This window comes from Haliotis cracherodii, unplaced genomic scaffold, assembly GCF_022045235.1.
Source record: "Haliotis cracherodii isolate W230 unplaced genomic scaffold, xgHalCrac1.p SCAF_15, whole genome shotgun sequence".
NCBI lineage: Eukaryota > Metazoa > Mollusca > Gastropoda > Lepetellida > Haliotidae > Haliotis > Haliotis cracherodii.
In genome coordinates, this window is record NW_027266270.1 from 20120578 (window position 1) to 20189512 (window position 68935).

Genomic DNA, 68935 nt, shown 5'->3' on the forward strand with positions numbered 1-68935 from the left:
ATGTGTCGGGTGCCACTGTTGGGGCAGGATAAACTCACGTTTCCGCGAATACCGGGTGTTTTCGCGATTCATAAACACATGCTCATGATATAGTCGGAATTGTACAATCGATTTTTTTATGAGATCTCTTTTGAATAGTTATCTTTCTTATGAATATGGAAAAGGTTTTGTCGCCTTTTTAAAATGACTGTTCATGCAAACTTGATATCATACCTGGTAGGTGGGAACCACAATGCATATGCATATACTCTTGTATACATATACCATTTAAATACAACCACCTCGTGCTAGCGACCGCCTACGTGGCCTAGTGGTAGAGAGCGGAAGGTCCGGGGATCGATCAACGGCAACATACCAAAAGACGTTAAAAGAGGGTACTCGTTGTTTCCCTGCCTGGCGCTCGGCATTAAGGGGCTAAAACAAGGACTGGTCGGCTCGGAGTCAGCATACTGTGTCTGAGTGGGGTATTCATGTTAAACTGCGGCATGGTATATCAGAGGGCTTGCACTATAAATCGGCATCAGTCCGGCCAAGAACAAGCAGCCACACACACATGTGCATGCACGTCGCTATATAAGTGGAATACTTTTGGACGCGACGTGAAACCTCACCTCACAGAGCCTCACAGAGCCTCACAGAGCCTCACGGAGCCTGATTGTCTCCCGGAGATAAATAAATTCGATCTGAATTTTTTTCACTATTTCCACAACCTGTTATCCTTACAATGGGAGATGTCATGTTGATTTCCAGAAATGACTTGATTGAGCCAAAACAGTGTAAATATGCAGCGGGTTTCGATGAGTGTTTTGGAGTGTTGAATTGTTTGATATGCATTACTTAGAAGTTGAGGGATGACAAAGTAGACACAATTTATGGATATCAATTACTATAAAGGTGACGTTCCGGTATAGGTCCTTATACCGTTGTCACGCAAGGCTGAACTACGCGGCGTAAAACTCACTCAATCACTAAGAGTGTGTATTTATATTTATGTTTTGACGTTTTATTCACCCAACTGTTTATAAATAAATATAACACAAAGATCTCTACGTGCGTCTGTGTGTGCGTGTGCGTTTGGCACATGAAATATGTTAAGCAAGACGGAAGGCTACAGTAAACTACGTTTATAACGAACACGCTTATAACGAACTGACGGTTATAACGAACTTATTTTCTGTCCCTACCATTGGTTGTATATATGCTGTATATATGCTTATAACGAACTATGGTTATTTCAAACTAAAGTTTGTGGTTCCCTCGAATTCGTTATACCCGTAGTCTACTGTATATCGAAAAGAGAAGCTACGTCACTATTATCGGAATTTTGAGACCAACATCAACTCATATTCTAGTACTTGTATCGAACAACTTAAATCATAGCCAGTTTTGAAATGGTTTAAATGCGTGCCTGGTTTTCCTCCGTTGCGTACATATTGTTGATACCAATTGGCAGATATATGCCCAATACGACAAAAACTCGACGGCTTAAACAATAAATCAATTGTCATGAATTTTTCGTCGAGATTTCGTCAAGGACCATATAGGCAAAATCGATTCTTCTCAGTGGTAACATGTGACAATAAAGGCACTGTTCTACATATAGAAAAAAACATTAACAGAGCACATGTATTATTTTGTTTGTTTTGGGTTTTTTTACACTACACTCAGTAATATTCCAGCTATATTACGGCGGTCTGTAAATTATCGAGTCTGGACCAGAAAATCCAGTGATTGATATCATGAGCATCGACCAAAGCATTTGGGATACGATGATATGTGTCAACCAAGTCAGCGAGCCTGACCACACGATCCCGTTAGTCACCTCTTACGACAAGCATGGTCGCCTACATGTATTGTTAATCTAATGCAAACAGACATCTCTCTAGTGGCACAAGGTCCAGTGCGCAGTGCGTAGGTCACACACCAGGCAAAGTTAAGCAACGTTGATCAATGAGAGTAGTTGAATAGGTGACCCGTTCGGCACTTTGATTCCTGGGAGTTTCTGAGGCTTCGGTCCTGCCCCACACTTGAAGCACGTGTATCACATGTGGTGTCCCCTTGGGCAAGGGCTTTGTTCGAAATGTGCCTCTGTTCATCAAGCAGTGAATTGGTAGAATGGGATGGTTACATGTGGGTTAACCTTCGTGGGCCTTATAGGCAGCGTGGGTTGGATGCCCCCTTGGGACCTTGGAGAGAACAGCGAGTGCACATTGATCTATCGACCGTTATAACGGTGTTAGCACTTTGATCATATGTCAACAGCTGGCCTATAGCGCCTTACAAATATCCATTTATTAAAAAAAAATCTCTACGGAGTACAAACCAAGTAAACAAAATCTTCGCTATGAATATACTTTTTCAAACGTTTCAAAATAAAGGATAATACAGGATAAAATCGATAAATTGTTCATGGATACCAAACGCTAAAAATGTAGTGAAAACGATTAATGATATCCAATTCATTTCAATGTTATTTGGAGTCAATGTCAGTGTTTGTTTCTGTTTACAAGCTTGGGCATAAAATCGAATTTCCAACTGGCGTTTTATGTTTGGTAGTGTCAGGCCAAAGATGCGATCTATTTCTTCAACTTATGGCATACGTTCCCGCAGTAACGAAAATCGTTGTTTTCAGGACGTGGAACCGTGTTTGCCCAAGCGACTATACTTTACCCACCAGGTACCCATTTCACAGTGACAGAGGTGAAGTGGTATGGGGTTTAAGAGTATTGCAGGTGCGTGTGTGGCTAGCTCGGACTTATGCCGGCTTAATAGCGCTAGCCGACTGAGATACCATGCCGCAGTTTAACATGGATACCCCACTTAGCACAATATACTCACTGTGATCAGACCAGCCCTTCGCGTCAGGCAGGGTAACAACAAGTACTATCTCGTAACGTCTTTCGGTATCGAACCACATACCTTCCGATTTCCAGGCAATAGACTACGGATACGGTCCCACGGTGACAGCAATTGCTTGATTAGATTTTGTTTGTTTGTTTGTTGTTTACCGCCGCACTCAGCAATATTCCAGCTTTATGGCGGCGGTCTGTAAATAATCGAGTCTGGACCAGACAATCAAGTGATTAATATCATGAGCATCGATCAATGCAATTGGGATCGATGACATGCATCAACCAAGTCAGCGAGCCTGACCACCCGATCCCGTTTGTCGCCTTTTACGACAAGCATAGTCGCCTTTTACGGCAAGCATGGGTTGCTGAAGATCTATTCTACCCCGGTTAGACGTGTACAAGGTTAAAGGAAAGACAACTTGATCCGCGGATGTCGAACTTAACGCTTGACATGCAACTATCTTGATAAAAAAATGTATGGAGCGTCGTTTTGGTTTCGACCTGTTCGACATCAAGGGAAATATCATTGATGAGACAAGCAGGTTGCTTGGAAACAGCCTCCGAATGGGAGAAGACCGCCCCTGTGGTCTAGTGGTAGGGCGTCTTCCCTGAGAGTGGAAGGTCAGGGTTCGATCCACGATTGCGTCATACTAAAAGATGGTACAGGATACCCTGCCTGGTGCTCGCCATTAAGGGGCTAAAACAAGGACTGGTCGGCTCGGAGCCAGTATACTGTGTCTGAGTGGGTTATTTATGTTAATCTGCGGCATGGTATCTCAGTGGGCTAGCATTATAAAATAAACTTTAGTCCGAACTAGTAGAAGCAGCCATGCATACTATATTAAGAGCAATAATCTTGAACGCAAAGTTAAAACACATTTTTACTTCCCTCTGAATGAGAGCAAGCTAATGCATTCGGGGTATGAACTTAGGTGGGGGTAGCCGCATTTAGGTGGGGTAGCCGCATTTAGGTGGTGTAGTCTAGTGGATAAAGCGATTTCTCGCCACGCCGAACACCCGGGTTCGACTTCCCACATTGGTAAAATATGGTGCCCTTGGTGCCCTGTCGCCGTAGTACGACTGGGATAATGGCAACAGCGGGGTTTAAACCGACTCACACACCCATATGACAACCTTTCTTCATCCTGTAGCATGTACATGTAACGTCAAGGCCAGAGAATAGCCAGACGAAACAGATTCCATTGGGCGTAAAAAGAAAAATAGCGATGAACATTATACGAGGGCTAGTAAAAAAAGTTCTAAGACTGACAAACTTTCAACTATCGGCCATAACAAGGTGAGCAAGTCAATGTAGTACATTGTTTGAGTAGTTCATTGCAAGGCCGTTTGTGTATTCGTGAAAGTTGAACCTTATAGGGGTCCAATGACACAGAAATGGAAAAAAAAACGACTACCGATGATCGATCATTGAGCATCGATCAACGCAATTGGGATACGATGACGTGCTTCAACCAAGTCAGCGAGCCTGGCCACCCTATCACGTTAGTCGCCTTTTACGACAAGCATAGTCGCCTTTTACGCCAGGCATGGGTTGCTGAAGACCTATTCTACCCCGGAATCTTCACGTCTGTTGTTTACGACATGACAAAAAACACATCTTCCTAACTGGAATTGAAAAGCTTCACCATCGATATGAGAAGTGTATTGAAAAGCAGGGAGATTATGTCGGAAACTAAAATTAAAAACCCTTTCACAAGAGTCAGTTTTGTTAGGCTTAGAACCTTTTGACCAGCCCTGAATGTATCACTGAAAATCAGTGATGACAGCAGATGTCTGCGAAGCGGTCCTGTCCTTCGGGTATTACCCTCCACTCTAATAATTTGTAGATTGCAACGCTTCTTATAAGGTCTTATTGCCTTTCCTTACTCAACAAAGTGCTATACCTAAGATGAAAAAGAAACGAATGTTAAATTTCGTTTCTTTGTTATTTTACTTTTATAAAAACCCTCGATCGAGATTATGACCCTCATCTCGTGAGATTATGACGTTGAATGATTCTAAGAATTGAATAATGTCCACATTACCAAATGATAAATTACAACAAGGTTCCTACATGACGACATCAAAAGCTACTAACCCGATATGTATCAATGTATAGCATTATCTAATGTTTGTATATAGCCTCAAACTCAACATGATCAAAGAGCTTAGAGTTCTCTAATCAAATGACAAAAAGCGTCAACAAAGCTTAAACACGCAGCGTTGATGATAACTGTAAAAGGGCAAGGCGTAAAATAACGTCCGTAAAGCATTTGTCTGAGCCACATTAGAACACAATGTTTTAACAAGATAATAGGGTATTTGTACAGTGATCGATTACCAATATACTTTTGTCGAATGGTTCTTTGGATTGGGAACCCCAACCGTTCGTTATCTGCAGTCGATGTTGGGACGCAGCTAAATACCCGCAGATGGGCAGGTGGTCCACCTATTTTCAATATTGACAACTGGTACGTATGCAAATATGGTGTCGGGTACTATTTGAATAGTTTAATAAAAACAAATGTCAAAGTTGTTGAGACAAACATCGCGTTGGAGTTGTACTAATGCGAAAATTATCGTTTTTGATGACACAGCAGATGTGAAACAAATTGCTTAAAGTGATTTGTTAGCTGGTGGTATTGGGAACGGCTTAGCAGGGGTACACCTGGGGCGAAGAAAGGACACTTTATCAAATTACATTTAATGCATAATTTCCATCGACAAACGCTGAAGGCGGAATATGAAGGTACTATTTACCATTTTGGCTGTATTGCAAACAATTTATGACATTTTCGGCCTACATTTGTTAGGTATTTGGGATCACAAATGAATACGTTCAAAGAACAGGTTGTTTATGTACACATCCTTGTTTAAACTGTTGATTCAATCGTGAACAAAATGGTCTAGTTTCGGTGTAAAACAATTATTTATAGAATCAAAGACTATCTTACAATACCTTTGTGTATGTAAACATGCTTACTTTTGCAGAAGGAAATGTTTTTCTCGTCGAAAATAAAGAAACAATAGCAGTAATTATTTTGTCCCTTTTATGTAAAGACAGAACAATCTTCAACAAAACTACAAATAAAGATCACGTTGTTCAAACCTAAAGGAACTTGCCTCTTATCTGATTTTAATATTTCAAATTCATTGTATCCCAATTGCGTGGATCGATGCTCATGATGTCAATCACTGGATTGTCTGGTCCAGACTCGATTATTTACAGACCGCCATCATACAGCTGGAATATTGCGGCGTTAAATAACAAACAAAATACCTCTGTACACCATTCTTACATTAAAATCACAACTTCTGGATAAAACTACATAGGCCATTCCTTATGAACCCGTGAAGATTCCGGGGTAGAACAGGTCTTCAGCAACCCATTCTTGTCGTAAAAGGCGACCAACGGGATCGGGTGGTCTGGCTCGCTGACTTGGTTGATGTCATCGATCCCAATTGCGTGGATCGATGCTCATGACATTAATCGCTGGATTGTCTAGTCCAGACTCGATTATTTACAGACCGCCGTTATATAGCTGGAATATTGCTGAGTGAGGCGTTAAACAACAAACCAACAATCAAACAAATTGCGTGGATCGATGCTCATGATATTAATCACTGGATTGTCTAGTCCAGACTCGATTATTTACAGACCGCCGTTATATAGCTGGAATATTGCTGAGTGCGGCGTTAAACAACAAACTAACCAACCAACCTTAAGGAATAATGAGAGACTGGAATTATGGAATTATCAGTCAAGCCGTGGCCTATAACAAGGACAATTCCACCTGTTAATCCTTTCGAGATTGGTTCATCGCGGGGATGACATGAGTAGAAGACAGCCGTTATTAATTATCGATGGGTCATGTAACAAGTCAGTTAACGACCTTCATTAAGAGGTTTAGTACACATATTAAACAACACGGGGAACCGTGTGAATTTTGTGTTTAGTGGTTTTTTTCTGAAACAAACGTAACTGATTGACCATGCGGCTGGTATTATATATATTTATCACATACTTATAACAATGACTGCCCAATCCATCAGTATAATAAACCCTTTATCACGACTGAGTGAAAGTATATGAGAAAATAACACATCGAGCAACGAAGAATTAATGAGTGAAAGATTAGTCTTAGTCCCGTGCTCTGAGCGTGGGATCGTTAGTATTCAGTCATAGGAATGAGTATTTGGCAAGAAATGGGAATACGATTTAACTACAGCAGCCAGACGCCCTTAATAATTATAAAGCACAAAAGTACAGTAAACTACGGTTATAACGAACTCAAAGGGACTACTATTTTTAGTTCGTTATATCCGTAGTTCGTTATAAGCATATATAGAGCATAACTACAGCAAGTAGTCGGGACTAAAAAGTTAGTTCGTTATATCCGTCAGTTCGTTATAAGCGTGTTCGTTATAACCGTAGTTTACTGTATGGTGATTTGGTAGTTGAACCTGTGTTGTACGTGTAAGTCATCCAGGTTATTATGAAGATCGCGTACTGATACTGACATGTGTTTTCAACTGGACCTGCCGAAATGTCAAAATGTATTTAATATTCTTTATTTTCATTCAAAACCGTCATTTTACGTCAGTAACTTTAACCAGGCCAGTTTATGTTACGTCAACTTCTCACAAACACCCCACCTACAGAACGTTATATGTTTAAGTGGCATTTTAGAAAATGTTGTAACAATGAAGACAGATCCGGAGTTGACCTAGGGAGCGTCAACGTGATTAGTATGAACAATCTATTCTTCCAATAGATCTATTCAATTCTATCCAACAAACTATTTATTTACTGTGCACCATCAAACAATCTATTAATTTTCACTATTTACACAAACATGTGACGCTTGGATAATTTCCACAAAACATACTACTGATGTCTTCATCACTGCCAACGAACTATTCATTTTGGGGCGTACTTCTAAACAAATAGTCACAAGCATCTGGGCCGAAACGTCGCATTGAGACACCAAAGAAGTTGAAAAAAATGTCTCCATGAACCCGTGAAGATCCGTGGTAGAATAGGTCTTCAGCAACCCATGCTTGTCGTAAAAGGCGACTAACGGGATCGGGTGGTCAGGCTCGCTGAATTGGTTGATGCAGGTCATCGTATCCCAGTTGGTAGGATCGATGCTCATAACGTCAGTCACTGTATTGTCTGGTCAAGAATCGATTATTTACAGACCACCGTCATATAGCTGCAATACTGCTGAGTGCGGCGTTAAACAACAAACAAACAAACAATGTCTTCATGAACTGTTTTTCAATGGGTTTTAACCAAAAGCGCCTTACAGTGATATATATATCAATTCATCACAAACGTATTTTATAAATTGGATAAAATAGGAAAGTATCTCTTTTTCCCTCTGAAAACTAATCGGATCTTTTTTGCGTAACATTCTTTTCCTTTAGGTCGGGTTTCTTGTTTACAGGAATCATCATCTCAAAGAAAACTCATGGTAAATTGAACTCACTGAAGTATTCACAAGAGAGGCGAGTGATACAGTGTTTCTTCTCATCATCTTCCGGTTGTAATTGTGTCCTAACCCTTTGTCAAGGTCAGAATTGACGTGTTGTTTATATCCGTAATTACTAAACATGACGTCGTAATTACCTACCCATTACAACGCGGCCTTCTTGTAAATAGACAAAGTGAGCCCAATCACCGCGGATTAATACATTGCCAACAAACATGATTGATGGCTTCGATGAAATATACATGGCTTGAATTGCAGCAATGAAAGCATTGTGTATGCATCTACTAAACTGCTCTCCTGCCAATTGCTTACTGGGCGTTAATTCCAAACCACAGGTGCAGTACCATTCACAGGATTAATAACATGCTGAGTCTATAGAAGGTGGTAATGTCACAAGGGATTAATAGCGTTTGAACATTGATAATCTCTTGCAACGGCTAATGTAGTCCCGGGAAGCCTATTTTGTTTATTCCCTGATGTTCTCATATCTTGATGACGACCGACACACATGATAATAATGTTTACTGTGTAAATATCATAAATCGACATTTCGGGACTGACTGTTTGCAACTCAATTTGGATGATACAAAAGTGTTCTCGGTTCAGATCCGAATTTGGAATTATGTCAATGGCTAAGGATTGGGTTTGGAGTTCCCCTGGGAGAAAGTCATCTGCTTAACGTGGGTCATTGCAGTATAAAATGATTTATAAGACCGTAAAAAAGTTTTTGCGTGTTAAGCTTGAATGTAATGTCTAGACCTTTGAATGTGTGATTTCATAATAATACGTTTTGTTAAAAGAACGTCGACTACACGATCTGATCAAATCAACATTTGTAGGGGACGTTAACCAAGCGTTTAATGTAGTTCAAAAGGGATGGCTCGACTTGAGTGCTTTCTTTGCTCGGCTGTAAGGTAGATGCTATCATGGGACAGGGCATTAACGTTACAGTGGCAGTCTGACAGGGATCTAAAGTTTGTGTGGAACACCTCAATGAACTACACGTCACAGATTTGCAAGAGAAAACAAGTCAGGCTGAATTCTTGTATCATCTTGTTAAAATGGTTGTCACCGGCCGAACTAGCGATCCACAAGAAGACTGAGGACAAGAACATTTGTGTTCCCTTGTGTAAGTGACGACGCGGCAGGATAAGCTTACCAGCGACGCTCAAGAACATAAATTGTCAATGCAAGAGAATAAATAGCTGTGGAAATTATATGAACGGACACTGAAAATCAGTGATGACAACAGGTGTTCGCGAAAAGGGTAAGCATGTCCTGCCCTTCCGGTAGCACCCTCCGTGAGGATCCGGGGTAGAATAGGTCTTCAGCAACTCATGCTTGCCGTAAAAGGCGACTATGCTTGTCGTTAGATGCGACTAACGGTATCGGGTGGTCTGGATCGCTGACTTGGTTGATGCATGTCGTCGTATCCCAGGCCCGTGAAGATCCGGGGTGTAATAGATCTTCAGCAACCCATGCTAGCGTAAAAGGCGACTATGCTTGTCACAAGAGGTGACTAACGGGATCGGGTGGTCAGGCTCGCGGATTTGGTTGATACATGTCATCGATCCCAATTGCGTGGATCGATGCTCATGATGCAATCACTGGATTGTCTGGTCTAGACTCGATTACTTACAGACGCCCGTCATAAAGCTGGAAAATTGCAGTGTGCGGCGTTAAACAACAAACAAACAAACAAAAATCGTATCCCAATTGCATGGATCGATGCTCATGATGTCAATCACTAGGTTGTCTGGTCCAGACTCAATTATTTACAGACCGCCGTCATATAGGTGGAATATTGCTGAGATTGGCGTTGAACAACAAACAAACATCATACAGTTTGCATAAAAATGTAAGTATTTATTGCCGGACGCAACACAGCAGTAATCCTGCCATGCGATGTCAGCCTGTAAACAAACCAAACAATCAAGTGATCGATGAACTAGAAAATCTAGTGTCACGAGAGTACCAGTGCTGATTTTGTTGAAAAACGTATGTTAATTTTGAATTACGCCTGCTGTGTACAAGTGTAAATATTTTTCTGTTTCTAAGTAAAGAAAAACGTTAAGAAATATATTCGTTTTGCAACACAGCGGGGCGCAGTTGAAGACTGACATTTGATTGCCTTGTGTTTGTGACGACGGGGCAGGATAAGCTTAACAGCGATCCAAAGAAGACTGACATGATTTCATTGACATGAACATTTGATTGCCTTGTGTTTGTGACGACGGGGCAGGATAAGCTTAACAGCGATCCAAAGAAGACTGACATGATTTCACTGACATGAACATTTGACTTGTCTCGTGTTTGTGACGACGGGGCAGGATAAGCTTACCAGCGATCCAAAGAAGACTGACATGATTTCACTGACATGAACATTTGACTTGTCTCGTGTTTGTGACGACGGGGCAGGATAAGCTTACCAGCGATCCAAAGAAGACTGACATGATTTCACTGACATGAACATTTGACTTGCCTTGTGTTTGTGACGACGGGGCAGGATAAGCTTAACAGCGATCCAAAGAAGACTGACATGATTTCACTGACATGGACATTTGATTGCCTTGTGTTTGTGACGACGGGGCAGGATAAGCTTACCAGCGATCCAAAGAAGACTGACATGGACATTTGACTTGCCTTGTGTTTGTGACGACGGGGCAGGATAAGCTTACCAGCGATCCAAAGACGACTGACATGAACATTTGACTTGACTTGTGTTTGTGACGTCGGGGCAGAATAAACTTAACCTTTCGCTAACACCTGGTATCACTACTAGATAGTGATTCATAAACACATGGTTATGATATAGTTTAAATCGTACAGTGGATATTTCTTATGACTAAGGAAAGGGTTTTTAGCTTTTTTATATGAGTGCATTGACGATTCCTGCGGCCTGGGCGTGAACCATTGTGAATTTGTGAAGAATAGTAGCTGTGGAGAGAAAGGGTGGGTTCCTAAGTGTGAGACATCTGTTGTGTGGTTTGTGTTGGTTTGAGTCACGTGGGGACGTTCTTCCCGATGTAGCAGGGCGTGGAGTCATCCCACAGATGGCATCCTTACCTTGTCAGCTTGCTGACGGGGTTAACCTCTCTGGTCGTGTGGACAAGGCGTCCGACTTATTATCCGTCGTCGATGAAACCTCACTCACTCACTCACTCACTCACTCACTCACTTAATTGCCTAACTACAAGGGTCACGCTACATATCTCTGCTTTAAACCAGTCGCAGCATGGATTCTGTTTTAGGTAAAGTGAAGTGGGGTTTAACGTCTCGTCCAAGATTATTGAACTAATATAGCGATGTGCATGCACATGTGTGTGTGTGGCTGCTAGTACTAGTCCGGACTGATGCCGATTTATAGTGCTAGCTCACTGAGATATCATGCCGCAGTTTAACATGAATACCCCTCTCAGACACAGTATACTGACTCCGAGCCGACCAGTCCTTGTTTTAGCACCTTAATGCCGAGCGTCAGGCAGGGTAACAATAAGTACCATCTTTTAACGTCTTTTGGTATGACGCCCACGACCTTCCGCTCTCCGGGCGGACACCCTACCACTAGACCACGGAGGCGGTCGAATCCTGATTAAGCACAGGTATGATTAATTAGTGTTCACTTTTAGATCTGCATATTGATTTGATATTAATTATATTATTGATATGAAAACAATAAATCCATGGAAAGTTGATACATTTGACCTTGTTCCCAATTCATGTGTAATATTCTTACAGCCAAATCAGTAAACAATATTGCTTCAGATGGTTAACCACTTTAGTGAAACCTACATGTCCGCGGACGGGTATGGTTCTACCAACGTCAAGCATTAAATCAGCGCGAATCTGGGACTCAACTCCACAAGCCGTAGATTTGGCACGCCAAAGATACGCATTGTCAACACTAGCATGTGTAAATGAAAGATTTGACTCAAATGTGAGCTTAATTCAACATATATAAGTTTTCATGAAGTTGTCTTCCAATATTAATTTGAACATGAGTAAGTCTTGGACCAAAGCTGACTTTCTAAGGATCTGTTTCAATTCATCTTGTGTCACCGACCTGCTCTTTGTTATGGTTTTCTTGAAGCTTCAAAAATCCATTTGATTTGTACAGCAGTTCAAACCTTGGATTGGCAAGATTGCAGTATATTAAAGTTTTCCGTAACTTTAAAATGTGACATTTCAAGTGGGCTAAAATAGCCCCTGTCATTTCTCGTCGATCAATGCTCATGATATCAGTCACTGGATTGTCTGGTCCAGACTCGATTATTTACAGACCGCCGTCATATAGTTGGAATATTGCTGAGTGCGGCGTTAAACAAGAAACCAACCATTTCTCGTCCTTTAGGGTAGAATAGTTGAATAGTAGACGCCGTATCTAATGAATAGTTGAGGTAGATCAAGTAATGTTAGTTGCTACCAGAATGAGTCAATATTTGTCACCATATAGAGCGATTTCTAAATAGGACAAATACCAGGAGTTGGTAGTGAAGAGAGACACCAGACAACGCAAATATATAGTAGGACATTGACACTAGAATCATACACCGCCTCACAATGCACGAGTACGTCATTATAAATCTGTAACTTGATGCGATCAGGAAAAGACGTACACACTTCTATATAAGCCCATATAGCTAGTTTTTCCTTCACTCTCAATGGTATTGCGTTTTCTTTATTAATTTTCCAATTAAGTTGTAAGACTAGAAACCGTATGTCCTTAACTTGAAATTATTTGAAGGCATACATTCATCCACAGCACAGCCAGATCATGGCGACATGCTCTTTTCAACCTTGCAGCCAAAGTAATTCAATTACCGGAGACCGCTTTGAGACGGCCCCTTACTTGTAGCCATCAACGGCTGCCATTATCCATCACTGATTGGTCAGATCCAATCATCTGGGCAATCAGTTTCGCGTTACCGACCGCAATGTCAATTATCAACCAAGAGACAGAGAGAATTCATATACACGTGGGCCTTTAACATACGTAGTGTCTTGTCTACTGCGTTTTACTGTGAATGTATACCGCCACTAACGACACACCCTGAACGGAAGAACACCCACTCACAACCACCAGCCACAGTTGTTTACGATCATACAACGTTACTGGATGACGTTGATTCATCTTTCATTTACAATGACCGTGTTATTTACAATGAAACCTCTTCAATCCGGACATTAATAATACGGAAACCTTACCGTTCGGACGATGATTGTGGGGAATGTTGATATATCTTATTTTTAAAAATCACAAAATATCACAGCGCAACTTATATAAAGTGATGCGAGACTGAAGACTAAGTGAAATATACGAAACAAAGTAGAATAGTTATCTAAATGCTTTCTGTGTTGTTTTATAACGTGAAATCCGTTTCCACAATCATAAAATATTAAGGGTAAAAGCGGAGTAGACTCCGACTGCATATGTATCATAAGCATCAGTTTAGGGATCAGTATCAAATAGTTATGATAACAGGTGTTCGCAAAATAGTGTTTATCAGAAAGCCGGTTTTGGCAGTTAAAATTTGTTGGAATATTTTCAACAGCTTCTCGTGGTTTGACATGTTGAAAAAGTTTTAATAACATTCAACTCGTAAACAACATGCTTCTTTGGTCATCATATGATAGACAATGAAGAAAACATGGTCCTCATCTTTATTCATAATATCAATTATGCCAAATTGTCATTAAATTTATATATCTGTCAATTTCAACTTTTAAAGGCGCTATACCACCGAGCATTGGAAAGTGATAACCCCAGGGCATATAGATGCTGACAGCTCTCGCAGCAATTCACACCTTTAAAAAGCCTACGGTACGGAGTTTGCTCGTTATCTTTCTGTAACACTTCGTGCCTGCTTTTCAAATAATTATCCAATCGAATAGCAGTTATAGACCTATGGCGTTTTGGACCATGCACCGCGCAAGATGTTTTGTTTGTTTGTTGTTTTACGCCACACTCTGCAATATTCCAGCTATATGACGGCGGTCTGTAAATAATCGAGTCTGGACCAGGCAATCCAGTGATTGACATCATGAGCATAAATCTTCGCAATTGGGAGTTTTGGGCAAGAATAGCACGAAACACGATTGGTTGGTTTGTTGTTTAACGCCGCACTCCGCAATATTCCAGCTGTATGACGGCGGTCTGTAGTAAATAATCGAGTCTGGACCAGACAATCCAGTGATTAATATCATGAGCATCGATCCACGCAACTGCGATCGATGACATGCATCAACCAAGTCAGCGAGCCTGACCACCGGATCCCGTTAGTCGCCTTTTATGACAAGCATAGTCACCTTTTACGGCAAGCATGAGTTGCTGAAGACCTATTCTACCCCTACATCTTCATGGGTCCCGAAACATGGAATATGATTAATGTAGAATATATTTTTCACAACTGTCTTCCTAAGATACCTACAAAGTAATGTCAATTTGCGACTGATTATTGTATCATATTTGTCTCTGTTGTTTTTGTTTTTTTTAATTATTTGCTTCTTTGGTTTTGCCATGATTTATTTCTAATTACAATACATACTTGCAGGCAAAAGAAAGTATACACCCATGTATGGTGGTGGTTGAAAATGAAACAAACAAGTAATGGTAAATAATTTATTTATTATTTAGTTATTCCATGGTGATGTATTTGATACGAGTATCATAGTTGTGTATGGACCTTAAGTTTGCAGTGTTTCGGCGACAGTTTTCAGCCTAGTAACGCTTGATAACGTTTGTTATGTCTTGCTGAAATCCAATTCTTAAGTGCATATTCTCTTTTGCCAGGCAGGTTAGTTTAAATAAAATGTGGCAGGTTGATCCTGTGTTGTTGTTTTGCAAGGTTTGTGTAAATATCACATGGTTGGTTGGTTGGTTGGTTTGTTGTTTAACGCCGCACTCAGCAATATTCCAGCTATATGACGGCGGTCTGTAATTAATCGAGTCTGGACCAGACAATCCAGTGATTAATGTCATGAGCATCGATCCACACAATTGGGATCGATGACATGCATCAACCAAGTCAGCGAGCCAGACCACCCGATCCCGTTGGTCGCCTTTTACGACAAGCTTAGTCACCTTTTACGGCAAGCATGGGTTGCTGAAGACCTTTTCTACCCCGTAATCTTCACGGGTCAAATAAATATCACATGGGCGCTAAAGTTGTCAATTGTATAGATACTTGATATCAATTGTATAAGAGAGAGAACTAGTGAGTTGGGTGTAACGTGTTTTGATCACATAAACTGAGGGGGGAAAGAAAGTATACTGATTTGGTTTTTTAGGGAAATGAAAATTGAAAGAACTAAGTCTTGTTAAATTTGATCATGCCTATTTAACTGTCACTAATTCCTGCAACAGTTTGTAAAAAGGAATCCGTGGCTGGGTAATGTTTTGTAAAAATATATTGGTTACATGAAGACTGGGGTAAGAAATGAATTTCCAACTACATGATCCCTACCATGTGTGAAACGTGATATTGACTTATGTTTTTCCTCAGATATCCACGTTATGAACGGTCGTTGTGGTGAAGATAGAAACACTGGTGAATATTCATTTTTTGTCACAATGGTGCAAGCATGATAGATTATTTTTTGTCATCTACAAACCGTTTCTTTTGTTTTTAATCATTTTCTAATTCAGAGCAGGGTAGAATCACATCACCTTCCTCTGTACTTGTCATTACCAGCAGGGGCGGTCGGGTAGCCTAGTGGTTAAAGTGTTCGCTCGTCACGCCGAAGACCCGGGTTCGATTGCCGCCATGGGTACATTGTGTGAAACCCATTTCTGGGGTGCCCCGCCGTGATATTGCTGAAATATTGCTAAAAGCGGCGTAAAACCATACACACTCACTCATTACCAGCACAATCTGTGCAGTCTGAACAAACAGATTCTATTCGTCATGAACGTTATATAAGGGACGCGTGTCGGTGTTAGGAGTACTGTAGCAGGTTGCATTCTGACCTTTGTAAGCAAGACGTCATCGGCGCTAATATAAGGATAACGCTATTTTCAGGGCATTATCATTAGCAGAAGCCCGAGGTCTTCCATTAACTGCCCGACATGCTGGCGGTTTAATGATAATTCTATTCATTTGAGCTATAATGATTTGATAAACAGCAGTATTGATACTTCTGTAGACGGCCTCTATATTTAAAAGACATGCTAGGTCTACTAAAAGATACTTCACAGGGAAATGGTATGATAAGGAATGTCATATAGTAATTATGTTATTTAGGCCCCGATATGCAACAACGGATAACGTGTTCACACTTACTGCCTGTATACCAAACTATTTTAGCAAACGTAGTTGTAGATTTTATGTTGCATTTGTAGACTTGAAAAAAGCATTTGATTCTGCAGATAGAAAACAACTTTTGTATGTTCTCCGCAAATGTGGCCTGCCTGTTAAAATGTTGGATATGATTCAGTCCATGTACATGTACTCGTCTGTTACGGCATGTGTGTGGTGTAACGCTGGTTTTACGGAGTGTTTCGACTGACCTATTGGAGTAAAACAGGGCTGTGTGTTAAGCCCAATTTTATTTTCATTTTTTATTAATGAGTTGGCAGCTGAAATTCTTGTCTATGAGGAGTACAGTTGTTCCCCGAGTTACATGAATTATTTCTATTGATGTTTGCTGATGATGTTATTTTATATTTCTGAGTAAGTGGGCTACAAGAGCAACTGAACGTTGTAGATGATTATTGTTCATCTTGGATATTAAATGTTAACCTGCCGAAAATTAAAATAATTGTTTTTCGTAAAGGTGGAATTGTTAAACAATGTGAGAAATGGTTTTATCGTAATGAACTTGTAGAGGTTGTATCAGAATATAAGTACCTTGGACTAATGATGACTCTTTCTTTAAATTTAACAAGAGCAGCGTCACATTTGGCGTTATGTGGGAAAAAGACACTAATACATGTTTTACAATTTGTTTGGACATATGAAATTATCCTACTCGGAACATTTTGCAAGATATTTGATTTAAAAATTAAACCCATCATTCGTTTTGGATGCGAAATATGGGGACATCAACGATTAGAGGTAGTAGAAAGGGTCCAGTATGTAGCCTGTAAATATTATCTTACTGGAATTAACACACCCAATGTAATAGCTTCAGGTGAATGTAGACGGTACCCATTGTTTATAAATAGTTCGGTAAAAACTACTTCACATGCCATCTAACAAACCTCCGCGTAAGGCACACGAAATGTTATTTAATCTTGATTCAGTAGGTAGACAGAACTGGGCAAGTAATGTCAGACTTATTCTGGTAAGTTCAGGTCTTGGTTATGCTTGGTTCTACCAAGATGTTGGATGTATAGCGAGTTTTCTTAACCATTTTCAAGCCCGTTTGAAAGATATGTACAGCCAAGAATGGTCTAGTACTAGATATGAATATTATACACTTTTTAGAAGCAGAGAAATACTTAATAGATTCAACCTTGTGTACATTTGCTACCGATTTTGCTTGTGCTCGGGGCTGAATGTACACGGCTTTATATTGATACCGAGAGACACCATCAAATTCCAAAATCTGAAGATTATGCACATATTGTAATGTAAACAAAATCATTTCGCCTTTATATGTCCATCCTTAAAAGATATTCGAAAGCAAAACATATCAAATAAATATGTAATTCGACCGTCAGTTCAACAATTTGTTCGCCTTATGGCAACCTCAAGTTATCAAGATTTAAAATCTGTTATGTTATTTTTCAAATATGGCTTCAAGATAAGAAATGTACAGAAATGAAACATGTGATTCTATTTGTAAAATTATCCTGTACTGCATTGTATCCACCTCATGTATTTGGGCCTATTGCCTGTCATACAATAAACATTTGATTTGAATATCGCTGTCTTAAGGTATTTTAAAATGAATATCAAACATATGGCAAAATCAACTGAGAGGTAGAGTTTCTTTTGCTCCTCAGTTTATGTCGGCGTGTGGGTTTAATATTGGTTTAACATAACGTGGCATAAGTAGAAAATGACAAGTGTGCTTGCAAATCAAGTGAGTGAGTTGGGTTTAACGCCGCTTTTAACAGTATTCCAGTTATATCACGGCGTGTCAGCTTAATGTGGGAGGAAAGCCAGTGATACAGGTCTTAGACGTTTACCACTTCGGTGAAAACCACGAGCGTGGGCATGGTGCATGACAGCATGACCAACAAACACGTTTATTTATCGGGTGAAACCTCATATTTTCTGAAACAAAACTTTTGTTAAATATTCGTCAGACACACCCCAATCTGCACCTGCTCGGTAAGTGGTTCAGTATATCGATACTCATACTATTGATCATCGGTTTACCTATCCCAGTTCCGATTAACGGGCCGTCCTGACTTATATGTATGATATATCGTAAATCTCACCCGAGTGTGATCAATACGAGTTGATAATTTTTGCCCACTTATATCAACGAGTGTTGAAATATTTCATATCAAAAGACAGGAGGGTGAGATTGTTATTTATCATCCAACATCATCCTTCCAACTTTTCAGTTTGTATACAGTAATAAGCAGTGTCTCAAGTGTAAAAAGTACTGCTAACAGCTTCAACAGCAGAGCCATTAGTAGTGTCATTTGAGTGTGACGTCGTGGTAACAATGACGTCACAATGATCTGCAGAGGATTGTGATGCAATTTCTGTTTGTTTGTTTGTTGTTTAACGACGCGCTCAGCAATATTCCAGCTATATGACGGCGGTCTGTAAAATAATCGAGTCTGGACCAGACAATTCAGTGATTGACATAATGAGGATCGATCCACGCAATTGCGATCGATGACTTGCATCAACCAAATCAGCAAGCCTTACCACCCGATCCCGTTAGTCGCCTTTTACGACAAGCATAGTCGCCTTGTACGGCAAGTATGGGTTGCTGAAGACATATTCTACCCCGGAATCTTCAGGCAATTTCATTGCAGTGATATCTACAATGTAGATTTCGCTTGATCTCACCCAAGCGTTATCTCCCGAGGAAGCCAATTTTGGATGATAAATATTTACATACATAGTAAAGCCTCTTGATCGTTCAAAGTGTTTACGAAACATGAGAACTGGAAAGGATTACTGTTTTCTTAACAGAAACAAACATATGGAATGATTTTCCCCCGGTTGATTTATCGTCTTGTCGTGATTGTCCCCGACTATGCTTAACAATTCATAAACCATGATGGATGGATATCTACGCTTCACAAAGTTTGACAGTGTCTTATTCATAATGCTTCTGGAGTAATTTTGTAGCACGATGTGGTCAATTAAGCCACAGCATTCACTCAAAACACGCACTTATTAAGATTCTGAAAAACGTATTGTGGTCTCAAACGCATCATTATTGATATTTGATGACATGAAAACTGAGCCAGCTTATGCTCTATCGCAAACTAACAACATGTGTATTCCAAGCCCATAATACAGTCTTCATGATATGGCGTCAAGATTCTAAACAGATGGTTGGGCAACATTCGTGTTCGCGTGATCGTATTGTGACGCTCTGTAATTTTGAGTCATTTCAAACTTCTCCGTTGAGTTCATCTAGCGTAAACCATTTTACCGAAGACAACTCTTCATCGGCTGAATGATTGTTAAATCATGTGTTTCAAAGAAAATAAAGACAGGTTCGGAACTATTAAAGGTCAGTGCAAGTATTAATCGATTGGAATTTCAGGTGACATCATGTAAAGCGACTGAGTAAAATGGTCTGGAAAATTTACCATTATATTTTTATAATTAGAGAACTCTCTCAGTCGAAATGGCAGGTGCTTGCAAAGCATTTACATTAATGTTCTGTTGTAGCATTTGTAAATGCTTTGACAGTCACAATAACATGCGAGACAAGTTCTTACAATGTTGTACGTCATAGTGACTATTGGTTCTTCATACATGCACTGAAATGGAAGTCTGTTTGCAACTGTTTTTTCTTAGGGATGAGAATATTTGTTATGTACAAATAATTGTCGACTTTTGGCGCCTTGGCCAACTAAGGCACCTTTGTACACTAAGCATGGTTTGCACACATGCCAGGAATTGACAACGCATCATAATATTTTATCCCTGATTTTACTTGACTCAGAAAAGAAACATGTTTTGACTGACAGTTTACAGTTGTCAGTAAAATTATCGTGTATGTCATGATTTATTAAAATCAACACAACAAAGACATATTTGTAGCTTATTTTTATGGACTAGCAATCTATAATACTTTACAGAAACGGAGACACAATATTTAGATTATATTTCCAGAAGGAAAGTATTACAGGATCAATTAATTTTAGCTTATTGCACGTGTGAGCTTATGGCACTTGTCATTGTTCGTCGTCTTACCGTCCATCCATTAACTTTCGATGAGCCTGACCGTCGACCACAACTTATGGTGTTAAAGTAACAATGTTACCTTTATAAATGGCAAAGTAAATATACGAGGGGTTACTGAAACTTTCAGAGCCTAACTATGATGGACTGCAATGATGAAGTTGGATGATAAGTATTTTTCAATATAATCCCCTCCGAGATGCATACACTTCTACCAACGATGCTGTGGTACCCGCATCCCACTGGTGTAGAGGGTTTTATCCTGGTGGTGTAAAATGTCCCCCACAGCTGAAATGGCGTCCGAAATGTATAATGCTTGCCAGATGGTTGGTGGGTTGGTTTGTTGTTTAACGCCTCACTCAGCAATATTCAAGCTATATGACGGCGGTCTGTAAATAATCGAGTCTGGACCAGACAATTCAGTGATTGACATCATGAGCATCGATCGATGACATGTTTCAACCAAGTCAGCGAGCCTGACCACCCGATCCCGTTAGTCGCCTTTTACGGCAAGCATGGGTTGCTGAAGACCTATTCTACCCCGGAATCTTCACGGGTCTTGCCAGATGGTTGAAAAGCTGTCCGTGCCAACTCAGGTGAATTCGGAGGATGCTCAATGGGTCACGCATTGCAGCCATGGCGACAACAGATTGTGTCCTCGACATTTAGCCTGGAAATTCTCATGCAGTTGTCTTAGAAGATCAGCATGATTTTGGCTCTGGCCTTTCTGGAGGTACGTTCTTGTAAATGCAAAGTGAGAGGTTGAATCTGTTTTGCTTGATTTCAAATATATTTCCGAAATGAAATGTATAGAGTAATGTTATTAGACGTGTTTTTCTTGTGAACAATTAACTTGCCCTTGCAAGTGTTTGTGACGGATGAAAACGGTGGCGCAGGATACGCTCACCTTTACGCGAACACCTGGTATCGTAACTACTTGTACGTGATTCATAAACACATGCTCATGATAAAGTCGGAATAGTAGAATTGACCCTGCTTTGAGCATATATTTTTTTATGATTATGTACAGTGTTTTGTCGCTTACATTTCCAAGGTGATGTATATATCAGTTATGGTCTGTAAGTAAGCGTTTCATGGAAATAACGATCAAAAATGATACTTGAGACCGGGGCCTTCATTAACTCTGCTTCCTGTTACTATGGATGGCAGCTGAATCTCTTTCCGACTGGGTCTTATCCATTCGTGACATAGTTATTGGAAAGATTCACAAACTCAGTCATGATGAAGTGGACAAATAACCAGTGCTGTCACAAAAGTCAGTTCTCGCATGTCTTGCACAATTGCATGATACAATTGCCGTTTTTAAACCGACAAAACGTCAAACAACATCACTGTCATTTGCAAACATTCTATTATATACACAATGAACTTGTCATTGATCTATATCTGCTAATATAACATAGAAATTATAGAATTATTTAAACGTGCTCGTCGAAGTCCTGTAACGTCCTGAAATAAATCCTGTCCAGCTTAATACTGGATTCCATAGCTTCATAATAATCCATTTAAAAAAGGGTTCAGCAAATTTAATACCAAATCCTTGTCAAAAGTAGTAGGTATCTCCATGGGTACTTACCGTGACCCTCTACTAGCGGATCTGTTTCAATGTGCATATAGATCGGATTGTTTTACTACTTTTGTTGAACCAAAGGTTAGGGCATGTTGAGGCAAATTTCAACGTCAGATTCAGATATATAGGTGACTCATATCCGTCAACAATTCCGATGTAAATGAGTTTCTACAGCCTAATCCAGCCACCAGAATTAAAGAAACAATCAGACCCCTGAAGATCCGGGGTAGAATAGGTCTTCAGCAACATATGCTTGCCGTAGGAGGAGATTATCGGGATCAGGGGGGTCAGGCTCGCTGACTTGGTTGATGAATGTCATCGTATCTCAATTGCGTGGATCGATGCTCATGACGTCAATCTCTGGATTGTGTGGTCCAGACTCGATTACTTACAGACCACCGTCATATAGCTTGAATATTGGTGAGTGCGGCGTAAAACAACAAGCAAAGCAACAAAGCATAAAGAATCAGATGAGCATGAGAGCACAACTGGAGTCCATGGTCAAAACTACTTTTTGCCGAAATGCCCTGTCCACAAATTTAAGATATATATAGATTACTTAACATGTCTCCATTAGATACCGTTTTACGTGAGTATTTCAAGGTATATCTTAACGGGGACGAATGTGGTAATCTATTTATTACTCATTTAAAATTTGTCCATCGTCTGAAACCAACGTTGACAAAAGACATAGTTGGTATAGGAGTGGCGTATGAGCATCCAAAGCTGATGATTCGACCTGAGACTGATCTATCAAGGTGCAACGTTACTAAAAAGTGCACAGCTTCCTCTATAACAGTGTTCATAATAACATTTACATACCCAAACATCACAAACTTATAAACATCTGCATTCAACGGCAAATCTAGCTTCAAACTTTGTTCAGTAATGGTGAAAGCGATCAATTCATCGAATAAGGTTGGGTATGTCAGAAGATGGGTTATCTGTTATGATATTGGTTGAAATTACTGTTAAGCTAGACCATTTCTTCAATTTCGGATCAGGAAAGATTCACGACACAATATTGCATCTGTTGACTTGAGGAGGACATTTCTAACCACTTTACACTTGGTGCAAGGGGCGCGACTCTCATTTGCAACACGAAGTTCAATGTCGTAGGTAGACGCAACAATGAATGTTGATATGATCTTTCGTTATAATGTTTTCTTTATATAGTGATGCTCCGAACCTTAAGAATACCGCGATGCTACTATATACAATACAAAGTGAGAGTCTGTGTATCTCTATATTGAAACGTATTTGTTCGAGAGCCCTGCGATAGGCAATTGCAAAAACTCACGGACTTGACATACTCAAGTGAACTATAGTTTTGAGATGAATGCATGTCTATGCATCTGATGAATACATGTCTATGAATCTCTGGAGTTTTGTGAACAACAGTAGTGTCTATCGGGAGAAGATTATCCGTAAAGGGGCAGAGTAGAGTACGCGTTGCAGAGCCCAGTTGTACTGTTGCACAATCAAATGACACATTGGTGTAGAAAATAGTCGCGTCTGCACGTTATGTGATTAAACACTGTTTATAAAAGGTGTATTGTTAATAAACTGGCGATCCCTTACCGGGTGATCTCCTCGCGAGTGCGTAATGAATGTTATTTATGAGGCGGTCAAGCATTTCACAAATTGTTTTCCAAGTAAACTCAGATATAAAACTGTACGTATGGTTGCATGGTAGACATGTTGAGGACATTTCCAAATTTGACGCATCAGATACCAAAATGATGTCACATGCTATTCCCTGTTTTGACTTGTACACTACATGTATGCTCCCGTGTGTCTTGCATGGTTTTTTCTGACGGGTGTTATCGGTGGGGCATGATACGCCCATCCTTTCCGGAAAACCTGTTATCACTATCTGATATAGATTCACAAAACTCATGCTTATGTTATAGTTAGAATCGTAAAATGACCATAGAGTCTGCTCAATCCCTTTCTATACCTGTCAAACCACGAGAAGCTTTGATTTACTTACACTCATATTTAATTGCCAAAGTCACCTTTATAATAAACACTATTTCGCGAAGACCAGTATCATCAATATTTAAAAGTAATCCATAAAGATAATCTTCAATGTATGCCATCGTCGGAATCGTACAATGTTGAGGTGACCTATCACAATGAATATGGTTTTGTCGCTTTTTTATTTCGATATGGTTCAAATTGTATGACACGTATACTAATTGCAAAGCCTGGATGTCATCTTAAACATTTATATAACAATACCAGAAGATCTTCAATTTGTTGAAATCTCTAACTGCAACACTCAGCTAATTGCTGGCGACTAACAGTGCAATGGCCGAGTCTTTCTACTTGGGTATCATGAGTCCTATGAATGGAAACTAGTTTTGTAAAAGTAATGACATACACATTATTGTACATTGCATTCAAAACAGCAGTTTATGAACATACGAATGGGTTATTATTTGAAACAGGAGACATTTGTAATAATTACTTAAGTAATTAATCAACTATTTTAGTAATAGTTTTATGGTCATAATAAACGAATTGGGGACACATTGCACCCGGAGTGAAGTATGACAATCGATGTTATGACCGCCATTGATCTTGAAGGACGGTGTGGGAAAGATGGAAGATTTCGAACTTGACGTTTATGGATCAGTAGTGCGCAATACCGCCACGATGTATCAAATATTCATTCACTCGACGGGGCATACTGCGCATAAGTCTCCCAATGGCGATTTGAGGGAGAAAACATCCAGAAGGCTTCACTATGAATAGATATCTACATTTGCGCCGTGCCCTCCGAAAGGATTGTCGTGCGCTTCAGAGAAGTGGCATAAAATCGCCTGGTCAGTATTGATTATGAACAGTCAGTGAAGGGTATTTCAGATACATATACTATGTTCCCAAGGAAATCTCTTAGTGCAAACTCCGATCTCAATATTATCCAATAACACTTATTGATTTGCACAAAAAAGGCGCACATTGATCGAATAAGAGGTTTAGAAAAATGCCCCTCTTCGTTTTTGGATTCATGCAAACACTGAACATTGAGGATATGGACTCTTCATATTCATGACAGACTAGCCAGAACGTGTCTCTCTGGGCATGTCCTGAGAACAACGCTTTAATGTGAAATATTGACTATTGGTTGTTTAAAGTACCCAGAATCGCGAAACGGGGCAACAAGTGCGTGCGCGCGTGCGTGCGTGCATGCGTGCATGCGTGCATACGTGCGTGCGTGCGTGCGTGCATGCGTGCGTGCGTGCGTGCGTGCGTGCATGCGTGCATGCGTGCATACGTGCGTGCGTGCGTGCGTGCGTGAGTGAGTGAGTGAGTGAGTGAGTGAGTGAGTGAGTGAGTGAGTGAGGTTTAACGCCGCTTTGAACAGTATTCCAGTTATATCACGGCGTCAACGCGGCAACAAACGTCCGTCATATCTTTGACTGACACGGAATGCACCATGCCCGGATTAGAAATAAACAGTCGTCATAGTGTACTGGGCATGACTGAACCTGGTGTGAAGGCAACGCGAGTAGCGAGAGATCTACAGGTTAACCCCACTAAGATGTACCGTCTTATTGACAAACAGTGCGCATGGTTGACCTAGAAGCGGACGCCCACGTGTGACGTCGCTACTGCAAGAGAGGGCTATCACCTTTCTCACTTGTGTCAACGCTAACTACCAGCGTTAACTACTGCCAGACAGACAGTTGGAATCCACCACAGACCTGTGTCAGTGCACAGATTGCACCAGCAGTACATTTCAGGTGCCGACATCTATACTTTGGGTTTGCGTTTCTTTTGACATTGAGTATATATTATTTATATTATGGCGTGTCAGACTGATGTTCGGAAAGGCCCTAGAAGATGCAAGGATTAGATGTTGGTGAAACCCACGAGCACGGTTTGGTCCTACTAAACCAAGATATATAGTCTGAGCGAATCTGTTATTCGAATCCACGGTCATAGACTTCTGGCTCACTTGTGGCAACTATGCACAGCGAAATGCGGCACATAGGACGACCGAACCATAAGTATCCGCTGGTTCTTACCACAACTGAATTTTCTACATGACACTCTAGTTACAGGATTGAAGATGGACTTTGCAACACTCCCAGTCTGGATATAATGCTGTCTAGCAGATTAAAATTAACTGTGGGTTCACAGCGTTCATAGGCTCTCCTTTCCAACGATAACGATAGAGGTAAAATGGCGGTTATAATGTCATTTCTGAAAGTATTCTAGTGAGGTGATGAATACGGATTGACATCGCTTCTTGATTTGACGTAACCATAAAAATCTACAGAATGTTCTACTGATAAACACTTGAAAGTACATAAAAATACAAATTAAATGTTGCTTGTTCATTACGAGTGAATTCATGACAGTGATACGCAGAGGCAACAGGTTGGGGTGATATTGGAGTCCCAATCAGGTCAGTCTGACTGTCTGGGAGGGGTTTATAACGCTCTGTCAGGCTTGGGTGATATTGGAGACCCAATCAGGTCAGTCTGAGTGTCTGACAGTTTTTTGTAATGCTCTGTCAGGCTGTGGTGATATTGGAGACCCAATCAGGTCAGTCTGACTGTCTGACAGGGGTTTATAACGCCCCGTCAGACAGGGGTGATATTGGAGACCCAATGAGGTCAATCCGTTTGTCTGGGAGGGATTTATAACGCTCTGTCAGGCTGGAGTGGTACGTCGATATTGCACCATGTTACCACATTTACCCACTGGATATCCAGGACAATAATGTCTAAACATCACACCAGCTGCTAGGTGCGGGCCGGATCTATAAATAATGATATATGTTACTAAAACAATGTTAAAGAACCCCCGATGTTTTCATGACTATAGTTAGTCTGTCATAGCTAGTGGGTATTGCAACACACAGCCTTTTACTGTGGGTGTTCTTTAACTTAGTTTCAACTATGATATTAGAATCTTGTATTGTGTGAGAAAGTGTTCTTCGAGTGCACAATGCCACATATATTCCATACTATGACGACAGTGTCAACTTAAAATTGTGAAATGGCTTATTTATGATACAAATACAGGTCAAGGTCACATCTCGTTTTGTAATATATATTTATTACATCAAAATAGATCCATACATCTAGTGCGATTTACAAATGTCTGAAAACATACACGCATATATGATACGTATGTTGGAAGTACATGTGATATATACGTCTTGGTGTAGAATTGAAATAAGGCCCTTAGATTTGCAACGCAAACCGTCTACAGGTTAAGATTGTGGTACATATTTCTCATCACTCGCTTCTAGTTACTGCTAACATGCTATAACAACTAACAACGATCGTAGTTTTCCATGGAATGATTGATGCCTTCCAACTGGTTTGTAGACGCGGGAAGATTCATTTATACTTAGCGTGGAACTTAAGGATTAACGTTGTGATATAGCTGGTATTTGATATTATAACGAGCCTTTTAATTATTTAGCATACTACGTTTAAAGAAGACAAATTCTCGACACAAATGCAGAACATATATGTTCAATTAACATCGCACTCGCCTGAAATAGCCAGAGCTGCCTATAAGTTTAAAACTATCCACGACTTGCACATAATCTAGCGTCTACTTAATAAATAAAATTTAATATACTGCAAAAGAAGAATTGTAGGAAGTTTCTACAGACAAACAAACACACACACACACACACACACACACACACACAAACAGACACACACGCTCTCTCTATCTCGCTCACACCACAAACACATATTCTCCCCCATTTTTCTAGTCCGCTGTCTTTTTGTGTTCCGAATGTGTTGATTGATGAAGGTGGATGTCTCGTGACTGCAGCTACAACAATGTTAGCCCGACGGCCACCCCAGCAGCAATGACCAGGAATGTTCCTCTGACCCGATCTGACGCTGATGGATTTTGGTTGCCTGGGGGAGAAAGAAAGTTGTCGTGTCACCGCATTGCCACATTTTATAGATGATCAAATTGAGCTTTGAAAGGGACCAGATGATCCGTTGTTACTCGATTCTCGACGAATAAAGATATAACCGAATGCAAGTACAATTTCCAATAAACTAATTCTTGATAAAAAATTGCCGGAAAGGTGCAAGCGAAGATGATCGAGTAAAACGCCTCAGGAATTAAACTGGGAAGTGGACATATCTGTGTCAATACAACTCAAAGTATAATAACAATACACGACAGTGGTGAGGTGTAGACAATAGTAATATGTATGTAATAGTGAAGTGTAAACAGAAGTGAAGAGTAGATAGTAGTGAAGTGTAAACAGTAATGAAGTTTAGACAGTAGTAAAGTGTAGACAGTAGTAAAGTGTAGACAGTAGTGAAGTGTAAACAATAGTGAAGAGTAGATAGCAGTGAAGTGTAAACAGTAGTGAAGTGTAGACAGTAGTGAAGTGTAAACAGTAGTGAAGTGTAGACAGTAGTAAAGTGTAAACAGTAGTGAAGTGTAGACAGTAGTGAAGTGTAGACGGTAGTAAAGTGTAAACAGTAGTGAAGTGTAGACAGTAGTGAAGTGTAAACAGTAGTAAAGTGTAGACAGTAGTAAAGTGTAAACAGTAGTAAAGTGTAGACAGTAGTAAAGTGTAAACAATGGTGAAGCGAAGACAGTAGTGAAGTGTAAACAGTAGTGAAATGTAAACAATAGTGAAGTGTAGACAGTAGTGAAATGTAGACAGTAGTGAAGTGTAAACAGTAGTAAAGTGTAAACAGTAGTGGAATGTAGACAGTAGTAAAGTGTAGACAGTAGTGAAGTGTAAACAGTAGTGAAATGTAGACAGGAGTAAAGTGTAAACAGTAGTGAAGTGTAAACTGTAGTGAAATGTAGACAGTTGTGAAATGTAGACAGTAGTAAAGTGTAGACAGTAGTGAAATGTTAACAGTAGTAAAGTGTAGACAGTAGTGAAGTGTAAACAGTAGTGAAGTGTGGACAGTAGTAAAGTGTAGACAGTAGTAAAGTGTAGACAGTAGTGAAGTGTAGGCAGTAATGAAGTGTAAACAGTAGTGAAATGTAGACAGTAGTGAAGTGTAGACGGTAGTAACCTGTGCATTGATTCAGGGTGCAAGCATAGCCGCTTGACACAGAAGAGGATCCAGGGCATGCTTCGTCAGTTGCCCGTTCCTTGATGCACGTGCGGATTCTGTAGACTTGAACCTGAGTACCAGACTGGCCACAGATGGGACACGATGGCGTGCTCCACTTGCCCCAGTCGGACCACATGCCTGGATAGCAAGATATAACCATATATCGGGATGGTACATTTTTAAAAACAAGGAACACTCTTGGTACAATTTACCTCGGATTCCAGTGCGTTTTTACGGCGATTTTCAATTATCCCAGACATATCACATCGAGAGGGTCTTTACGCATCATTGATGTAAGAACATTCACGGTTTGTAAGATCACGTCCATGAATATTACATCTAGTTGGTGTTGTGTTTTCCTTAACTGCATATTTGTCAGCATTGTGGTGGCATATTTAGTAGATAAATATAATGTGCTTTCTGGTTTGCAGACAATTCGACAACTCTATAAATTCAACACGTCAACGTCAGAGAATAATCAGTCTCGATTATCTGCCGAATAAATTTTCGCTATGGCGTTAAAGGCAAAATATTTATATGGATCTTATCGCAGTGACAAATCCATGAGATTTCTGGGCTTCGAATCCATTTATTTCACGTTTTCCACACACGCACATACGTTGGTTTAATATGTTACCAAATGATTTATAGCAAGCCGCTATTTCGTATTGTTATGAGGCATTTGATCGCATGTTATCCCTCTCAAAATGTACCGTACCATCAAAGGATTGTATCTTATCAGTGGGAAGGAAAAAAAGGATATGCATTTATGGATGAAACAAATAAAAACAATGTGACCCTAGATGAAAAGAAGATATCATAAATGATAAGGTGTTTGACTTCTCAGTTACCGTAGCAGTTGGTGACGCTGCAGGCACGAACATCTTCATCTGTCGCATCACCAACACAGGTCGGTCCGGTCGCCTGGCGACACTGTCGCGTTCGCCTCCAGGTCTGTGTGACGCTTAACCCACACGTAGCAGTACAAGGTGAGGATGCCCAGTCGCCCCACGGACCCCAAGAAGCTGTAAAAAACAAAAAACAAAAAACAAAACATAAAAATGGCTGGAGACTTGTACCTGCATACCAAACAGTTCACATTAAGGACACGATGGATGGGCTCCACATGCCCTAGTAAGACCTTTTCAAGAAGAGAAGTGAGTGAATTCGGCTTTCGGGCACGTTTGGCATTACGGTCCCCACAAGGAGAATGGGATTCAGAGTCACGTTTTTGAGTTTATGTATGTATGTACAATGCGTAATTCTCTAGTTCTTTATTCTGAACAATATCCTATTTATACATTCGTCATTAAGGGTAAGATTAATGGATGAGAAACGCCTAACTTGACGCATGTTCTAGTTGTTTACCGCTTTGACGAAACACCGTACAGTAAACTACGTTTATAACGAACACGCTTATGACGAACTGACCGATATAACGAAAATATTTTTTGTCCCGATTAATTGTTGCAATTGTATAAATTGTATATATGCTCATAACGAACTACGGTTATTACGAATTACAATTAGTGGTCCCACCGAGTTCGTTATAACCGTAGTTTGCTGTACATCAAACCCAGGTCATACACAATAACTCAATAAGACAAGAGCGGTTCCCTCTTGTCAGTTTATGAATTTGAAACATTGTGACAACCTCTTTGTCCAGAGGAAACGTGTAAATCGTCCATTTATAAAATGCAAGGGACATCATTTACTGTCTTTGATTCCGCCATCCAATGTATTTCAATGATTTGTTTCTGATTAAACCGTTGTCGTTCCTTTGTATATCGTACGTAAATGTTCTTCTGCATTTGCCATATACCTAGAGTTACAATACGTGTTTGGTCAAGTTGTATCATCATCAATAGCATGTCATTAATGCAGGTGGACACACCGAGGATGACATACATGTAGCTGTATGCTCAGGTGGACACACCGAGGATGACATACATGTAGCTGTATGCTCAGGTGGAACGTTTAGGACAATAATACATGAAACAGCCTACCTAGAACCGTCACATAGCCATGTGCCGTTTTCCCACCAACCCTGTAGCTGTATCGACCGGCGTCTGCAGCGGTTACTTCTTGGATTGTCAGATACAGCAAAGAGCCATTTTGGGAAAAAATGACCCTTCCTCCGTCAGACAATGGTACGCCATTTAGAGTCCAGGTTCCCCCGACCACGGCTGCGTGACTCATCTGTGCTATCAGAGTGAACGTGTCTCCAACGTATACTGTCAGGTTCTGGGGGCCGGTCACAACGTCAGCTGAAAGGTCAGCAGTACAGGGTTAGATTGAGCACAACCCAGTGCTATATTTGACAATGTATTGATGATGGTGACAGCAGTGAGAGAGTGGGTGATTTTAGTTTAATTTCAGTAATAACACGGCTTGTCAGCTTCAAATGGTGAAAAGGCCGGCGTCATACAGGTAGTAAACGTGTATTACTTTGAAACCATGAGCATGGAGATGGTGCAGGCAAACATAGAAACGTTATCAGGGCAAATCTATGATTTCAACCCACGATCATTGCCTCCTGGCACGACTAAGGGACGCAACTCATGTGGTAAACGTCTTTACCCTACTCTACACAGTGTGTTTCATAATAAACTGACACACCGTGACTTTGAAAGAGGCGTTAAACCATAAAACACTCACAAAATCTTTTTAATTTCGCGTATAAATATTTCTGTACCTCCAACATGTAGTAATTACATTTCAGATCTCATTGTATATGTGAAGCTGGCATAATTACTATAACTTATATACTTACCAACTACTGCACAGAACTTCGTTGCAAGCTCTGGAGCAATATTCTCAAATTCGTTAAAATCTGCCAAGTGGATCACGTGACCTTCGTCAGATGCAATGGTAGACAACTCCGTCTTATATCGAGCCAGGATCACGGAGTTTGCTTTCACATACACCTCAATCCCAACAGAATAGACAGTGATACTTGACTGCTTAGCAGCAGCTGCAGCAACTAATGTCCTGTCGGGGCGTGAGGACAGGCCATCTGTGACCACAATCAGGATTCGTGGAACTACTTTCCTGCCCTGTTCAAGTAGCATGGCGGTCGCAGCCTCGATACCACTGTCGGTGAACGTTGCTCTAGCAGGCCAGGCCATGGCGTTGATTTTGTCGTCTAACATGGCCCAGTCGGAGGTCATGTTGACCGTCTCCACCACGCCGCTGCTGTAAAGGACCACGCCAAGGTGGACGTCCTGGTTTGGTTGCAGAGTGTTGTTGACGAACTCCATAAGTGCTCTTTTGATTGTTTTGAAGTTTTCGAGGCCAATACTTTCTGATCCATCCACGACCAATACGGCGTCATAGATGGAATGACAATCTGAAATTATGAACATGTGTGAGTGAGTGAGTGAGTGAGTGAGTGAGTGAGCGAGTGAGTGACTGAGTGAGTGTATGACACAGTGTGGTAATCTGGAAATACAGCAACATAATGAAGAATGTTTGAAGTGGGCATTATGAACATATAATCCATTCGTACAATAACAGTTGTCATTTCTAATATGCAGAAGACCCGGATTCGATTCCCGACATGGGCACAATGTGTGAAGTCCATTTCTGGTGTCCCCCGCCGTGATGTTGCTGGAATATTGCTAAAAGCGGCGTAAAACCAAACTCACTAAACGCATTAAATTGTGAATACTCAAGGAACAAGGAAATACAATGATGTGGTATATTCGTAACAGATGAATCGCAAACACTCCGATGATCATGGTAAACTTTGGATAGTCATCCCAAATAACCATCAATATGTATATCTTTGGAACTAATAGTGATTGTCAAAAGATGGTAGTTTTTCGCATCAGTCAAAATAGACGCATGTGGAGATTCCCAAATGCCGTACAGACCCGTGAAGATTCTGGGTTAGAATAGGTCTTCCGCAACACATGTTTGCCGTAAGAGGCGACTAACGGGATCGGGTGGTCAGGCTCGCTGACTTTGTTGATGCATGTCATCGTATCCCAATTGCGTGGATCGATGCTCATGATATTAATCACTGGATTGTCTGGTCCAGGCTCAATTATTTACAGACTACCGTCATATAGCTGGAATATTGTTGAGTGCGGTGTTAAACAACAAACCAACCAACAAACCAACCAAATCCCGTACATGTACCAACGTCTCATTCTATGTTATATTAATTTAATTACAATCAATGCTTACTTACTAATAACATATTTACCTTCATATCATAACTGACACTCGGTATTGAATTTGTTGAACTAAGCTTACACTGGGATTGTTGACCCTTGACTTACCAACAACTGTAACTCTACATCCAGTAGATTTGCCTCCTACACTGAATGTATATCGTCCTTCATCTATGGTCTCCGTTCCTCTTACTCTCAGTGTATATGTCCCTGTTCCATCTGAACCAATGGTCATCCTGTCATTCGTGGTGAGCGCCTGTCCCCCCTTCGTCCACTGTCCATCACCAAGACCCGTCCTGTTGACGACGGCAGTCAGGGTGAAGTCACCACCGAGTCGGGCTCTTGTATCACGGAGTTCAGTGGTGAAACCGATATCTTGACGATAAAATACTGTATTTACATGCATGTTTCTATACATGTAACGGGGTATATTTACCGTATTCGACGTAATAAACGACCCGCTCTAATAAGCGCCCACGGCGATATTTGTTAATATATTGGCGAGTGAACAATCCCAATTAGCACTCCTTCCGATTGATCAATGTACACAAGACTTATTTTTTCGCGTATAATACGCACTCGTGTGTTATATGCATTCTTAATTATGGGCAGTTAAATTCTGGAAAAACGTATCTGTCGCATATAAACATTTCAGTGTGTCAGCATAAACCTCGAAATTTATCTTTCAACTTTTTTCCACCAAAATAATATTCTAATAAGAGCCCCCCATTTCTTATTTTGAGAGCGCCCTGGGCGCTTATTACGTCGAATACGGTATATGACTTTCTCTGTGAAGAATCGCGTCCAGTGGGTACGACAGAAACCTATGATTTTTATACTAATCCCGGTTTGCCCTGATTATGTTTCTAGGTTGTCAGCACCATACCCGTTCTCGTGGGTTTCACCAATGTGGTAAATGTCAAAACTAAATATATTATTTATGCAGGGAGACAGTGTTATACAACCGTGTTATACAAAATAGTTCTTTCAAATGAGTGAACGGTGTATACGGATTATACACCTTCCATATTCTAAGTTGCTGATAAACACCGACCCTTCAGGGTGGCGCTCTTCACAGCTATCACATTGATGTTAGGTTTGTGGTCAATGGAGATGTCGAAAGAGAGGCATTGATTTCTAGAACACAATAGCAAACGGACAAACACATAAAACAACATACCACATGTAGATGGTCCACACATTCGGCTTTCACTTTGACTTGCCTCTTCAGGACAAGAAGTGCCACCGTTAGTGGGGGCTGGGTTATTACAGAACCTGCGCCTGGTGACAGTGTGTCTTGCTGCAGAACCACATGTTGCAGGACAAGTCGGGCCACTCCACTGTGACCATCCACCCCAGTTTCCGTTCACTGCACCTGAACCTGAATAAATAGCAATATATGTACTGGTCCTGAATATTGAGTATTAAGTAACATTTGTCCATTATAAATTCTTTTTTTCAATTCAGGTCTAATCAGAAATAGTGATAGTTGTTTTTACACCGCTTTGTAAATTAATGTCAAGACCAAAGCAATATTTTACGCAATGCAATGCAATGCAATGCAATGCAATGCAATGCAATGCAATGCAATGCAATGCAATGCAATGCAATAAGAGTAAAATCCAATACTTATAAACATCAACGGGACTGATGTGGACTTCCCGCTGGCAGTGGAAGTGTACATTCCTGAGTCAGTCAAAGGATAGCTACCCGCACAGCTGTTATCACGGGATGTTTTACTTCTAATACCGTATTCGACGTAATAAGCGCCCAGGCCGCTCTCAAAATTAGAAACATGTGGCTCTTATCAGAATATTATTTTGGTGAAAAAACACAGTTGAAAGATAAATTTCGTGGTTTATGGTGACAGCCTGAAATGTTTATATACGACAGATATATTTTCTAGAAATTAATTGCCCACAATTAAGGTTGCATGTACCACACGAGTGTGTACAGTACGCGAATAAATAAATCTTGTGTACATTGATCAATCAAAAGGGGTGCTAATTGGGATTGTTCACTCGCCAATATATTAACAAATATCGCCGTGGGCGTTTATTAGAGCGGGGCGCTTATTACGTCGAATACGGTACAATCAATTTTCGGTATGAGCATCATTTTTATGTAGGCAACGTTTAAAAATATAAGTAGCACATAACTTACCTGTAACTGTCAACTGTGCTGATGTTGATTGCCCATTCACAGTAAATGTATACCTTCCCGAATCCGAAACTTGAGAATTGGCAAATAGAAGATAGATAGAGTTGCCAGTCTGATAGGACTGATATCTGGATTCACCGGTTATATTGACACCATCCTTGAACCATTCACCTGTGACGCCTCCCTGACTTAAAGTGACTTGGAATACCACCTGTGTACCCTGAGAGATAGTTTGATCTGTAAGACCTTGTGTGAAGGTGGTTGTGTCTACAACAAAAATGACAACTTGTTTATAATCTATCTTACGTCACCTGTGCACCCAGAGATACTGTTTGGTTTGCAAGACGTTGTGTGATGAAGATCTCCGTGACTGTGAACATATTTAAATGAGAACATGCTTTTAGGAAACAATTTTGTTAACATAAAACTAGATTGCAATTGTGTTGTGATGTTATTGCCATAATGGGCTTATGGTAGTGACGAGTTTGTGCAACAAGTCAATAAATCAACACAGTATATCAACACTGCAATTTCTACCAGATGTAACATTTCATGATGACTCGGATACCAGTTTTGAATTAATTTCCGTGGAGGATTTAAGATTCTGATTGTGAGAAAGTTTGAAGGAGTAACCTTTGTTGGGATATTCCCTCTTAACCAAATAGCTGATAGTTACTTGACGTTCTATTTACTAAAACAACATCGACTGTGACTTAATTCAGATAGGTGCAATCTGTAATGACTTTGAAAACAACTTTGGGATAGCCTCAACAATGACCAGTGATAAATGTAGTAATTCCGTGTCATGGCACAAGGACAAGAGGAACAAATTAGGTAATATGTGAGACTCGGTTTTCGGGAAGGCCAGCTGGCTGAAAATGAAATTCTGTCACTATAGCAGCGATGTTCCATATCGGCTTTTAACTTGTACTATCTGTAACGTGAGAGAGATATTTAAAACATAACACCAAATCCCTATCTCAAAGGTTAACAATAATCCTTTATACAGTCAAGGATGGACTTCTATATTGTCAAAGCGAGAAATTTGAGACAAGTGGAATTAATATGATATGGATTCTCAAAGGAAATGCTTAGCTTTTTTGCAGAAACGAAAAGAACAAAGTTCAATTCTGTCAAATCATTTGATTTTTCAACTTTCCACCAATATTCCAAATTACAAACTTATGCAAAAACTTTATTATGTAGATATGATTATTATATTTGTAAACCCAGAGAGGTTATATGAACCCGAAAACTGAGGACCATACGAACTCCACTGAAGGACTATGGGCCGTTTGCTGAGGCAAAGGTCAAATTAATCAACGGTGTCCTGTTGAAACATCTACATTGTAGCTGTTCATCTTGATGAGATGGTGTTTCGATGGAACAACAAAGATGGGTCTAGGTTTTTTCCCTGTGTGATAACGATTCCGGGAGCGTATTGTGCTTCCCATATTTTGTTTGGAAATATAAACATACATCCATCAAATGGAATATGGCATCAGTTATTGTTACACTGTTAGTGTTTATGTTTTTATGTTAATAACTGACATTTATATTTGATGTCCTCGGTCAAAAAAATGTTTAGTAATAAATATAAAAGAGAAATTATGCATGTGCAGTGCTGCCGGTGAGATCGTTCTGTTCTGTTTAAAAGTTTTAATCAGTCAAACATTTGGCACCACTTCCACATCTGCAACCCCCTAAGAACCTGCAAGCACGTGGTCCACAAATAACTAATATTGACTAACACGTCAAACAATCGTAAAGCATAAAACTGCTCGTCGTATTAATGGAATATTTCACTAAAAAAGCATACTCTATTGCAGTTTTAACAATGACCTAAGTGAAAAAAGAAACAATGCGATTTCGCCAGTATCGCGGGTGATGTAAATTGTAATCTAAAATATTTTTTGGTAATAACTTTACTGATTTTCACTGCAGAATTACAATGTCTGTAATCCTTATTCATGAGAAAATGGAATGGATTGATCACAAAATTTCACATTAAATTGTTGCTCAGCATGCTCTTGGTCATCGCTGACATGGACTTGAGGGTAATTAATAAAACCTACTAATACTAGTATTATATCATGTCATGGTGTCAATGGTGTATGGTTATTCCATTAAAGAGGGTTATGCCCCCATACACTTTGTGTAGGCATGCAGGATTGATTACTAAGGGTAGGTAGCGGCATAACAAGTTATTGTTAAACAACTTCTCTGTTATCGTCTACAGAACAGGTACAAACATATAAACACACAGAAATGTTTCGGCGTTTCACAACGTAGTTTCCAGTACACATACCACATGTAGATGGTCCACACATTCGGCTCTCGCTCTGACTTGCTTCTCCGGTACAGGAAGTGCCACCGTTACTTGGAGCCGGGTTATCACAGGACCTGCTTCTGGAGAGATTGTTTATAGCTGCAGAACCACATGTTGCAGGACAGGTGGGACCACTCCACTGTGTCCACTCGCCCCAGTTTCCGTTCACTGCACCTGAACCTGAATAAATTAACGTATTTCATTCCTACAATATAATGTGTCCACTATATAGTTACAATCCGAGATTCAAGTTGTGATCAGTTGCCAAATGTATGCGTGATATATCATGAGATCAACTATTTACAACTAAATTCAAATGGAGCACATTCACATTAATAAACAGCTATCCTCAGATGTTTTTACCACAAAGTAAAAGAATAAAACTGGATTACCTGTAACCGTCAACTGGGCTGAAGTAGATTGGCCACTGGCAGTGAACATATATCTTCCAGAGTCGGATACTTGAGAATTGAAGTACATGTAATGGGTATTTCCAGAAGATTGGGTCTGATATCTTGAATCACCGGTTATACTGACACCATCCTTGAACCAATCACCTGTGATGCCTGTCTGACTTAAGGTTACTTGGAATACCACCTGTGTACCCTGAGAGACAGTTTGATCTGTAAGACCTCCTGTGATGGTGGTTGTGTCTACAAAAAAAAGACAACTTGTTTATAATCTATCTCAGACAATAACAGTCCAAGTCAAGAAGATGATCAAGTTTTAACATAGCCAAGTTCTTATTTGTCGTTATCTCCCTTATTTTATGATTTGTTAGTATGTCAATTTATTTTCGTCTACAAATGCTCATCCAAATGAACTGATCATATTCACAAATACTGAGTGAACGTTCAACTGGTAGGGATATACTTTATTGATTTAGAACCCATCTATTGTTGAAAGTGTACAGAACCCCGTTCCAATTAATTTAAACTCTCACACCAATTACATATGTCAATATTGCGCTTATCAGTATTTGTAATGATATATGAAGCATTTCCTTTTTATCCCCATTCACAGCCATTGAAAATAAGGTGTGTGTGTGTGTGGAGGGGGGGGGGGGGTCTCTTTTTTGCTTCAACTTGTCTACAGATGGTTCTATTCCATTCATGTTCCTTTGAAACCATTCATGAATTCTAACCGCAGTATAAGTGAACTAAAACGTTCATCAATAACACTTGAGATAAAGAAGGCCTTAGAACACAATGCACCAGTTAAACTTGGAATAATTCTCACAGATGATGTGTAATGTTTCTATGTAATTCTGAAATAGTTTAGATGTATCAATTGTATTGATTTGTTTCTTTGTTGGATGTACAAGATTTGATAAATGGCAGATGTAACTGTTGGAAGTAATATGAACTTTTAAATCCAAACACATTGTTGCTCTAGCTGCTCTGTTGCATTCGGTTAGACTGTGAGGACAATGAATGGGGCCTATTTTTATCATGATATCACATCAAAATGACATCGTTACTTTGTTAAAGACAGTTAACTCCCCACTCATGTATGCTTGCTTACTGAGGGTAGGTAGCGGTATAAATCACGATTATTAAACAAATTGACTGTTGGCGTCTACAGAACAAGTACAGGCATAAAAACACACAGAAATGTTTCGGCGTTTCACAACGTAGTTTCCAGTACACATACCACATGTAGATGGTCCACACATTCGGCTCTCGCTCTGACTTGCTTCTCCGGTACAGGAAGTGCCACCGTTACTTGGAGCCGGGTTATCACAGGACCTGCTTCTGGAGAGATTGTTTATAGCTGCAGAACCACATGTTGCAGGACAGGTGGGACCACTCCACTGTGTCCACTCGCCCCAGTTTCCGTTCACTGCACCTGAACCTGAATAAATTAACGTATTTCATTCCTACAATATAATGTGTCCACCATAGAGTTACAATCCGAGATTCAAGTTGTGATCAGTTGCCAAATGTATGCGTGATATATCATGAGATCAACTATTTACAACTAAATTCAAATGGAGCACATTCACATTAATAAACAACTATCCTCAGATGTTTTTACCACAAAGTAAAAGAATAAAACTGGATTACCTGTAACCGTCAACTGGGCTGAAGTAGATTGGCCATTGGCAGTGAACATATATCTTCCAGAGTCGGATACTTGAGAATTGAAGTACATGTAATGGATATTTCCAGAAGATTGGGTCTGATATCTTGAATCACCGGTTATACTGACACCATCCTTGAACCAACCACCTGTGATGCCTGTCTGACGTAAGGTGACTTGGAATACCACCTGTGTACCCTGAGAGACAGTTTGATCTGTAAGACCTTGTGTGATGGTGGTTGTGTCTACAAGAAAAAAGATAACTTGTTTATAATATATCATAGACAATAACAGTCCAAGTCAAGAAGATGATTAAGTTTCAACATAGCCAAGTTCTTATTTGTCGTTATCTCCCTTATTTTATGATTTGTTAGTATGTCAATTTATTTTCGTCTACAAATGCTCATCCAAATGAACTGATCATATTCACAAATACTGAGTGAACGTTCAACTGGTAGGGATATACTTTATTGATTTAGAACCGATCTATAGTTGAAAGTGTACAGAACCCCGTTCCAATTAATTTAAACTCTCACACCAATTACATATGTCAATATTGCGCTTATCAGTATTTGTAATGATATATGAAGCATTTCCTTTTTATTCCCATTCACAGCCATTGAAAATAGAGGGTTTTTGGGGGGTTTCTCTTTTTTGCTTCCACTTGTCTACAGATGGTTCTATTCCATTCATGTTCCTTTGAAACCATTCATGAATTCTAACCGCAGATTAAGTGAACTAAAACGTTCATCAATAACACTTGAGATAAAGAAGGCCTTAGAACACAATGCACCAGTTAAACTTGGAATAATTCTCACAGATGATGTGTAATGTTTCTATGTAAATCTGAAATAGTTTAGATGTATCAATTGTATTGATTTGTTTCTTTGTTGGATGTACAAGGTTTGATAAATGGCAGATGTAACTGTTGGAAGTAATAAGAACTTTTAAATCCAACACATTGTTGCTCTAGTTGCTCTGTTGCACTCGTTTATACATGGGCTAAAGTTCGAATCACCATGTGAGGACAATGAATGGGACCTATTTTATTCATGATATCACATCAAAATGACATCGTTACTTTGTTAAAGACAGTTAACTCCCCACTCATGTATGCTTGCTTACTGAGGGTAGGTAGCGGTATAAATCACGATTATTAAACAAATTGACTGTTGGCGTCTACAGAACAAGTACAGGCATAAAAACACACAGAAATGTTTCGGCGTTTCACAACGTAGTTTCCAGTACACATACCACATGTAGATGGTCCACACATTCGGCTCTCGCTCTGACTTGCTTCTCCGGTACAGGAAGTGCCACCGTTACTTGGAGCCGGGTTATCACAGGACCTGCTTCTGGAGAGATTGTTTATAGCTGCAGAACCACATGTAGCAGGACAGGTGGGACCACTCCACTGTGTCCACTCGCCCCAGTTTCCGTTCACTGCACCTGAACCTGAATAAATAACATATCTCATTCCTACAATATAATGTGTCCACCATAGAGTTACAATCCGAGATTCAAGTTGTGATCAGTTGCCAAATGTATGCGTGATATATCATGAGATCAACTATTTACAACTAAATTCAAATGGAGCACATTCACATTAATAAACAACTATCCTCAGATGTTTTTACCACAAAGTAAAAGAATAAAACTGGATTACCTGTAACCGTCAACTGGGCTGAAGTAGATTGGCCATTGGCAGTGAACATATATGTTCCAGAGTCGGATACTTGAGAATTGAAGTACATGTAATGGATATTTCCAGAAGATTGGGTCTGATATCTTGAATCACCGGTTATACTGACACCATCCTTGAACCAACCACCTGTGATGCCTGTCTGACGTAAGGTGACTTGGAATACCACCTGTGTACCCTGAGAGACAGTTTGATCTGTAAGACCTTGTGTGATGGTGGTTGCGTCTACAAGAAAAAAGATAACTTGTTTATAATATATCATAGACAATAACAGTCCAAGTCAAGAAGATGATCAAGTTTCAACATAGCCAAGTTCTTATTTGTCGTTATCTCCCTTATTTTATGATTTGTTAGTATGTCAATTTATTTTCGTCTACAAATGCTCATCCAAATGAACTGATCATATTCACAAATACTGAGTGAACGTTCAACTGGTAGGGATATACTTTATTGATTTAGAACCGATCTATAGTTGAAAGTGTACAGAACCCCGTTCCAATTAATTTAAACTCTCACACCAATTACATATGTCAATATTGCGCTTATCAGTATTTGTAATGATATATGAAGCATTTCCTTTTTATTCCCATTCACAGCCATTGAAAATAGAGGGTTTTTGGGGGGTTTCTCTTTTTTGCTTCCACTTGTCTACAGATGGTTCTATTCCATTCATGTTCCTTTGAAACCATTCATGAATTCTAACCGCAGTATAGGTGAACTAAAACGTTCATCAATAACACTTGAGATAAAGAAGGCCTTAGAACACAATGCACCAGTTAAACTTGGAATAATTCTCACAGATGATGTGTAATGTTTCTATGTAAATCTGAAATAGTTTAGATGTATCAATTGTATTGATTTGTTTCTTTGTTGGATGTACAAGGTTTGATAAATGGCAGATGTAACTGTTGGAAGTAATAAGAACTTTTAAATCCAACACATTGTTGCTCTAGTTGCTCTGTTGCACTCGTTTATACATGGGCTAAAGTTCGAATCACCATGTGAGGACAATGAATGGGACCTATTTTATTCATGATATCACATCAAAATGACATCGTTACTTTGTTAAAGACAGTTAACTCCCCACTCATGTATGCTTGCTTACTGAGGGTAGGTAGCGGTATAAATCACGATTATTAAACAAATTGACTGTTGGCGTCTACAGAACAAGTACAGGCATAAAAACACACAGAAATGTTTCGGCGTTTCACAACGTAGTTTCCAGTACACATACCACATGTAGATGGTCCACACATTCGGCTCTCGCTCTGACTTGCTTCTCCGGTACAAGAAGTGCCACCGTTACTTGGAGCCGGGTTATCACAGGACCTGCTTCTGGAGAGATTGTTTATAGCTGCAGAACCACATGTTGCAGGACAGGTGGGACCACTCCACTGTGTCCACTCGCCCCAGTTTCCGTTCACTGCACCTGAACCTGAATAAATTAACGTATTTCATTCCTACAATATAATGTGTCCACCATAGAGTTACAATCCGAGATTCAAGTTGTGATCAGTTGCCAAATGTATGCGTGATATATCATGAGATCAACTATTTACAACTAAATTCAAATGGAGCACATTCACATTAATAAACAACTATCCTCAGATGTTTTTACCACAAAGTAAAAGAATAAAACTGGATTACCTGTAACCGTCAACTGGGCTGAAGTAGATTGGCCATTGGCAGTGAACATATATGTTCCAGAGTCGGATACTTGAGAATTGAAGTACATGTAATGGATATTTCCAGAAGATTGGGTCTGATATCTTGAATCACCGGTTATACTGACACCATCCTTGAACCAACCACCTGTGATGCCTGTCTGACGTAAGGTGACTTGGAATACCACCTGTGTACCCTGAGAGACAGTTTGATCTGTAAGACCTTGTGTGATGGTGGTTGCGTCTACAAGAAAAAAGATAACTTGTTTATAATATATCATAGACAATAACAGTCCAAGTCAAGAAGATGATCAAGTTTCAACATAGCCAAGTTCTTATTTGTCGTTATCTCCCTTATTTTATGATTTGTTAGTATGTCAATTTATTTTCGTCTACAAATGCTCATCCAAATGAACTGATCATATTCACAAATACTGAGTGAACGTTCAACTGGTAGGGATATACTTTATTGATTTAGAACCGATCTATAGTTGAAAGTGTACAGAACCCCGTTCCAATTAATTTAAACTCTCACACCAATTACATATGTCAATATTGCGCTTATCAGTATTTGTAATGATATATGAAGCATTTCCTTTTTATTCCCATTCACAGCCATTGAAAATAGAGGGTTTTTGGGGGGTTTCTCTTTTTTGCTTCCACTTGTCTACAGATGGTTCTATTCCATTCATGTTCCTTTGAAACCATTCATGAATTCTAACCGCAGATTAAGTGAACTAAAACGTTCATCAATAACACTTGAGATAAAGAAGGCCTTAGAACACAATGCACCAGTTAAACTTGGAATAATTCTCACAGATGATGTGTAATGTTTCTATGTAAATCTGAAATAGTTTAGATGTATCAATTGTATTGATTTGTTTCTTTGTTGGATGTACAAGGTTTGATAAATGGCAGATGTAACTGTTGGAAGTAATAAGAACTTTTAAATCCAACACATTGTTGCTCTAGTTGCTCTGTTGCACTCGTTTATACATGGGCTAAAGTTCGAATCACCATGTGAGGACAATGAATGGGACCTATTTTATTCATGATATCACATCAAAATGACATCGTTACTTTGTTAAAGACAGTTAACTCCCCACTCATGTATGCTTGCTTACTGAGGGTAGGTAGCGGTATAAATCACGATTATTAAACAAATTGACTGTTGGCGTCTACAGAACAAGTACAGGCATAAAAACACACAGAAATGTTTCGGCGTTTCACAACGTAGTTTCCAGTACACATACCACATGTAGATGGTCCACACATTCGGCTCTCGCTCTGACTTGCTTCTCCGGTACAGGAAGTGCCACCGTTACTTGGAGCCGGGTTATCACAGGACCTGCTTCTGGAGAGATTGTTTATAGCTGCAGAACCACATGTAGCAGGACAGGTGGGACCACTCCACTGTGTCCACTCGCCCCAGTTTCCGTTCACTGCACCTGAACCTAAATAAATAACATATCTCATTCCTACAATATAATGTGTCCACCATAGAGTTACAATCCGAGATTCAAGTTGTGATTAGTTGCCAAATGTATGCGTGATATATCATGAGATCAACTATTTACAACTAAATTCAAATGGAGCACATTCACATTAATAAACAACTATCCTCAGATGTTTTTACCACAAAGTAAAAGAATAAAACTGGATTACCTGTAACCGTCAACTGGGCTGAAGTAGATTGGCCATTGGCAGTGAACATATATGTTCCAGAGTCGGATACTTGAGAATTGAAGTACATGTAATGGATATTTCCAGAAGATTGGGTCTGATATCTTGAATCACCGGTTATACTGACACCATCCTTGAACCAACCACCTGTGATGCCTGTCTGACGTAAGGTGACTTGGAATACCACCTGTGTACCCTGAGAGACAGTTTGATCTGTAAGACCTTGTGTGATGGTGGTTGTGTCTACAAGAAAAAAGATAACTTGTTTATAATATATCATAGACAATAACAGTCCAAGTCAAGAAGATGATCAAGTTTCAACATAGCCAAGTTCTTATTTGTCGTTATCTCCCTTATTTTATGATTTGTTAGTATGTCAATTTATTTTCGTCTACAAATGCTCATCCAAATGAACTGATCATATTCACAAATACTGAGTGAACGTTCAACTGGTAGGGATATACTTTATTGATTTAGAACCGATCTATAGTTGAAAGTGTACAGAACCCCGTTCCAATTAATTTAAACTCTCACACCAATTACATATGTCAATATTGCGCTTATCAGTATTTGTAATGATATATGAAGCATTTCCTTTTTATTCCCATTCACAGCCATTGAAAATAGAGGGTTTTTGGGGGGTTTCTCTTTTTTGCTTCCACTTGTCTACAGATGGTTCTATTCCATTCATGTTCCTTTGAAACCATTCATGAATTCTAACCGCAGTATAGGTGAACTAAAACGTTCATCAATAACACTTGAGATAAAGAAGGCCTTAGAACACAATGCACCAGTTAAACTTGGAATAATTCTCACAGATGATGTGTAATGTTTCTATGTAAATCTGAAATAGTTTAGATGTATCAATTGTATTGATTTGTTTCTTTGTTGGATGTACAAGGTTTGATAAATGGCAGATGTAACTGTTGGAAGTAATAAGAACTTTTAAATCCAAACACATTGTTGCTCTAGCTGCTCTGTTGCATTCGGTTAGACTGTGAGGACAATGAATGGGACCTATTTTATTCATGATATCACATCAAAATGACATCGTTACTTTGTTAAAGACAGTTAACTCCCCACTCATGTATGCTTGCTTACTGAGGGTAGGTAGCGGTATAAATCACGATTATTAAACAAATTGACTGTTGGCGTCTACAGAACAAGTACAGGCATAAAAACACACAGAAATGTTTCGGCGTTTCACAACGTAGTTTCCAGTACACATACCACATGTAGATGGTCCACACATTCGGCTCTCGCTCTGACTTGCTTCTCCGGTACAGGAAGTGCCACCGTTACTTGGAGCCGGGTTATCACAGGACCTGCTTCTGGAGAGATTGTTTATAGCTGCAGAACCACATGTTGCAGGACAGGTGGGACCACTCCACTGTGTCCACTCGCCCCAGTTTCCGTTCACTGCACCTGAACCTGAATAAATAACATATCTCATTCCTACAATATAATGTGTCCACCATAGAGTTACAATCCGAGATTCAAGTTGTGATTAGTTGCCAAATGTATGCGTGATATATCATGAGATCAACTATTTACAACTAAATTCATATGGAGCACATTCACATTAATAAACAACTATCCTCAGACATGTTTTTACTAAAAAGTAACAGGAATAAAAAGGATTACCTGTAACCGTCAACTGGGCTGAAGTAGATTGGCCATTGGCAGTGAACATATATGTTCCAGAGTCGGATACTTGAGAATTGGCGAAGAACATGTACTGGGTATTTCCAGAAGATTGGGTCTGATATCTTGAATCACCGGTTATACTGACACCATCCTTGAACCAATCACCTGTGATGCCTGTCTGACTTAAGGTGACTTGAAATACCACCTGTGTACCCTGAGAGACAGTTTGATCTGTAAGACCTCCTGTGATGGTAGAGTCTACAAGGAAAACGACAACTTGTTTATAATCTATCTTAGATGATAACAGTCCAAGTCAAGAAGATGATCAAGTTTTAACATAGCCAAGTTCATATTTGTCGTTATCTGCCTTAGTAATTGATTTGGTGATATACCGATTGCCTTTTGCCTACAAATACTCATCCAAATGAACTGATCGTATTCACAAATACTGAGTGAACGTTCAACTGGTACCAATATACTTTATTGATTTAGAACCCATCTATAGATGTAAGTTACAGAACCCCGTTCCAATTAATTCAAACTCTCACACCAGTTACATATGTCAATATTGCGCCTTATCAGTATTTGTAATGATACATAAAACATTTCTTTTTTGTCCCCATTCACAGCCATTGAAAATAGAGGGTTTTTGTGGGTTTCACGTTTTTGCTTCAGCTTGTCTACAGATTTTTCTATTCAATTCATTTTACTCTACAACCATTCATGACTTCTAACCACAGTATAAGTGAACTAAAACGTTCATCAATAACACTTGAGATAAAGAAGGCCTTAGAACACAATGCACTAGTTAAACTTGGAATAATTCTCACAGATGAAGTGTAATGTTTGTATGTAAATCTGAAATAGTTTAGATGTATCAATTGTATTGATTTTTTTCTTTGTTGGATGTACAAGCTTTGATAAATGGCAGATGTAACTGTTGGAAGTAATAAGAACTTTTAAATCCAACCCATTGTTGCTCTAACTGCTCTGTTGCATTCGTTTAGACATGGGCTTAAGTTCGAATCACCATGTGAGGACAATAAAGAAGGCCTATTTCTATTATGATATCAATCAAAATGACATCGTTACTTTGTTTACGATAATTAACTCCCTACTCACTATATGGGTGCATGTATGCTTGCTTACTGAGGGTAGGTAGCGGCATAAATCACGATTATATAACAAATTGACTGTTGACGTCTACAGAACAAGTACAGGCATAAAAACACACAGACATGTTTCGGAGTTTCATAACGTAGTTTCCCGTACACATACCACATGTAGATGGTCCACAATTTCGGCTCTCGCTCTGACTTGCTTCTCCGGTACAGGAAGTGCCACCGTTACTTGGTGTTGGGTTATCACAGGACCTGCTTCTGGAGAGATTGTTTATAGCTGCAGAACCACATGTTGCAGGACAGGTGGGACCACTCCACTGTGTCCACTCGCCCCAGTTTCCGTTCACAGCACCTGAACCTGAATAAATAACATATCTCATTCCTTCAATATAATGTGTCCACCATAGAGTTACAATCCGAGATTCAAGTTGTGATCAGTTGCCAAATGTATGCGTGATATATCATGAGATCAACTATTTACAACTAAATTCAAATGGAGCACATTCACATTAATAAACAACTATTCTCAGATGTTTTTACCACAAAGTAAAAGAATAAAACTGGATTACCTGTAACCGTCAACTGGGCTGAAGTAGATTGGCCATTGGCAGTGAACATATATCTTCCAGAGTCGGATACTTGAGAATTGAAGTACATGTAATGGGTATTTCCAGAAGATTGGGTCTGATATCTTGAATCACCGGTTAAACTGACACCATCCTTGAACCAATCACCTGTGATGCCTGTCTGACTTAAGGTGACTTGGAATACCACCTGTGTACCCTGAGAGACAGTTTGATCTGTAAGACCTTGTGTGATGGTGGTTGCGTCTGCAAGAAAATTACTTTGCCTTTGGGAAATACAACAACTCATATTTAAAAATAGTATTGGTAATTGTGTTTCTATGCATTCCTTGTGACAGCTCCTTGCCCTCACTCGTTCACAATGATTCTGCAGAGTTCTTATATCGGGTTGATGAGTGATACGGAGACACAAAAATAAATACCATGAGGCCGTTGTTTTTGTAGGTTACCTATGGTTAGACAGGCAGAGAGTGGACAGATGAAGATTAGTGACTGAGTGCATTTGTGTATCGATTTTAGGAAACGAGTGTCTTAGTCTATGCTTTCCAAGTTAGAGCATGGAATGTTTTTGAACATGGTATACTGTCCCCCAAACTGCTTATGAAAACTAGTAATGCGCCAGATTGTTGAAAGAAAAGAAATTGTCTGCCGCAGAAATTACATTTTTATATGGCTTTGTTTTGTCTTTTTTTTTATATTTTCGCTCATATTTTTGGTTTTGCCATCGGTAGATCAATATGAAATCCTAGCCCCCACAGAAACTATTAGTATTGTTGAAATAAGAAGTGTAACTGCATAACTGTTTCAGTTCCATGTTACAGTAAACTACGTTTATAACGAACATGCTTATAACGAACATGCTTATAATGAACTGACGGATAAAACGAACAGTTTGACGGGGACCCGTCCGTTTGCTGTGTATATGCTCATAACTAAATTCAATTATAACGTACCAAAATTCTTTGAGTTCGTTATAACCGTAGTTTACTTTATTTCAAATCTAATAATAATTAGATCGAATTAGAGAATTGGTGTCGCCCTTTATCCAAAACCAGGTATGAGTGTTATTGATTGATGTCACATGTCAAGTCAGTAATAGTTTTGACTTTTGGTTCCAGATGGTTGTAATGTGGCCATGTTTCCTAACATGCTTGTTAAGCCATCTTTACTTGAACATGTAAAATGTCCATCTGTACTGAAAAGAAGAGTATCAATCCATCATTATGAGTGAAACTCTGGGGTAAGAGGTAATAACTAACCAACTCTGACGTATCCTTGTGCCGTTGTTGTGCCAACAGTGAATGCGTATTCCCCTGCATCCGTCAAAGCGGCTCCATTCAAGGTTAGATGCTGAAGTGAACCGTTGTTAGATATATTGACCCTTCCTCCGTCAGACAATGGTGCGCCATTTAGAGTCCAGGTTCCCCCGACCACGGCTGCGTGACTCATCTCTGCTGTCAGAGTGAACGTGTCCCCTACGTATACTGTCAGGTTCTGGAGGCCGGTCACAACATCAGCTGAAATTTGACTCAGGCATTTTTGTACCTAGGTGAAACATGAGCACGCACATTAGTTTCAATGTTTCATGTACACTTGTACCATGATGGTGGTGATAGGGATCCCATTGTGATCTGCATTCGTGTAATTGCGAAATCTGTTCGTAAGGTTTGCATCACAATGTCGACCATATTTAAACATTCGGGTCGAGTTTAATGACTCAGTGAGGGAGTAGGGTTTTACGCTGCGTTAGCAATATTCCTGCAATATCACGGCGGAGGACACCAGAAATGGGCTTCAGACATCGTACCCATGACAGAAATCTAACCCGGGTCTTCGGTGTGACGAACGAACGCTTTAATGACTCAGTGACAACTGTCCTCATATAAAATAATTATGATAACATATTTCCTCACAAAAAGGTTTTATTGTAAGACGTTTGATGTACACATAAATCACTGTTCTTAACTGTTAAGAAACGTGCATGCTAATGAAAATTATTCACTGTGAATCCCTGAGCTACCAGGATCGCCTAGTCCATGATAATGATAGTACCCATTTCCCATTTCTTTTTGAGTTTCACCATCTTGGTGAATAATCAACCAACATAATGTTTGGATTTCCAACCTTAAAAGATAACATGACACAATACAACAGGCATACACTTAACTTGACCCACTTGCGTTACTGATTAAGAGGGGCGGTCGGGTAGCCCAGTAGTTAAAGCGTTCGCTCGTCACGCCGAAGACCCGGGTTCGATTCCCGACATGGTTACAATGTGTGAAGCCCATTTCTGGTGTCCCCCGCCGTTATATTGCTGGAATATTGCTAAAAGCGGCGTAAAGTAAAACCATACTCACTCACCCACTCACTACTAATCAGGAACTTACATCCGGAATAGATTCCGACTACCAGTTTACTTTTACTTTCTGACAATATACTTTAACCTAGTTCTCTCCACGGCGTTTTGTTCCCCTATTAAACTGACACACCGTGACATGAAAGAGGCGTTAAACCATAAAACACACAAAAAAATCTTTTATAATTTCGTGAAAATATTTTCTTAAAGCTCAGTCCATATATACGCAGCAGTGTACCTCCTACATGTAAACTGACGTCCAAAAGAAACTTTACCAACTGAAAATATAAATTTCATACAAAGTATAATTTTTTTTTGGATGAAGTCAATCTGAAACACATAACCTAAATACAACAATAGTGTAGGCAGAAAATGTTAATCGTCTGTTACATGTTTGCCAGATAACACACGAAAAAGTGAAAAACACGTGCACCACGGGCAACTGCAAATGCACGTACGGGTAAGGGTATAAAACGATTGCAACGGCAAGTCAGACATCCACAGTGATAAAAAAAAACACAAAAGAAATGCCACGACTCACAGTCGAACAACGTGAACGAGCCTTGGGTATGGTACAGATGGGAGCCACCCACGCCGATATTGCACGAACCTTCGGTTGCTCTCGTGTTGCCGTTACCAACTTGATGCAACGTTACAGACAGACAGGGCGGACCGCTGACGGACCAAGAACAGGCAGACACCGGGTGTCCACGCCCTATGATGGCCGGTATTTGCGTACCTTGCACCTCCGAAATCGCTTCCTGAAAGTGACGTCATCGGCGACAAATGCCTTAGGTCACAAGGTTAGTCGACAGACAGTGGCCAGGAGACTCAGGGCTCACTGAATCAGGGCTTTTAGACCATACAGAGGACAGCTATTGACAGCGCAACATCGTTGTCTGCGATTGAGATGGGCCCGGACTGTACGACGTTGGCAACGACGTGACTGGCAGAGGGTTGTCTTCACTGACGAAAGTCGATTCTGTATGTTTAGGGCTGATGGAAGACAACGTGTTTACCGCCGAAGGGGTGAACGATCGGCGGCCTGTTGCGTGCAGGAGGTCGTACCATAAGGTGGAGGGAGTGTCATGGTGTGGGGAGGGATCTGTGGGCAGGAGAGGACACCGCTGATCATCGTTGACGGAAACTTGACAGCTCAGCGTTACATGGATAACATTCTTCGTCCAGTTGTCCTACAATTTCTCTAACAGCAGCCACGTGGTGTCATTTATCAGCATGACAACGCTAGAGCCCATACAGCCAGAATTGTCACTAACTTCCTCGCAGCCAACAACGTCAACGTCCTGCCGTGGCCTGCACGCTCACCCGACATGTCCCCCATAGAACACCTCTGGGACTTGATGGATCGTCGTGTTCGACAACGACCACACCCTCCAGCCAACCGGCAAGAACTGATCTTGGCCCTCCAAGAAGAATGGCGTCAAATCCCACGTGACCTCATCAGACGACTGACTTTTTCTGTGCGTCGAAGAGTTTTTGCATGTATTGAGGCATTTGGTGGTCACACACGCTACTAATGACTTGTTATTGAACGTGAGCGATTGTTTATGCCTATTGTCCATGATTCTGAAAGCTCGAGTTTTGTGCTACACCCTTTGGGGGGCTCTGACGTCATTGTCGGTCGTCGTATGATTGTCATTTTCTGTGTTGATTATGTTGATATATTGATCTTCTCAATACACTTTACTTCATGCATATATGGTTTGTTGTTTTTGAGCAAGAATGATTTCAAACTCTGGTAAAGCTTCTTTTGGAAGTCAGTTTAGTTAATTCATTTATCCGAATTACATTTCACATCTCATTGTATATGGGAAGCTGGCATAATTACTACACCTCATATACTTACCAACTACTGCACAGAACTTCGTTGCAAGCTCTGGAGCAATATTCTCAAATTCGTTAAAATCTGCCAAGTGGATCACGTGACCTTCGTCAGATGCAATGGTAGACAACTCCGTCTTATATCGAGCCAGGATCTCGGTGTTTGCTTTCACATACACTTCAATCCCAACAGAATAGACAGTGATACTTGACTGTTTAGCAGCAGCTGCAGCGACTAGTGTCCTGTCGGGTCGTGTGGACAGGCCATCTGTGACCACAATCAGGATTCGTGGAACTACTTTCCTGCCCTGTTCAAGTAGCATGGCGGTCGCAGCCTCGATACCACTGTCGGTGAACGTTGCTCTAGCAGGCCAGGCCATGGCGTTGATTTTGTCGTCTAACATGGCCCAGTCGGAGGTCATGTTGACCGTCTCCTCCACGCCGCTGCTGTAAAGGACCACGCCAAGGTGGACGTCCTTGTTTGTTTGCAGAGTGTTGTTGACGAACTCCATAAGTGCTCTTTTGATTGTTTTGAAGTTCTCGAGGCCAATACTTTCTGATCCATCCACGACCAATACGGCGTCATAGATGGAATGACAATCTGAAATTAATGAATATAGGAATTAGTGGGGTTGTTTTATGTTGTAGTGAGTATACAAATGTTAACCTTGATAGCAACGCTCAATAAACTCTGCAAAAAAAGAAAAAAACGTTAAAGTAGAAAAATCGGAATTATTTTTAGAATGTTGCCGACATACATACGAAATATTGCCGACATCCATACGAAATTAATGTCACAAAACATTTCTGCATGGATTGAGATTGATTTGTGTGGGAAGGATGACTGCAGAAATCTGGTGAAAGGATGGAGAAAATCGCAAAAGGATAACAATGTAAGAGAGCCTGGCGCTGAAACACACAGACATGACATGCTCGTTCAACAGCATTTATTCGGCTATAAAAACGTTGAGTTATCATTTGCATGCCATAACAATCTGACAGCAAGTGAACAGCGAAAACATGCGACGACTGACGGAAGCCCAACGCAACAACTTCATCGGCCGACTGCAAACAAGAGAATCATCTTCGGCTGCAGCCAGGTTTTGCCACGAAGCACCAAGCACTATTACAAGACTGTAAAACCGTTATCAGACACATGGGACTTACCCATATCTGGTCGACCACGTATCACCACGAGAGCCCAGGGCAGATTCACTTGGCTACGTCACTTACGTAAAAGAACCACTACGGGCACCCCTGTAAACTACGGCAATACAAGGAGTTTGTAGGATATCATCCCAGACAGTGAGGAACCGTTTACGCACGGAAGGTATTCGCGCTAGACGACCAGTTCGAGGTGTCATTTTTACGGACCTGCATGGTCGCGACGTCAATTGTATCAAGAATATGGCCACACTGCGATGGAAGCATTTTTGGTTTAGTGACGAGTCACGTTTTATGCTTCACCGTGCGGATGGTAGACATCGTGTTTACACTGTATACAGATACATGAAGTGGACAAATTTGGTGGTGGTAGTGTGATGATGTGCGCAGCCATCTCCTACACTGGTAGAACAGACATGGTGCAGGTTCTAGGGAATCTAACGGCACAGAGATTCTTTGGCCATACGTCCTTCCCATTATGGAACAAGAGAACGTCATTTTCCAACAAGACAACGCCCGACCCCACACGGCAAGACAGACAACAGCCTTTTTTCAGGAATCACAACATCCAGGCCCTGCCATGACGCTCCAGGTCTCCAGATTTAAACCCAATGGAACATTTATGGGATGCACTGGATCAACGACTGCGAGCACGACAGCAACAATCACAGAACCTCCGATAATAAGCACGAGAACTGCAGGCACAGTGGGTGAACACTCCCAGGCCACAATTCGGGATCTAATTGTTCCAGGGGGACGATGATACTAGTGACTTTGGACTCTAATGGTGGCCATACAAGATATTGAGAACAGATTACCTTCACCTTGACAATCTACTGTTCAATGTGTGCCATATGGAACCTTGGTCAATGACAATGGTGTGTGCCAATTTGAAACAATCGTTTACCATCTGTTATTATATCTGTCATTTATATCATATGTAAATTATACAGACAGACAGACATTTTATTCTTATTTTTGGCCATGAGACCAATAGTACAGTGATAGTTTTACAAAAAGTATGCACATAAAATATGCATCTAACATCACTTTTGCGGTTTTTTTGCAGTGAGCTTGCACTATAAATCGGCATCAGTCCGGACTAGTACAAGCAGCCACACACATACATACACGTGTATGCACGTCGCTAGATAAGTGCAATAATCTTGGACGCGACGTTAAACCCCATTGCACCTCACCTTAACCATCTAAATGCAACAAATGTGATTAATGATACATGATTAGTGACTGTGTTTGTTCTAATGGCTATCTGAACTCATTGTGTCTGTTATGTCAGCATAATGCACGTGGAAACAGAACATGAAATATCGGACTGCTCATATTGGTAAACTTGATTAATTGATTGATTGATATAAAAGTCCGTGGAGGGAAAAGTTAACCCGGATGTCGAAATCGCATCAATCATACGTGTTCGCGTAAAATATTTCTATATTTGCCCTGATTCTGTTGGTTCCATACATTTGTCTAAGGCTTCGCATATGGCTGTGCAGATTTGCGCCCTTTAGTCGTACCAGAAACCTATGGTAGCTGGTTTGATAGGTTTGTCATCACCATACCCAAGTTTCACCAAAGTAGTATAAATGTAAAACCTACTACCCACTCCTCCCTCAGCGGGGTTAGATGTTAAATCAAATATTCTCTCACTCACTCATGGATTTTACAAAGTGCTAAACGCCTGGATACTGACTTGGTGGACTGAATTGCCATGATATAACTTAACTGAGATACTTTCAAACACCAAGTCACGCACTCACAAAACACCCTTCTCGTTGTTGTTAGTACCGCAAGGGCTTTTTGCCAATTTAAAATCCGATTATAGCTATTGAAATGGAACAGCGGGCTGGTGGCTGTATTGATACAAAATCACATTAAACTTCAACCATTCAAACACTTTTCACTACTTCAGAAAGATGTAGGCGTTGTTGAACCACACTGAAGAACTTACAGTAGACGTACAGACATATCACGTTCGGTATACATCCTCGTGTCATTACTGTCGTCGCTATTCAAGAAGACGGGACCGTACTGTCTCACCAACTGAGGACAAATTACTGTTTGGGCCAAACAGCCATACGCGCTTTGTCAATGAATACAATCGACCCCACGTTTGTGTCACGATATTGACAGAAGTGTGTCAATAGTCCCACAGAGTTTATGTTCAACAGGCATATATATCTTTTCACAGTAACCAAATTCAGAAAGGCCAAAGAAGCTTTTACCATTTGGTATTAAGTTTATAGGTAAGGGAGGCACGACTTCTTACCCTGAATGATATATTCATGTCATGTCATGTCAAATCTGGCTTGGAAATGTTTAGGAGTGAGTAAGTTGTGTTTAACGCCGTTTTTAACAGTATTCCAGTTATATCACGGCGTGTCAGCTTAATGTGGGAGGAAAGCTCGAAGTGATGCAGGTCTCAGACGTTTACTACTTCGGTGAAACCCACGAGCACGGGTATGGTGCTGACAAACCTAGAAACATAATCGGGGCGAACAGAGATTCGAACCCACAATCATAGGTTTCGGGCGTGCCCAAGGGACGCAACTCTGCACAGCGAATCGCGGCGCCTTAGACGAATGGGCCACCCGTGCCCCCAAATGTTTTAGAAAAGACCAAGTGGCGAAGGTGTAGTATAAAGCTGATAAGAACGGCAGGTCATCTTAATGAAAAACCCTGGTCCTAGTTGTAGATCAAAGATCGTAATCAGAGTTCATCAAGTAATGAACCCAGGAGCTGAGGATTCCGTACCGGACAAGGGACGTAACTCTGCAGATTATGATAGACGTACATGTATGGATCCAAATAAACTGTTCATCATTGACATCTTCATTTGCATTAATATAACAATACACCTTGCTTGAAGGGTCACGTTCAGAACTTTAAATCAGAATATAATCAGCGGTACTTCACCTAAGATATATCAAACGTTCATGCATCATTATGGACAATGATCATTTTTATACTTTAGTCTCCGCATAGAAATCGTCCAAACGGACTTTTCAAATATGACAAGCCAACTGCACATATTGTGATACATTACCAATGGAATAGCGGAAATGTTGTCAATTGCTGAGTGATCCCACTTGATATTCCTAATTTTTTTACAGACGGAGTATTTATAATGTTATGTTGTTTGTGTTTTCTTTCATTTCTATTGTTTAGGTGAGTAAATGCATATGTATTTGTCGAGACTTCTCGATGTGGTTCTGTCTGAATCCGAAATGTCAGTTTTTAAGGTTCGTTTGTTTTGTTTGGTTTGTTTGTTGTTTAACGCCGGACTCAGCAATATTCCAGCTATATGACGGCGGCCTGTAAAATAATCGGGTCTGGAACAGACAATCCAGTGACTGACATCATGAGCATCGATCCACACAAGTCAGCGACCCTTACCACTCGATCCCGTTAGTCGCCTTTAACGACAAGCATAGTCGCCTTTTGCGGCAAGTATTGGTTGCTGAAGACCTATTCTACCCCGAAATCTTCACGGGTACAGTTTTTAAGGAATTCATATCCTACACTGACTCCATACGCACATTGTTCACCACGATGATATTTGAAGAGAATTTTACTTGAGGAAAAAAATAGCAAGTGTACGTTTACGCAGTAATATTCGAACAATATCAGGGCAGGGGACACGAGAAATCGGCATCATACGTTGTACCGTTGAGAGCATCAAACACGGGCCTTTGGAGGGATGATCGATCGCGTTAATCACTCCCCCCTCCCCCCTATTTGAAGAGAATTTTACTTGAGGAAAAAATTAGCAAGTGTACGTTTACGCAGTAATATTCGAACAATATCAGGGCAGGGGACACGCGAAATCGGCATCATACGTTGTACCGTTGAGAGCATCAAACATGGGCCTTTGGAGGGATGATCGATTGCGTTAATCACTCCCCCACTCCCACCTCCCCACCCCCACCCCCACCCCCACCCCCACCCCCTCTTGGGGAAAGGGATGTGTCCGACCGTGTTTCAGATATACCATACCTCTGTTTAGAGTTGACAGGTCGGCGTTAACCAGGGGACAGGAGACTAAGACGATCAGGAGAATGTAAGTCCACATCATGGCAGGCAGGGTACTGTGGACAAAAGTAAGGTTAACAAAAAAACAGTAATGTTTACCAAATAACAAATTGAAGCACCTATACAAAAAACCTATAGCATGTTTATTAGTTGTTTAACGCCGCACTTTGCAATATTCAAGCTATACGATGTAGGGCGGTCGAGTCTGGACCAAACAATCGAGTGATTGATACCATGAGGAACACTCCAGGTCACGCAATCAACCAAGTTAAATATTTGTGTAATGATTGGGTTATTTATGTAGTCACGTAAAGAGGAAACAATTAGCTCGTCATTCTGGTTTTCAGGACAATATCAACACAATCACAATACAGAGAACACCCGTTAGTCCGGAATCCTCCCCTTACTGACTGTTACTGAAGGAAATGTCTGTATTTAAGAAGAGAGACATTACTGTGTGTAATGTGTTCACCTGTAACGGATTAACGGATTTTCACTGTTAAAACGCTCGGCACAATTGAATAACACTGCAAATTCTCTCATAGAGAAAACAGCTGTACGTCCTTACAAACCAGGCAAGAGAAAGTACACATGTTTAATGGTGGCTACAAAGCAACAAGCAAGAAATGGTTTTTCGGTGATGATGTATTTTATACGGGTGTCATGGGCGATATTACATGCATCATATCAATGAGCAAGGGTATCTCACAACGTGTGACGTGCACATGACGAGGGGCACAATTACACTGTGCACAGTAATGAGCACAGTCTGTCATACAGAACCGGAAACAAATATATGAAATACAGCCCATGCAAGTCTAGATTACTGCAGTTCTCAAACTAAAGAGTGACTCCGGACTCCTTTTCATTATATATTTTTTAAACAATTAACGAATGTTTATTTCTGTTTGAAGTCTGTAATGTAGGCGATATGGCTGAAATACTGCCGATGTGACGTTAAATATTAAATCACTCACTCTCTGTAATGTAGGAAAGTAAAGTAAAGTATTTTCACGTGTTTCCTTTCTTTTGCCAGTCAGTTTACGTTGTAACCGGGGTGTAATACCCATAAGACCTAACTAATAAGGATTAGCAGCTGGCTTAACGGTTACATACATGTATATGGTGCTTAACTTAGTCTCAATGCAGTGAATTGGAATGTGAACCAAGCAGTTAATCTTTGTGGTACAGTGAAACCTGGCTATCGCGATGTCCCCTGGGTCTTTGGAAATATGTCGAGTTATCTGTAGCCCGACACAAGAGAATGCTGCAGTACATCACCGATGTAAGGCTTCTTTTATAAAGGGACAACGTCCTCAAAGATGTACTGAGTCAGTGAACTTCGAGTTTTCATTGCACTTAATTCCATTCGCTCAACATTAGATGACAATAAGTGTATCACAGAAATTTACAATTTCTCAAAGCACTTTCTCTTTTTCACATGCTTAACGCCGCCCTCAGTAATATTCCAGCTATAAAAACGACGACTGCACATAACCGAGTTTGGACTAGCCAAACCAATGTTGATATTAAGCGCATCGTCAAATGTCATGGAGCAGAATGCCACTCAGTCAACAAGGCCACCGAATCTGACCACCCGATACACACGCCTCAAGCGACAAGCATATGTTTAGGAGAACCAGGTCTAACCCGAATCCTCAAAGAAGTTATTTAGTAACGACAAAAAAAATATATATTAATGCACATGCGATGAATTCCCGAGAAAAGGTTGGTCACTTCTTACTCCTGAATGCCTGTTTATAAGCATGGGACACAGAAAGTCCAATGTCCAATTCTCCCCTATTATGATTTGTTTGTTTGTTTGTTGCTTAACGCCGCACTCAGCAATATTCCAGCTGTATGACGGTGGTCTGTAAATAATCGAGTCTGGACCAGATCATCCAGTGATTGACATCATGAGCATCGATCCATGCAATTGGGATCGATGACATGTATCAACCAATCGGCGAGCCTGATCACCCGATCCCTTTAGTTGCCTCTTACGACAAGCATAGTCGCTTTTTACGTCAAGTATGGGTTGCTGAAGACCTATTCTACCCCGGAATCTTCACAGGTCCACTATTATGACCTTTGGTTTGTCACCCATAACTGTTATCATTATTTTCACTTTTCAAAACTCAAACAATTTGGGCATCACGTCCAGTCAAACCTCATTTGTACTGGAACAATGTATATAGCGACATCCGACCCTCCAACCATCAACATCTACATTCAAGCGTTACAGAAATACTAAAACTGCAAATACAGGTTATGTAACATTTCAAAGATTGAAATTTCACATTTACATAATATTCATATAATGGCATTGGTGTATACCAATAACATGATGATATAACCTGTTGTACGTTTACATATCATGCCTCAGACGTAACCCAGGACACCGACAATAAAGTAACTACAAAGAGTAATCTGGCCTAATATATGTCGGTGTTTCGCGTCTTAAAACAAGATACATATACAAGAAATTACAAAGTGTAGGAATTTCATTTTACCTTACAGTGGAGGTGCGTGTGTACACTTACCCGCGACGCCAATCTCGAAAGTGACTGTTAATATCTCATTGATCAGACGTTAATCCTAGACGGGAGAGCTTCTAATACCTGTACATGTAGGAAATATTCATTTTACTCGTCGCGAGCTGCACTGACAGAGCAACCCCTAGCGTCTCAGATCGTGGGAAGACACCGTTTTGCCTGATCGGGGTGGTTGTAATGGACATTTCATTGGAACACCAATGCTTCTTTGTTCGGGAATTCTACAGCTCCTGACAAAGTACAGCGCAGCCTTCATACCAACGTTTGTGTTTATAGGGCAAAGCTGCTCATGCAGAAAAAGAACTCGTGGGGTTGCCCTTTCAAAGTGTATGCTGGTCTTTGAGAGTTGCCCTCACACAATGTATGTTGGTGTTGTATGCCAGAATTGTATGGACTCACGTCTTTTAGTAGAATATTATACCTGACCATTATGACTTTTGTCATAGAAAAGGACCGAACTGGGGCAATTCAAATTCGTAATAACTACAACGGTTCATTCCTTAAACATATGTAATGCATAGAACTAGTTTTACTGTGTCCATATCAAGTGTTTACACATCTGCAATGCCCCAGTATTTCAAGCCAACAATCTAACTGAGGGCATACATTTGCTCGGTCCCGCCAGTAATAACATTCAACAACATTCAACAACATTGATAACATGGAATATTCAGATCTACTCCTATCCTGGTTCGTTAGGAATTATGATCCCATCTTTCAAGTAAGGATAAGAATTTATGGATAAACAATTTCTTTATTACAATTAAGAGCGACGTTTCGGTGGAGGTTCTAACACCGTTATCAAGCAAGTAATGCTTGATAACGATGTTAGAACCTACACCGAGTGATGCTTGATAACGATGTTAGAACCTACACCGAGTGATGCTTGATAACGATGTTAGAACCAAAACCGAGTGATGCTTGATAACGATGTTAGAACCTACACCGAGTGATGCTTGATAACGATGTTAGAACCTACACCGAGTGATGCTTGATAACGATGTTAGAACCTACACCGAGTGATGCTTGATAACGATGTTAGAACCAACACTAAGTGATGCTTGATAACGATGTTAGAACCCACACCGAGTGATGCTTGATAACGATGTTAGAACCTACACCGAGTGATGCTTGATAACGATGTTAGAACCTACACCGAGTGATGCTTGATAACGACCTTAGAACCTACACCGAGTGATGCTTGATAACGATGTTAGAACCAAAACCGAGTGATGCTTGATAACGATGTTTGAACCTACACCGAGTGATGCTTGATAACGATGTTAGAACCTACACCGAGTGATGCTTGATAACGATGTTAGAACCTACACCGAGTGATGCTTGATAACGATGTTAGAACCTACACCGAGTGATGCTTGATAACGATGTTAGAACCAACACTAAGTGATGCTTGATAACGATGTTAGAACCCACACCGAGTGATGCTTGATAACGATGTTAGAACCTACACCGAGTGATGCTTGATAACGATGTTAGAACCTACACCGAGTGATGCTTGATAACGATGTTAGAACCCACACCTAGTGATGCTTGATAACGATGTTAGAACCTACACCGAGTGATGCTTGATAACGATGTTAGAACCTACACCGAGTGATGCTTGATAACGATGTTAGAACCTACACCGAGTGATGCTTGATAATGATGTTAGAACCCACACCGAGTGATGCTTGATAACGATGTTAGAACCCACACCGAAACGTCGCTCTTAATTGTATTAAAGAAGTTGTTCATCCATAAATTTTTATCCTTACTTCTAAATGCCTATCAAAGAAGCCTTTTTTCCTGTTTAGAAAGTTTTGTTTACTTGTTTGGTGGTGCGTGACTGATGGATAACTGTAATTCAATAATCATTGCTATGTCGTTCAGTTTGATCATATTTTTAACAGTGTAGGAACAAAACTCATGACAAGAAAAAACAGGGTGGATTGTCTGGTCCATACTCGATTATTTACCGACCGCCGTAAAATAGCTGGAATATTGCTGAGTTTTCTTTGTTGTTGTTTAACGCCGCACTCAGCAATATTCCAGCGGTAATCGAATCTGGACCAGACAATCCAGTGATTGACATCATGAGCATCGATCCATGCAATTGAGATCGATGACATGCATCAACCAAGTCAGCGAGCCTGACCACCCGATCCCGTTAAATCGCCTCTTACGACAACCAAAGTCGCCTTTTACGGCAAGCATGGGTTGCTGAAGACCTATTGTACCCCGGATCTTCACGGGTCAACAGTTCACATAGATATAACCAGTATGTGAGTGTGCGTCAAATACAAATATGTATTATTATACCAATCTAATTGATGTCGATAACTTATAATTAATTCACCAATGTCAATGTTGTATACATGTTAACATAACAATAAAAGTCAAACAAACAAATTACAGTATCAGTGAACAAAGATCAACAAATGTGAATATTTTACTGGCCATTCATACACGTATATCGTGGATTTGGGTGTGAAGTGAATGTGCATATATCGTTGATGCATAATATGAATATTGAATATTCTATTGTAGCCAAACCATCTATTGAGTGAGTGAGTAAGTTTGGTTAAATGCCGTTTTGAACAGTATTTCAGTTATATCACGGCAGCTAGACATGTGAAAAAAGTTTGAAGTGATGCGGGTCTAAGACGTTTACCACACCTAACAATATTTCTTCTCGACAATGGCGGAATGTAAATAACCCTTATATATATGTGTATATATATATATAAATATATATATATAAATATATATATATATATAAATACATATATATATATATATATATATATATATATGTGTGTGTGTGTGCGTGCGTGCGTGCGTGCGTGCGTGCGTGCGTGCGTGCGTGCGTGCGTGTGTGTGTGTGTGTGTGTGTGCGTGCGCGTGCGCGTGTATGTATGTGTGTGTTTATGTGTGTATAATATAACGACGGGCATGCACGAGTGTGGTCGTGTGCAGGCTAATGCTGGTTTAACGGGGGTTCAGTGTTGCCGCGGACTTAAATGTCCAATTATCGCGAACTCAACTGTTCCTCGTGTGTGTATTTACAAGGATGTAAATATTGTAGAGTTGTACAACTGCATACAATAGTGTAGAGATTGTTTAACTGCTTAGAAATAGCGAAAAGATTGTATAACTGCAAAGAAATATACACCTGTATAGATGTACACCTTTATAGAAATAGTGTAGAGACAGTGTGAAATAAGCCGTTATTCCCGCTGCATGGCGGATAATTCTAGCTGAATTGTCGAAAATTTGTCAATGACTTCTTCGTGACATTTTAGATAACACTGAATACACAATCATTCGGCAGTCATTCATCTGGTTTCTGAGTAGGATAAAACCATGAAGGTTATGCGAGGAGAAACATCGCGCTGATACTATTCCCTCACATTATATAACATGGCACATTGTTGATAAGGCGGGAAGAATTATACGTTAGTGTGATATCCTGATCTGCAGACAACAACCCATAGAAAATAGGAAACCATTAACAATGTTCCGTCATTCACATCACCTGTTGCACCGCAATTCGCTGTTGTGTTGCGTCCCTTGGGCAGGCCATAAGCCCTTTGATTGAGGGTTCGAATCCCGGTTCGCCCCGATTGTGTTTGTCAGCACCGTACTCGTGGGTTTCACCAAAGTGGTAAACGTCTAAGACCTTCATTACTTCGGGCCTTCGTCACACATTAAGGAGACACGCCGTGATACACTGTGGAAAGTGACGTCAAAACCAACTCACTCACTCGCTTACTAAAATTAATGCAACTCATGAAACATAATACAACAGCTGTCTTCTTACAAGGATTCAGACATAGCTTTAGGTTGTCATCAGCACACAGACCGCATCCGTGGTCTAGTGGTAGAGCGGAAGGTCCGGGGTTCGATCACCGGCCGCGTCTTACCACAAGACGTTAAAAAATGGTTCTTGATGTTACCCTGTCTGGCGCTCGGAATTAAGGGGTTAAACAAGGACTGGTCAGCTCGAAGTCAGTATTCATGTTAAACTGAGGCATGGTATCTCAGTGGACTAGCACTATGAATCGGCATCAGTCCGGACTAGTACAAGCAGCCACGCACACACACAGGTGCATACACGTCGCTATATAAGTGCAATAATCTTGGATGCGACGTTAAACCCCATTTCACCTCACCTCACCTTTGGCGTTAAATTGGGTAGCGTTAATTGCCACACGTCGAAGCAATGACTTGTTATTTGCCATAGCTGATTATATATGATTGCACTCTGGGACTCTTAAATTGTCACTAAAGTTACCTGATAAATATCATTGAATCCTCAGTCACGCTATATTTTCCCAAGTCTTCTGTTGAAATAAAGTCATGACTGTTAAGACGTGCTGGCATCACAACAATGGTGCACTGTTGCGATCACAGAAGTTGGACACTATCGCCCTCATATTAGTGGTACACTGGGGGTGTAAAAAAAGGTTTACACTGTTTGACACAGGGAATATCCTTTTTATTACATACTTCATGCGTGAAATGAAATTATTTCATTATAAATGTAAAAGAGACGGTTTAACACCCCTTGTAGTTTCGTATTGCAAAATCTAAAAATCGTATTGCAAAATCTTATTTTATGATTATATACAGAATCAACTTTAAGAAAATAATATTCTTGAAAACTACGAGACGGTTTTTCGAAGTGAGAAAATACCCGCCGGTGACGAAACATTTTCAAGAGAACAACAAACGGCGTATAGCGATATTAACACCATAAACGACCATCTATCATTATTTTGCCTTGTCAGAGTGGAACTAACGTAAAAAGGAAGTATACTGGACAGACACTTACGATAAAGGTTGAAAATTTGATGGGAGGTAACTCTTGTATGACAATAAACTTGTTGTCACAATAATGGCTCACTGTAGTCATCTCAAAGCAGTGGCACAAGGATGTCATCAAAGCAGCACTCCAATATATTTTTAATTGCATTATATAACACATTGATATAGCGCACTTATCCAGGTACAAGTATCTGCAAAATGTGAAGATCCGGGGTAGAATATGTCTTCAGCAACCCATGTTTGCCGTAAAAGGCGACTATGCTTGCCGTAAGAGGCAACTAACGGGATCGGGTGGTCAGGCTCGCTGCCCTGGTTAATGCATGTCATCGATCCCCGTTGCGCGGATGGATGCTCATGATGTCAATCACTGGATTGTCTGGTCCAGACACGATTATTTACAGACTGCCGTCATATAGCTGAAATATTGCTGAGTGCGGCGTTAAACTATAAACTCACTCACTCATCTGCACAAATGTGGTGTTTTTGTTCCCCGACCAGTGGACCCGTATTCACTCCATATATCATTTATTTTCTCTTTTGTAAATAACATATATGTACGGTTTTTCTCTATGTATCTTTCTGTTAACATGTGACTGATTTCAGGCAAATGTCACCTGTCGGTTTTATTGCTCTCATCCCCCTAAACAGAATCATCCGATGGCAATAGTTACATAAACAACGCAACTGCCTACTAAAAATAAACACAACACATTCACGACTGATCGAATTGTTGTATAAACGGTGGTATATATAATCACACACTACTTATGCAAAAAGTAAAATCGCACAGATAAATCATATCATTCCATGAGATGCCTAAGGAGAGAATCAGTATACTAATCATTATTCTTTCTTTCCAATTCACAAACGCTAAACTAAGCGTTAATAGTAGACAGTCGAGTGATCTCATTGTATATGTGTGTCACATCGGGGGTCCTAACCCCTATAATGTAACCAACTGGCCCCGTGTCTTGAGTATATGCTGTTCAGAAACTTTACACGAGCGTTGAGGCTAACAGCTATGTGTCATACGTGTTGTTAACCGCGGTTGTCGAGCGCCTGTATTTATGATTAATTGTATCTGCGTAGTTCAAAGTTGTTGTTGTTGTTGTTGTTGAAAGGAGACCAGGTGACGCATATCCGGAAGTTAGCAGGCATCGCAAACAAGCCAGGTTGTGCATGCACATTGTTCTCAGGTGAGTCAAGTTACACCATACATGTACGTTTGCCATATGCCGGAACACGATGAGGCACAAGTTCTCTCCACATGTTGGACCTGCCCATAGGGACGTATCTTAAAAGACAGTGCGGCGCAGCCTTGTCTGTCGCTATGCCTTGACTCAGTGGATGTGCGAAGCAGACAAAAGATCTGACACGATAATTATGTTAGACACCGATCGGTAGGTTAGTAATGTTATTAGTTATGAAACAGATAGTCTGGCTATCTTCTGCTGTACCCGATAACAATCTGCCTCACCAACCGATCCATTTGTGAAGAAATTACTGAATCATCAACACATCTGCGGAGTAGATACAAAGTCGGAGTTATCTCCCCTCCACCGTTCACGAACCAGTTTCTTACTGGCATGAACCCTCACGCTGTGCTCTTCCCACACTATCGCCGTCACGGGTTATAACTTTCCACTTTGATAGGCGACCAACGACCTTGCATAAAGTTGAAACGAACCACTCCAGGCTTATTCATAGTATTGCTTTGTTGTCAACGTCAAATTCTTTCCATTTCATCTCTCATCTAATCCATCTAATCAAAATATGTAAGAACGAGACGTTCAGTGCAATTCCGCCCATATTTTTTTGGAACATTTTAAAAACAGACAATAAGTCATTAAATATTTTCACAATTACTAAAATGACAGACAAATCCAGTACCCAAACCAAATACGAACATGTATGTCAGTATATTATGGGTGAGCGAGAACATTTTCAAGGTACGTACACACTGGTGAAAGCGATGATTTTGGGTGGGTTACGAAGGTGTCACGTGCTGAAATGGAAACGTGTATCACTGACATCAAGACTATGTTCATGTGTGTAAATGGTGAGTTTTTAATTCTCTTTTTAAATTTCTCTTGGCAAATATTATGTCACCATGACTTTGGAAAATATTCGATATTTAAATCACGTGACATGCTTCTGATTGGTGAGATGTAGTAAGACGTATGTGCATACATATGTTTTCCCCAAATGTTACCTGCTCCACATTACGGGCCGGCCATTTGTATTAAAATCTGTACCCGAAATGGCTCGACAGTATAAACGGTCCTCCGGGTCAACCCAGATATGTTCTGAATATAACGTGTTGTGGGTAGTGGTTTATTTAAATTTACCGGAGCTTGGGTAGTCGTCGAGGCAGTTGGGTAAATTTCATTCGTTCTACTTCCGCCTCCGTGGTCTAATGGTACTGGTCAGCTCGGAGTCAGTGTACTGTGTCTGAGTGGGGTATTCATGTTAAACTGCGGCATGGTATCTCAGTGAGCTAGCACTATAAATCGGCATCAGTCCGGACTAGTACAAGCAGCCGCACACATACATACACGTACATGCACGTCGCTACATAAGTGCAATAATCTTGGACGCGACGTTAAACCCCATTTTACCTCACATCTTTCGTTCTTATTCACTATGAATGTGTAAGTGACTATGAGCTTATTGTATTTTTATGGGTTTAAGCTTAAGCCGTTGTGCGTCCACACTTCGAAAGGTCTTTCTGTATTCTTAAGCTTCTGAGGGACTGGGCCTTCAAAATAGTATTTGTGTGTGTTTGGTCTTAGGACTGTAGGCCAACGTAGGAAATGGAGAGTCAGTGAGTGAGTGTGTGAGTTGGGTTTAACGCCGCTTTTAACAGTATTCCAGTTATAACGCGGCGTGTCAGCTTAATGTGGAAGGAAAGCCCGAAGTGATGAAGGTCCCAGACGTTTACCACTTCGGTGAAACCCACGGGTATGGTGCTGACAAACCTAGAAACATAATCGGGGCGAACCGGGATTCGAACCCTCAACCATAGGTTTCTGGCGTGCCCAAGGGACGCAACTCTACAAAGCGAATCGCGGCGCCTTAGACGACTGGGCCACCCGTGCCCCCAAATGGGGTCAAATGAAGGTATTATTATATAGTGATTATACTAATATGTTTGTATGGCACAAGGACCTGTTGTAACACCATGGAACTCTATTATTATTCTCGAAGTCTGTCCACTCACTTTCACGGCATCGGTTGTCCTGACAAAAAAATAGTACAGGGCCAGAAATGTAGATTCATGAATGACGTTGTGCCAATGCTCGTCTAACTGTGCCAACCGTTGTATCAGATTCATGGTATGTGTTGAATATACTATGGTATTTAGGTACATATCGTTCCAGATTTACCACCAGAATGGCAGCTTCGAGCGTCCAACCAACAGGATTTGTTGACAACTGGCAAGCTGGGAAGACCCTCGCTCAGTGTAATCGGCGCATGTTGGATGCAGAAGATTCGTGTGACGTCACTTTTCGAGTGGGAAGTACGGGTCACGTGATCAAGGCCCATCGCTACGTGCTTATCAGCAGAAGTTGTGTGTTCCACGCCATGTTTACCGGCCCCCTGGCGGAGAAGTCGGATGTCAGTATTCCAGAAATAGAGCACAAGGATTTCAAA

The 68935-nt window shown here is 40.4% G+C and overlaps 2 protein-coding genes across 2 annotated transcripts in view; one reads left to right on the top strand and one right to left on the bottom strand.

Moving 5' to 3' along the window:
• Positions 1 to 27850: 27850 nt before the first annotated feature.
• Positions 27851 to 60473, bottom strand: LOC139461921 (serine-rich adhesin for platelets-like). The gene is made up of 25 exons (XM_071243409.1): positions 60443 to 60473; positions 57864 to 57955; positions 52714 to 53289; positions 49750 to 50007; positions 48476 to 48736; positions 48064 to 48258; positions 46369 to 46563; positions 45121 to 45381; positions 44709 to 44909; positions 43439 to 43699; positions 43026 to 43226; positions 41756 to 42016; positions 41344 to 41544; positions 40074 to 40334; positions 39661 to 39861; positions 38400 to 38660; positions 37987 to 38187; positions 35682 to 35945; positions 34699 to 34899; positions 33627 to 33893; positions 32114 to 32689; positions 31347 to 31607; positions 30192 to 30365; positions 29299 to 29478; positions 27851 to 28164 (listed from the first exon to the last, which is right to left on the bottom strand). The coding sequence occupies exons 2-25, from the start codon at positions 57940 to 57942 to the stop codon at positions 28076 to 28078; spliced, it is 5886 nt and encodes a 1961-aa protein (XP_071099510.1). The 5' UTR covers positions 57943 to 57955; positions 60443 to 60473; the 3' UTR covers positions 27851 to 28075.
• A 5940-nt stretch (positions 60474 to 66413) lies between these two features.
• The window catches only part of LOC139461922 (BTB/POZ domain-containing protein 6-like), a 4555-nt gene continuing 2033 nt past the window's right edge, over positions 66414 to 68935 (top strand). The window contains exons 1-2 of the mRNA XM_071243410.1: positions 66414 to 66477; positions 68662 to 68935. The exon at positions 68662 to 68935 is cut by the window's right edge and continues 11 nt beyond it. Coding sequence (XP_071099511.1) covers positions 66461 to 66477; positions 68662 to 68935 — 291 coding nt within the window. The 5' untranslated portion in view covers positions 66414 to 66460. The remainder of the gene's footprint in view (positions 66478 to 68661) is intronic.

Bases quoted from the DNA above. Each gene is read 5' to 3' on its own strand.
- LOC139461921 (XM_071243409.1), bottom strand. From the start codon at position 57,942: ATGATGTGGACTTACATTCTCCTGATCGTCTTAGTCTCCTGTCCCCTG. The intron at 44,910-45,120 runs GTAATCCAGTTT...TTATTTATTTAG, and splicing joins AGCCCAGTTGACGGTTACAG to GTTCAGGTGCAGTGAACGGA. The intron at 33,894-34,698 runs GTATGTTGTTTT...TTTATCGTCAAG, and splicing joins GTGTGGACCATCTACATGTG to ATATCGGTTTCACCACTGAA.